Genomic DNA, 72,089 nt, shown 5'->3' on the forward strand with positions numbered 1-72,089 from the left:
TTAAGAAATAAAACATTACAGATATAGTTGAAGCCTCCTGCATAAGTACACATTAGAGTTCTCCTCTTTTACTAACACTCCCCTGCTTTTGACTAGTGGCTTTCAAAGGTGACCCTCAATGAACCCTATCTTCTGGTATTCATGCCCTCCCCTTTAGTGTGAGTGGGACTTAGTGACTTGATTCTAATGAACAGAATATGACAAAATTGATGGGATGTCACTTCTGTGATTAGGTCCCAAAAGATTGTGACTTCTATCCCACTGGCACTTTCTCTTGCTCCCTTACTTGCTTTGATGAAGCCTACTGCCATGTTGTGAGGTGCTGTATGGGGAGAGACCTACATGGCAAAGACTCAACAGAGGCCTCCAGCCAAAACACTGAATCCTGCCAACAACCATGGAATTGAACTTGGAAGGCCACCTTTCCCAGTAGAGCCTTCAGATGGGTCTGCATTCCTATCCTACACCTTGATTGCAGCCTTGAGAGAGATCCTGAAGCAGAGGATCCAGATAAGCCATGTCTAGCTTCTTGAAAATGTATGTTTTAAGCAGTTATTTTTGTGATAATTTGTTATACTACATGATAACTAATATGCCTTCCAAGAGGTAATCACTATCCTAAATGTGCTATCATTCTCTTATGTGTCTTTGTATGCATCATTCCCATGCATGCCTATACACACACACACACGCACACACACAATCATATATACTATATATACATTATATATAAATATATATGATATATACACATATAGTAATTTTATTACATGTTCTTAAAATCTATATAACTGATATTATATGGACTATATTTGTATTCTTCTGTGATTAGGTTTTCCCTTTATTTTTTCACTGCCACCACTCAATCTTTGCTTCTCTAGGAGGTCTTTCTCTATGTATCAGCCCCTGTGAGTTTTAATCTCTCCCCAGCCCGACCCTTTCTGTACTGTTCAGGTTACCTGCAATAGTCTCATACCAGTACATTAAGCCTGGTCCTACATTCAGTGAAGCTTAGCTTCTTCCCATATTGCTCTCTAAACTAAAATCTAGGACTAAGTTCTTTAACATTACGTGGGTCTCTAGGTAAACCTGTCTCATCACTTGGGTTTCCTTTGATAATGGTACTTTCTAGAGCAGTATGCATTTAAAAGTTTAATGTGCATATTTGGGAATCTTGTTAAAATGTGACTTTGGATGTCTAGGGAGTGTCTGAGATCCTGCATGTCTACAAAGCTTTCAAGTGTTGCTGATGCTGTTGATACATGGACCACATATTTAGTTGCAAGGTTCCAGAGGCTAGATGTCCATCTCTCTCTGTAGAAAAATTGTTTTCACTTGACATTTATATTGGATACCAGTAAAGGAACTCATAGGCTTACCCAATGATGGAAAGTAATAGCTTTCAAAGAAGGTAATGTGAACCAAAGCAAAAACAAGTAATATAAAGAGAGCTTTCACTCCGTGTTATTTACCTAAGAAGAAATCTGTCCCTCCTCGAGCTTATTCATTTAAAACAAACTTTTATTTTTTTAACTTAAATGAATGCTGGCAAGTATATATGCAGATGGTAGGAGAAAAGTCAGATGTCAATGGATGTCTTCAGGTGATTAATTTTGGAGTGATATCAGTTTTGATAAAATTCCTCTGGGCTTCTAAAAAAACACACACAAAAAACCCCCCAAAAAACAGTGAAGAGCAGGTTCTTTCCCTCATCCTTTTCTTTCTATCCCTCCTAACTACAGGATGATATAAGAGAAAATGAACCACATTAACCTGCACCAGTGACTTTCAAAATGTAAGAAAATAGTTTTATGTATGTGTATACTATATTTCAATAAGGAGAGAAGAACAATACATTTTCTTCTTGTAACTTTGGACCTTGTGCATCTGATGGCTTCAACCACCTGATCACACCAGTATTGTTTCTCTTGCCCAACATCAAAGTGCTTGCCTCTCTCTCCCTCCTTCTTTCCCTCTCTCTTTCTTTTTGGAAAGGCCAGTCTGGAATTTAAATAAAGCTTTCTACTTTATAAGACTGCAATTTCCACTTCTGACAAGTAACAGGGACTGGATTTATCCTCTCACCTGAGACAAACAGGACAAAATATATAAACTCTAGCTGTCTTGGTTCCCTGAACTCTCAGATCGGTGTTCATCAACTCAGGGAGTCTGCCAGGCTCTGCCCGAGCTACTCTTCCCCATGACCTATACTGAAAACTTTGTGATTGGGTCCCAAAAGAAGGCAAAAATCTGTGCCAAATCTTCAACATTAAGACCCTAGAAAAAAGAGGGGGAGAAGAGGGCTCTAATACAAGGTGACAGATTTGGCTTTGGATGGTTGGCACACAGAGCAATATACAAATCTTGTATATAAAGAAATTCTATGAGTAATTATATGCCAATAAATTAGATGAAACTGACAAATTTCTAGAATACATAATCTTCTGAAACTGAAGAAGAAAACAATATGGCCTGGCCGGTGTTGCTCAATGGTTAAGCATTGACCTGTAAACCAGGAGGTCATGGTTTGATTCCAGGTCAGGGTACATGCCTGGGTTACAGGCTCAATCCCCAGTGTGGGGTGTTCAGGAGGCAGTTGATCAATGATTCTCTCTCATCATTGATGTTTCTATCTCTCTCTCCTTTCCTCTCTGAAATCAATAAAAATATACTTTATTTAAACAATAAAGAATTTAAATTAATATATATTTTTAAAAAAGAAGAAAAATGTGAATAGACCTGTAACAAGTGAAGAGATTGAATAATAATTTTTAAAAACCTGCCCACTAAGAAAATATCAGGCCCAGATGGTTCACCACTGAATTCTAATAAACATTTAAAGAACTAATACTACTAACTTCTCACAAATTATTCTAAAAATATAAGAGGATGGAACACTTCCCAATTTATTCTATGAGGTCAATGTTACCCAGATACAAAAACCAAAGACATCACAAGGAAACTACAGACCATTATCTCTTATAAATATGAATGCAAAAATCCTCAAACAAAATACTAGCAAACTTAATCCAACAACATATAAAAAGAATTATGCACTATGGAAAGTGGAATTTATCTTAGAAATATAAGGTTGGTTTAACATCTAAAAATCAACTAGTGTAATACATCATAGCAGTTGAATAAAAAATTAAACAACATGATCACTCCAATAGATGCAAAAAAGCATTTGACAAAATCTAACACCCTTTCATGATAAAAAACACTTGGCAACCTAGAAATAGAAGGGAACTTCCTCAATTTGACAAAGAACATCTACAAATAACCCATGGCTAACATCATACTTAATTGTGAAAGAATATATGCTTTACTCCTAAGATTAGAAGCAAAACAAGAATGTGTGCATCTCAACATTATACTGGAGTTCTTTCCAGGGCAATTAGTCAAGAAAAAAAGGTACCAGGTTGGAAAGAAAAATTAAAAGTATTCCTATTTGCAGATAGCATGATCTTGTATGTAGAAAATCTTAAAGAAAATGCACGCATACATGCACACACAGAGAGAGAACCAAAAAAAACTATTATAGCTAAAAAAAAAAAGTTCAGTAAGGTTGCAGGATACAAGATCAATGTGCAATAATCAATTGTAAAGCTATACCCTTACAATGAACAATACAAAATGAGGTTAAGAAAATAATTCTATTTATGGTAGCATCAAAAATAATACTTAGGGATAAAATTCAGAAAAGGAGTGCAAAACTTATACTCTGAAAACTATTGTTGAAAGAAAATTGTGATCTAAATAAATGGGAACACATCCCATGCTCATGGATTGGAAGACATAATATTGTTAACATGGTAATGCTTCCCAAATTGATTTAACACAATACCTATAAAAATTTCAACTTGTTTCTCTTTAGAAATTCGCAAACTGATTCTAAAATTTATGGAATTACAAGTAACCCATAATAGCTAAAACAATCTTTAAAAAAGAACGAGGTAGGAGGATTTATACTTTTCAATTTCAAAATTTACTACAAAGCAATGATAATCAAGACAATATAGTATTGGCATAAGGATAGACATGTAAGTTGGTGGTATGAAATTGAGAGTCCAGTAATAAAACCATTGTTTTTGGTCAAATGATTTTGACAAGATTGCCAAGGCACTCAATGGTGAAAAAATAGTATTTTCAAAATAGTGCTGAGACAACTGGATAGCCACATGTAGAAGAATGAAATTGGACCATGTACCACACTATGTAAAAAATGTAACTCAAAATGGACCAAAACCCTAAAAAGTTAAAACTATAAAAAACACATAAGAAATCATGGGGAAAATCTCCATGACCTCAGAGATGGCAAAGGATTCTCATTTATTACATCAAAAGGATGAGTAATGAAAGAAAAATATATATAAATTGGACCTTATGAAACTTTTGTGCTTTAAAGGACACTCATGAAAGTGCAAAGACAACGCACAGAATGGGAGAAAATATTTATAAATCATTAATCTGATAAGGCAGTTGTATCTAGACTATATAAAGAATTGTTACAACTTGATAATAAAAACATAAATAACCCAATTAAAAAATGGGCGAAGGATATGAAAAGATATTTTCCCAGGGAAGAGATAGAAAAGGCCAATAAGCACATAAAAAGTTGCTCAACATCATCAGGGAAATGCAAATCAAAACAACAATGAACTTCATATCCCTTCATACTCACTAGGATGACTATAATAAAAAAAGTCAGATAACAAGAATTGGTGAGGATGTGGAGAAATCAGAATCTTTGTACATTGCTAGTAGGTATGTAAAATGATGCAGCTACTTTGGAAAGCAATCAGATAGTTCCTAAAAAGTTTAAACATAGAGTTAACAACTGACCCAGCAATTCTCTCCCGAGAGAAAGGAAAATATATATCCACAAAAAACTTGTACATAGAATCATTATTCATAATAATCAAAAGGTGAAAACAACCCAAATGTTCATCAATTGATGAATATATAAACAAAATGTGCTATATTCATACAATTGATATTATTTGACCATAAAAATGAATGAAGACCTTACTGATACATGCTACAACATGGATGAACCTTGAAAATATTATACTGAGTGAAAGAAACCAGTTACGCCCTAACCGGTTTGGCTCAGTGGATAGAGCATCGGCCTGCGGGCTGAAGGGTCCCAGGTTCCATTCAGGCCAAGGGAGTGCACCTTGGTTGCGAGCACATCCCCAGTAGGGGGTGTGCAGGAGGCAGCTGATCAATGTTTCGCTCTCATTGATGTTCCTAACTCTCTATCCCTCTCCCTTCCTCTCTGTAAAAAATCAGTAAAATATATTTAAAAAATATATATTTTACTTTACGTTAAAAAAAGAAAGAAGCCAGTTACAAAAGATCACATGTAATATGATTTCAATTATTTGAAATGTCCAAAATAGGGACATCTATAGACAGAAGGTAGATTAGTAGCTAATTAGGGCTGGAGGGAATAGGGAATAGGTAGCTAAAGGGTATGGGGTATTAAAAAATGTACTAAAATTGGTGATGGTAGAACATCCCTGTGAATATACTAAAAGTCATTGAATTGCATTCTTTAAATGGGTGAATTGTTTGGTAGGTGAATTATATCTCAGTAAAACTGTTAAAATAAGCTAGGGCATTCACGGGGCTCATCTTGTTTTCCATCTTTCTGGGATCACTATCTTTGTTACCTAGTATCTAGTATTTTGAAAACTGGTGCTTCAGATTATGTCTTTCTGTTGTTGTTTCATACAGGAGGGTAAATACAAATGCTATTACTATCCCATCTTAGCCAGAAGTAGCAATCTCTCTATTTTTTCAAATGGGGAAATTGAGGCCAAAGCAACTAACTGGTTTAGTGGCAGAGTCATTTCTAATCTGAAGTTGAGACAGGATTTCTTCTTGTCTGTCCAGCTTCTGAGGCAGCTTGATGGCAGAAGGTTAATTAACCAGGCACAGCCAAAGTAAATGTCTGTTACTTGAGGATCCCAGAAAGGTCCAGATCTGTTTTCCAGCTTCCCCTCATTCAGTATGTATTTACTGCATACCTATGTGCAATGCCTTTTGGGAGACATCCCTGGCGATAGGGAAGCAGATGTTACCATCTTTGGGAACAAGGGGCTCTCCATTTATTTGTGAGAAAAGGCTGTGCATGAAACATCTCTATGACTAAAGCATGTTTACCTGTAATATAATGAATGACTTACACAACTGTGCAGCCCAGAGAGTCAGCAGGGATCATGGTGTGTGGGCTTTTCTCAGAAAAGGCTTCTGAGGAGGGAGAACTGGGGCTTCAAAAGATGGCAGCATTCCCTGACTGGGTGAGGCAGCAAAGGCAGGACATTGTGTCCACAGGGCATGTGTTAAAATGCACATAAGGGCTCAGAGGGTCATTGGCTATAAAAAAAAGTCTGAGTCTTGAGGTGGGGGATGTTGTTCTAGCCAGAGGGATGATCTAGGGCATTTCACGAAAGTCCTGTGGTTAGGGGATAACTATTAAGGAAGCTTCTTTCACTCAGCAAACTAAAATGCTCCAAGGCAGACATTTTTTTTTATAGGAAAACAAATATCTTCCCAGTTTATGAAAAGCTGGGTTGTCATTTGGAAGTTACGGGATAAGTATTTCAGACCCTTGCATGCAATCATTCACTAAGCATGTATTGAACTGCTACTATATACCCATGAATACCCAGCTCCTTAGGGATTCACAGGTGCCTAAGACTCATGACTTGTTTTGGTTCTTGAGAGAAAGACACTTGGGCAATGATGACAGATTTCCTTAGGTAAAGGTACTCTTCTTTACCGCTGTCAGTCAACAAAAGTGGTCAAGCCCTTTCCCTTTGTAGACCTGTCATCAGTGTCAGGGTGGGACAGGGGAAAGGATGCAAGGCTACAACAACTTGAAAGTTTTCATTTAATGTCAGCATGGCATGGGGCACTCCCTGAAGACTAATCCAGAATTTTCCTTTACAGCCTGACTCCCAACTCAACATCTCTGGGGAGCCTTCTTTTCTGTATCTGCTCACCTGACCCCCACCAATCATCCCGAATTATAGGAATATCTGTGAACATAGTTTAGCTTCCCTACGAAAGCATAGGCCTTTGAGGTGCAACATCCAGACTTGGGTTTCTCTTCTGCCTGCCTAGGACAGACTTTCTACAAAGGGCCTTCACATCCCCTCTTCCTTTCTCTCTTTGGATCCTCTGCATGGTCTCCCATGAGATTTCTGCTCTTGTGGATGGTTGTGATGCTGGTTGTAATGCTTGTGGTGCTGGGATGCTCGGGATGATGAAAGATTGTACCTCCCTGCTCCCCAGTGAGACCCTCCTTACCTTGCCCCCCGCCCCCGGGAGTGACTAGGCTTATTGCTGGCTAGGCTGTGGGTGGTCCCTGAAAAGAAGCATTTCCCTACAGGAGCCCAAAACCCTAGGGACAAGAGCACAAGGTCCTCAAGCTGAGCGCCTCCTGCCATTTGTAGAAGCTATGGGAGCGGTACGGGGGGTCATTTGTCAGGACTTGACCTTGTCTCTCACGTCTCAAGGGGTCAACTGTGCAGGTCCTGTGACCTGAAGCCCAGCCTCTGGGAGTGGGGTACAATGTCAGGACTCCATCCTTCCTCTTCACCAGGAACTGCAGCCCTGCAAGGCCTGGTCCTGGATGAGTTGACACCAACAAAGGCCCCTTTGCACTCACAGGCTCGCCTCACTAGCTTATGGAGTTTCAAGCAAGAAAAATATTGCTGTATCACCCTCTGCTTGTGCAAGACCTTGGCATTCACAGAGACACTTTTTCATCATCTCATTGATGCCTGAGAATAGCCATATTAGGGTATGTTTTTCTCAAACTGTAAATTCACCTTCTCTCCCTGCATTATTCCTTCCCTGCTGGTTTTATAACTCAGTGAATTACAATCCCCCCACAAGTCTTAACAGTACAAATATCTAAGGAAAAAAGCTAAACATACCCATGCATCTTGGTTGACAGTTTAAGTCTGATAACATCATACTCAGCAATTATAGAGCAGGAACATACTCCCTAGTGAGTCAACAATAGAGTTCCAGGGAAAATTCCTAACATCTATGAATGTATTATGGAGTCAGAAACCCAATTTACCAAACAGATCATGAAGGTATATTTATTTTAAAAGACATTCCTAAAGTTACTGAATTTGAGTGAATATGCATTTGTTATATTTGTCTGGGTTTTCAGATAGTTTATAGAAAGAGATTCATTCTATCCCACTGATAACTAGTGGCCAAACCTAGGACTTGGGGCGACTCTTTCTGAACCTGAACTCATCATTTGAGTCTCCCTGAGATGGAAGGGCTTGCATCCAGGCTACTCATCAAACACCAAGAAGAACGGAAGAGAAAGAATGTCTTGAAGATCAAGGGTGCGAAGCCACAGTATATTAACAACCAACTAAAAACTCAGATAAAGTACCTTTGAAATGATTATATGCTGCAAGGCAGTAGTTGGAATAGGACTTCAGTTCCTTGGTATTTACACATAAAGATCTAGAAATTCATCTAACAGCACATTCTGGAGGAATGTACAGAAGATGTCAGGGTGGAAAGCCTGACTCCCATTGGATTGCTTCTGGATCTCACAAATCATTTGACTTTCTTCAGCCTCCATTGCTCATCTCAAATGATAGAATGATGCCAATACCTGAGTTATTCCCAGAGAGTCAACTGAGATCATCCAATCAGTCCCCAGATCTGCTCTGTTTATCCTAAATGTCTTTTGAACCCTCCACTTCTCTCTGTCTCCACTGTTTTTAGTTCATCTTTCCTCCTTCTTTCCCCCAGGCTGCATTCTTTTCATTCCACTCTTTACATTGCAGCTAAAGAGATCTTTTTAAAAGATAAACCAGGTCACATCACAAATCTGCTTAAAACCCTTCAGTAGCTTCTTAATACTCTCAGGATAAAATCTAAACTCCTTACCTTGCTTTACAAAACCCTTCATGGTCGGGCACCTGTCTTCCTCTCTAGGCTCATCTCACACTACTCCAGCCATAATAAACTAGTAGCCATTTCCAAGTGAGCCAACCTCTCTTACCGCCAGCTTTTGCAGTAGCTTATTCCTCTACCTAGAACCCTCAGTCCCTTCCAGCACTCCCTCTCCTCCCCCTAACCCTGTAATCCTGCAGAATTCTGAGTTTATATTACCCACCTGGGAAACTCTCCTGCAGTTCGAACTGCCCTCCTCTGTGCCCACCCAACTCCAGCACCCTATGCTTCTGTCCTTTTAGCTCTCATCACCCTGCTTGAAATTGTCTTCTCCCTTGTTGGTTTCTCCCACTCAGTTTTTCAGGACTGTGTCTTACTCATGTTGAATGAATGATGAATGCTTAAATGCTTTGTAAACTGCAACTTGCTACACAAGTGTTAAGTATTATGTAATATTACTGTGTTCCAGTTGGTAAAAAATTATTGTTGGTCTACTTGTTAGGGGCTAGCTATGGTTGTGGGAAATATTAATCATGCTCTGTTAACCATGATTGCCTTGTGTTGATTAAAGAAAGGACATTCTGGCCTGGCTGGGAGTTGTACACCCCCAGGACCTGGGAGTCAACCTTAGAACCATTCAAGAACTGTCTTTCATGGAAAGATTAACAATCTTGTTGCCCAAACAATGAAGTCCCACCCCAGCCTCCTACTTTCCCATATAGGGTAATCTTTGTCTACTTACCCTATATAAGCAGCTGGAGCTGCAGAGCAGTTTTGTGTGTTTTTTTTTTGTGGATGACCTGCTGCTCTCCCATACTGCCAGTAGTATTAGAATAAACACTCATATATGATTCAACCCTGTCTCTGATTAATTGGCTCAAGTAGTGACAGGCAGCATGGACCCATTGATTGTCCAGTTACATACTCTCTCATTTGAAAAGTAGCATCACCTTTCAATTACATCATTCTGGTTCCCTCTTAAGCCCAATACTAATAAAGACTGCCACTTACTTAGCATTTGAACTGGGCTAGGTTCTGTGATAAGATTTCATGGGTATGATCTCATTTACTCATCATCATGGCAATCTTATGAGCTAGTCCTATTATAAGTATCATCCCCATTTTTCAGATGAAAAAACTAAGGCAGGATCAAAGAGATTAAGTAGTTTGTCCAACATTAAATAGCCAGATGTTGAATCCAGATACTTTGAATTTCAAGATCCAAACCTTGATCCTAATCATCTCCCAGTTCTTCCAAAGTCTTCAGATAAGGACACTATTAACAGAGTGAACTGTAACTTCACATAATGGGAGAAAATATTTGCAAATCACATATATAATAAGAGATTAATATCCAGCATATATAGAGAACTCTTAAAACTCAACAATAAAAACCTAAACAATCCGATTTTTAAAATGAGCAGAGGACTTGAAAAACATTTCTCCAAAAGAAGATATACAAATAGCCAATATGCACATGAAAAGATGCTCAACATCACTAATCATTAGGGATATGCAAATCAGAACCACCTCATACCAATTAGAATGACAATTATAAAAAGAAAATAACAGAAAATAAGTGTTGGCAATGATATGGAGAAAATGGAACCCTTATGCATTGCTGGTAAGAAGGCAAAATGGTGTAGCCACTGGGGAAAACAGTACGGCAGTTCCTCAAAAAAAAAAAAAAAAAAAAAAAAAAGAAGTACAATATACTCTAGCAATTCCACTCTGGCTGTATACCTCAAAGAAGTGAAAACAGGGACTGGAAGATTTATTTGTAATCATGTTTATAGCAGTATTATTTACAATAGCCAAAATGTGGAAGCAACCCAAGTGTTCATTAATAGGTAGTGTATAATATATATATAGTGATGGAATATTATTCAGCCTTTTAAAGGGAGGAAATTCTAACATATGCTACAACCTGAATGAACATTGAGGACATTATACTAAGTGAAATAAGTCAGTCGCAAAAAGACAAATACTTATTTGAGGTACCTAGAGTTGTCAAATTCATAGAGATTTCATAGAGATGGAAAAGTAGAATGGTGGTTGCTGGCTGCTGGAGGGAGGGGAGAATGGGGAGTTGTGTTGATTGGGTACAGAGTTTCAGTTTTGCAAGATGATAAAAAGTTCTGGAGATGAATGGTGGTAGTGGTTGCATACCTGAATGCACTTAATGCCACTAAACTGTACACCTAAAAATGGTTAAAGTGGTAAATTTTAAGTTTTGTATATTTTATCACAATTTATTAAAGATCTAAGATTTTAACTATTTCCCAGTCCTGCCAAAGTCTTCATATAATTTCCTCTGATGAAAATGTGCAGCCTTACATTGAAAAAAGAGATAGAGGAAGATATAAACAAATGGAAGAACATACCATGTTGATGGATTGGTAGAATCAACATCATTAAAATGTCCATTCTACCTAAAGCAACCTACAAATTCAATGTACTCTCCATTAAAATACCAACGACATATTTCAAAGACCTAGAACAAGTTCTCCAAAAATCCATCTGGAATTTAAAAAGACCCTGAATAGCCACAGAAATCCTGAGAAAGAAGAACAAAGTTGGAGGGATCACAATACCAGATATCAAGCTATATTACCAAGCCACAGTTCTGAAAACTGCCTGGTTCTAGCACAAAAACAGACATATAGACCAATGGAACAGGACAGAGAACCCAGAAATCGACCCAAGCCATTATGCTCAGTTAATATTTGACAAAGGAGGCAAGATCATACAATGGAGTCAAGACAGTCTCTTCAATAAATGGTGTTAGGAAATTTGGTCAGATACATGCAAAAAAAATGACAGTAGATCACCAAATTTTACCATGCACAAAAACAAACTCAAAATGGCTAAAGGACTTAAACGTACAACAGGAAACCATAAAAATCTTACAAGACTCCATAGGCAACAAAATATCAGACATTTGTCTTAGCAATATCTTTACAGACACAGCTCCTAGGGCAATGGAAACTAAGAAAAAATGAACAAATGGGACTACAGCAAAATAAAAAGCTTCTGCACAGCAAAAGAAACTATCAACAAAACAACAAGAAAACCCACTGCATGGGAGAACGTATATTCCAATGCTATTTCAGATAAGGGTTTAATCTCCAAAATTTACAGAGAACTCATACAACTTCCTTAAAAGGAAGATAAACAATCCAATCAAAAAATTGGGCAAAGGACCTAAATAGACACTTTTTGAAAGAGGACATACAGAAGGCCGAGAGACATAAGAAAACATGCTCAAAGTCATTAATCATCCAAGAGATGCAAATCAAAACAACAATGAGGTACCATCTCACACCTGTCAGAATGGCTATCATCAACAAATCAACGAACGACAAATGCTGGAGAGGATGTGGAAAAAAAGAAACCCTTTTGCACTATTGGTGGGGATGCGGACTGGTGCAGCCACTGTGGAAGACAGTATGGAGTTTCATAAAAAAGTTAAAAATGGAACTTCCATTTGACCCAGTGATTTCACTTCTAGGAATATATCCCAAGAAACCAGAAACACCCATCAGAAAGGATATATGCACCCCTATGTTGATAGCAGCACAATTTACAATACCTAAGATTTGGAAACAGCCTAAGTGCCCATCAGCAGGTGAGTGGATTAAAAACCATGGCACATCTACACAATGGAATACTATGCTGCTGTAAAAAGAAAAGAACTTTTACCATTTGCAACAGCATGGATGGAACTGGAGAGCATTATGCTAAGCGAAATAAGCCAGTTGGAGAAAGATAAATATCACATGATCTCATTCATATGTGGGATATAATGATCAACATAAACTGATGAACAAAAATAGATCCAGAGACAAATGGCAGGGGAGGGAGGTATTAGAGATCAACCAAATGACTTGTATGCATGCATATTAGCATAACCACTGGACACAGACACTGGGGCGGTAAGGGCTTGTCCTTGGGGGTGTGAGTGTGGGGGTGGGGGAATCAATGTGGGGGGAAGGAGACATATATAAAACTTAAGGCAATAAAAAAAAGAAAGAAAAAGAAAGAAAATGTTCTGCCTTCTCTTCAAGTAAAGTGTCTTTTATTTCTTTTTCCTCCTAAGACCGGACTGCTCTCTGCCACAATCCCTAGAGCCTCCACATTGGTCAGTGCCCCTGACAGGGCAGGACACAGCCTCAGGCTCTAGTTCACTCTCCTCCTGGGAAGAAAATGCCTCTACTCCGAAGGCAGCCAGCACATATTTCACTCAAAACAGTTGTCAGATGGCTGTGGATCCCTTCTGTTCCCAGGAATTACACTGGGACTAATTGCACTGTGCATATTCCATCACTGGTAGCTAATCCCAACAGTGATGTTGGGCATCGTTATTAATAGGCTTAGGACAAACAAAAACGAGAGAGGAAGTGGCTTGGGCTGAGACACACAGCAGTTAGAACTCAGAGCTCCCAGCTAATAACCTCACCCTCGGCTCTGTTTCACACACCTGGCAGCTCCAGAGACTTGCTGCTTTTTTGTACTCTGGGCAACAAATTCTCTGGCTAATCAAGTGGGTCTGACTTGTCTTGCAGAGAAATAAGCAAAAATCTTCCTTGGGATGCTATCTTCTGATCTTTCTGTTTCCATTGGTTGACAGGAAACCAGAGTCCCCATGACCTTGAACACATCATTGAAAGTCTCTGGATCAGTTTTCCCTTCAGTAAAATGTGGGCAAGAGTTATTGATACCCACCCCAAGAGAATCTGTGGATGAGCTAGAGAGAGGATTGGGGTATGTTTATCCAATCCAATCTGCATAATCCTTTACACGAGTGAACCCCAAACTTGGCAGAACATCATTATCACATGGATACCTTTAAAAATACAAATTCCTGGGCCTTGACCAGCCCAGCTTACTAGGACTCCTCCATTCTCCCAGGCACATGGTCACCAATGTGAAGAGAATCCCTGTGAGTTGACAAGCGGGGTAGTCTTTAATTTTCCTATTTAAATTTTTTCCAACCTAGGTTAAAGGCACCTTCTCTACGAGATGGGAAGCATTTCAATCTCTCCTTTCAGCTCTCCTGTGGACTCACTGTTCCCCAATTTTGGCATTTCTCACATGCTGCCTGTTATTTTTAATTAATGCCTTCGAATCTTTGCCTCTTGTGTCCCCAGTTAGCTACTGGAGAATAAGAACTGTAAGAAATAAGGTGATTTACCATCGCACCAAAAAAATTAAGATACCTAGAATAAACTTAACTAAAGAGGTAAAAGACCTGTACTTGGAAAACTACAGGACACTGAAAAAAGAGATAGAGCAAGACATAAACAGATGGAAGAACATACTGTGTTCATGGGTTGGTAGAATCAACATCATTAAAATGTCCATACTACCCAAAGCAATCTATAGCTTCAACGCAATCCCCATTAAAATACCAATGGCATATTTCACAGACCTAGAACGAACTCTTCAAAAATTCATCTGGAATAAAAAAAGACCCCGAATATCTGCAGTAATCCTGAGAAAGCAGAACAAAGTAGGTGGGATCTCAATACCAGATATCAAGCTGTATTACAAAGCCACTGTTCTCAAAACAGCCTGGTACTGGCACAAGAACAGACATATAGATCAATGGAATAGAATAGAGAACCCAGAAGTAGACCCAAACCACAATGCTCAATTAATATTTGACAAAGGAAGCAAGATCATACAATGGAGTCAAGACAGTCTCTTCAATAAACGGTGTTAGGAAAATTGGTCAGATACATGCAAAAAATTAAACTAGACCACCAACTTACACCATACACAAAAATAAACTCAAAATGGATAAAGGACTTAAACATAAGATGGGAAACCATAAGAATATTCGAGGAATCCACAGGCCACAAAATCTCAGACATATCCTGAAGCAATATCTTCACCAATACAGCTCCTAGGGCAATGAAAACTAAAGAGAAAATAAACAGATGGTACTACATCAAAATAAAAAGCTTCTGTACAGCAAAAGAAACCATCAATAAAACAAGAAAGCCCACTGCACAGGAGAACATATTAGCCAATGTTATCACCAATAAGGGTTTAATCTCCAACATTTACAGAGAACTCATAAAACTTAACAAAAGGAGGATAAACAACCCAATAAAAAATATGGGCAACAGACCTAAATAGATACTTTCGAAAGAAGACATAAGGAAGGCCAAGAGACATATGAAAACATGCTCAAAGTCACCAATCATCTGAGAGATGCAAATCAAAACGACAATGCAGTACCATCTCACACCTGTCAGAATGGCTATCATCAACAAATCAACAAACGACAAGTGCTGTTGAGGATGAGGAGAAAAAGGAACCTTGGTGCACTGCTGGTGGGAATGCAGACTGGTGCAGCCACTGTGGAGAATAGTATGGAGTTTCCTCAATAAACTAAAAATGGAACTCCCATTTGACCTAGTGATCCCATTTCTAGGAATATATCCCAAGAAACTAGAAACACCAATCAGAAAGGGTATATGCACCCATATGTTCATAGCAGCACAATTCACCATAGCTAAGATTTGGAAACAGCTTAAGTGCCCATCAGCAGATGAGTGGATTAAAAAATGGTGGTACATCTACACAATAGAATACTATGCTGTGGTAAAAAAGAAGGAATTTTTACCATTTGCAACAGCATGGATGGAACTGGAGAGCATTATGCTAAGTGAAATAAGCCAGTCGGAGAAAGATAAATATCACGTGATTTCACTCATATGTGGAAGATAATGAACAACATAAACTGATGAACAAAAACAGACCCAGAGACAGAGAAGCATCAATCAGACCGTCAAACCTCAGAGGGAAGGTAGGGGAGGGTGGGGGTAAGGGGGAGAGATTAACCAAAGGACTTGTAGGCATGCATATCATAACTCATGGACACAGACACCAGGGGGGTGAGGGCAAGAGTGTGGGGGGTAGGGGGGTAATGGGGGGATAAGGACACATATGTAATACCTTAATCAATAGAGAAAAAAATCCCCCTAAAAAAGAAGAAAAAAAGAGAAATTAGGCGAGCCCCCAAATTCAGGGGTCCTAGTAGAACATAAAACATACTCAGGAGCCAGGCAGCAAGGCAAATATCTTTAATCTTGCAGAAAGGTGCTCAGCATGTGGTCTGCATTGAGCAGGCAGTCCACTAGGCTTTTTAATCCTGATGCATGTGACCTGTCCCTTACTCTTTTAATATATATATATATATATATATATATATATATATATATATATATATTTTTTTTTTTAATTATATTTTTATTGATTTCAGAGAGGAAGGGAGAGAGAGAGAGAGAAACATCAATGATGAGAGAGAATCATGGATTGGCTGCCTCCTGCACACCCCCCACTGGTGGGGATCCAGTGTACAACGTGGGCATGTGCCCTAACTGGGAATCAGACCAGGACGCTTCAGTCCCCAGGCCGAGGCTGTAGCCACTGAGCCAAACTGGCCAGGGCTGTCCCTTACTCTTGATTGGAGCTCAGGCTCATAGTCTTTTGTGATTGGCTAATTCAAAGGAAGGGGTTGACCTTTGCCATTTCAAGCTGGTGGCCCCCAGGGCAGCTGCAAGTCACAGGGGCCAAAATGGTGGCTGCCAATTTATGCAGTCCAAAATGGCGGCTGCCTAAACTGTTCTTTGACAGAAAAGATTACTTGTTTATTCTTACAGAACTTGACATACCCTTCTCTTATTAGCTCCACAAATGCCAGCTTCATTATCCCATAATATATGTTTAATTAATATTTGTTGACTTGCAAATATTGTATTAGGAAATCTGGACTAATTTCTTACTCATTAGGGGAGGTGTTCTGTGTCCTTTGGAAGCTTTCTGATCACATGGAAAGCACTTTAAAGAAAGAGACAGGAGCCTTAGCTTTCACTTCTGGCTGTGTCATAAACTCCCCTTGTGACCTGCAGCAAATCACTTGCCTTCTCTCTCTCTCTCTTTTTTAACATTTAATCACCTTTACTTATTTATTTATTTTTTGTTTGTTTCTTTTTGTTAATCCTCACCCAAGGATATTTTTCCATTTTTTAGAGAGAGTGGAAGAGAGAGGGAAAGACAGAGAGAAACATCGATGTGAGAGAAACACATTGATTGGTTGCCTCCTGCACGTACCCTGACCAGGGCCCGGGCCAGGGAGGAGCCTGCAACCTAGGTACATGCCCTTGACTGGAATCGAACCTGGGACCCTTTGGTCTGCAGGCCAACGCTCTATCCAGTGAGCCACACCAGCTAGGGCCACTTGCCTTCTCTTGCTGTCAGTTCCCTCATTTGTGAAACCAGGGTTGATCTGTAAAGTTTCTTTTAGCTCTGGGTTTGGGCTTCTCTAGATAGGCAGCCTTTTTCATGTCATTGCTTTTAATGTCCACAGTGAATTATTTTCCCCCTGTAAGGACTGCCTAATTGATGGCTCACCCCCAGTATATAAAGTGAGAAACACAAGAGAAAATAAAATGCTTTGGCCAAGCTTCCATACCTAGCATGTGTACATGTGTAGGGGTGGGGGGTGTTACTCACTCCTCATCCCAGGCCCCTGGCTTTGACTAGATTTTTCCATCCCAGAGCTGTTTAGCAGCTCTTCCCAAGCATAGGACTGTCAACCCTTAATTATATGCATGCCCACTCTCTCCTCTGTGAATGACACAGGGCAAAGGTATGACATTCCACCTGGGATTCCTCTTGTCCCTCTGAACACTCCCATTCACTGCCATATTCAGTACAGTCTGTTCAAGTATTGTCTCCTGAGAAGGAGATGAAAGACACAAGACACTAGTCCTTGCCCTCATGGAACTTCTAGTCTACCTGAAGTAGGGACGTAAATGTGTGGGGGAAAATGTGCTACCATATGTAAGGGAGAACTTGGGAGTCAAGTGCTGCTTTGATACATCTCCAATACCTAGAACAGTACCTGACACATAGAAGATGCTCTACAAATACATAAAAATAGGTGCTAATTGCCATGGTTTTCAAACATTTTAGTTTAATGAAGGGAAAGCCTTTCTTCAGTGAAACAGGTGGATATAAGGTTGCCCTGGTAAGAGGAGCTAGGGTCAAACCCTGCTTGCTCAGGTCTCCTCTGGGCACCAGAGATGATCCTCAGCCCAGTCACTTACTGCAGTCAACTAGAAAGGAGTTGAAGATCAACTTGCTGTTTTTCCTGGTTAACCTTAGGAAAATAAATGGAGGTTTGAAGAACCAGGCCCTCCAAAAGGAATATTTGCCACCTGACAAGGCGTCATCAATCTCTCCTTTCCCCTCCTTCTAGGGCAGCAGTTCTCAACTTGTGGGTCGCAACCCCTTTGGGGGTTGAACGACCCTTTCACAGGGGTCGCCTAAGACCATCAGAAAACACATATATAATTACATATTGTTTTTGTGATTAATCACTATGCTTTAATTATGTTCAATTTGTAACAATGAAAATACATCCTGCATATCAGATATTTACATTACGATTCATAGCAGAAGCAACATTACAGTTATGAAGTAGCAACAAAAATAATTTTATGGTTGGGGGTCACCACAACATGAGGAACTTTATTAAAGGGTCGCTGCATTAGGAAGGTTGAGAACCACTGTTCTAGGGTGTTCCAATTAGTAAGGGCAGAGGGGAGAAAGTTTTTACTGGGAGACTTGTTAGTCTACAAATGTATATCAATGTAATGTTTGTTTATTTTAAATAAAGAAGGAAAGAAAACCACAGTGGTAATGTTTTCCAGTATTCAATAGAAAGTCATTCCATGTTGTCTTCCAAGCAGTCCTGATTTGAAAATACAATGTAAAACTCCCATGAAATCTGTTTAGTTAGTAGATGGTGCTTCCTTTTGCACAGCTCACCCTACATCACACTGGTATCTACTAACACTCCTGACCAAATTCATGGTCAGCCTTAGGCACATGCAGCTGCTGGAGGGGCTACCTGATGAGAGAATCTCTACACATGTTTGCAGGACTGAGACCCACTTCCCAACTTGGCCTTCTCCTTGCCTTTCCACCCCTCATCAGCAAGGGAGGGAAAACATACTTGTTTTCCAAGGGTGCATACTTGTCAAGATGATCCAGGGAGGAAGGTACATCCCAGATATGCATCTGGAAGACAATTTTGGGTAACCAACATCTCTTTTTAAAAATCTGTTAAATGGATAAAGTTCTTGAATTAAGAGATTTTCATTATTATCCATCTCATGGCCCCTTCATAAAAACCTCTTTACCTGTACCACAGACTGTGCCTCCATGCAGATGCCAGAAGAGGAACACATTAGACCAGCCGTGGGCAAACTACGGCCCGCGGGCCGGATCCGGCCCTTTTGAAATGAATAAAACTAAAAAAAAAAAAAAAAAAAAAGACCGTACCCTTTTATGTAATGATGTTTACTTTGAATTTATATTAGTTCACACACACACTCCATCCATGCTTTTGTTCCGGCCCTCCGGTCCAGTTTAAGAACCCATTGTGGCCCTCGAGTCAAAAAGTTTGCCCACCCCTGCATTAGACCGAATGTGTCCCTCCCAAATTCATACGTTTAAAGCTAACCCCTAGTGTGATAATATTTGGAGATGGGACTTTTGGGAAGTGATTAGGTTATGAGGGCTCCCTCACAAATGACATCTGTGTCCTTATAAAAGAGACCTCAAAGAGATCACTTGCCCCTTTCTGCCATGTGAGGTTATATAAAAAAAGAGCTGCTTATGAACCAGGAAACAGGGTGAGACCAGACACTGAATCTTCAAGAGCCATGATCTTGGACTCCCCAGCCTCTAGAAATAAATTTCTGTTTTTCACAATCCATCCAGTCTATGGTATTTTGTTACAGCAGCCTGAATGGACTAAGACACCTCACTCAACAGCAGGGGAAACTGAAGGGTAAAGGGAGCTCACTTTAGACAGCAAGCCACCAGGAGCCCCAGCTTCTCCCCTACTGCTTGACATAGCCATCTCTTCCACTTCTTGGCAAATCCTAAGACTTCCTTACCTTCAAAATCTATCTCAGGCCTGACAGCCATCTATCCAACACTACTGCAGACTTCACCCCCTGTCCAAGCCCTGACCACAACATGTAGCCTAAGCTTTTGCACTTAAGTAGCTGAGCTTGAATCATTAAATCTGGTCTTAAGATAGAAGCCACTCAAGGTTAGGGCTGGAGGGAACCTTGGAAATTAGGAGAAACGGAGGCTTTCCTAGGGTTCCAAGGTTATGAAAAAAAATATGGCTGCAACCCAAGTTTTCCTATGTGTGCCTATGCCTTCCTGGCTACATCCTGAGTTCCTCTATTTATTTTCTTGGTCTCTTTCCCCTTGGCTGCACAGGACCTGCTCTCTGTGACCATGGTGTTGACTCAAGGAGGGATTAACGACCCAAACAACAAAGAGCCCAGATAGAGGCTGTGGTCCCCAGCTCTGAAACATGACTTGATCCCAACTAAGACCTTCGCTGGTGTTGGTTCGGAAGCCCAAATCATGGCTCCCAGAAATTAGGTCACTTGCTCAAGGCTACTTGGCTAAGAAGTGACCGCAGCAGGAGCCAAGTGTAGGTCCTCAGGCCCCAGGGGCAGCGCTATGCCCTGGGCACTGCTTCAGGCACTGTCTAGAGCCCTCAGATCTGGAGGCCCAGGGAACCAGGGGTAAGCCCAGATCCCGCCCCCCTCCTCTGCTCAGCGTGATGTTGGTGGAAGTGTATTATTCCTTTAGGTCTCTAAGCATTGCCCACATATTTGTGCCTGTGGCTCCCGTCTTAAGTGTGGGGGTTGGAAGGAGTCAGTGTGGGCGGTTTACACTGACCTCCTGTACGTAATCCTAATCCGGGCACCGTTGAGGGTCCCTAGCCACCATAAGCCAACCCTACCGTCTCACGTACAAGCCCCCACTGTGACGCGAGGATGTCTGAACTCAGGGTTCTGGAGTGGTGAAACCCGAGGCAGCTTGGCCGGCCTCTGAAGTACGTCAGAATTAGAAGACTTTCTCTGGAGTAGTGCTCTCGGGTCCTTCTCCGCCCGCCGTGCTCCCTTGCCCCCCAGAGTGCCCACTGACCCCCGCAGGTGGAGTCCTCGTGGCGGCGCCCATCCGGCGGGTGGCCCCCCGGCCGTCCAAGTACTTCTCCAGATTCCGGGGGAGGAAGAGATGAAGAGCCTGCGCACGCGAGGCGCCAATCCCCCGCCCCCCCCCCCCCTGGCTCGACCTGGTGAGCACATCTTGACGCTTCCCCCACAGCTCAGCTAGAGCCACAGAACTTTTACACCACCCGCGTTCCCTGACGCTTCTAGAACTGGATACCAAACACCCTCAGATACCTGTATTCACTACTTTTGTAGGACTTTCCGGAAAACGCGGGCAGGGGGCCGGAACCGGGGTGAGGGTCTTCCCCGAGACCCCCTCTAACCCGTTTCTCTTTGCAGACAGCAGTGGTCAACCCTAGAAGGACGAGACTGGGCGTCCCAAAAGACCTAGCGGACTGTGCTCCTCGAGGTACCGGCCTTCCCTGGGGGTTAGGGAGTGTGAGGAGAGGGCCGCGGGGGGTTGAGGAGGGTGGGGAGAGGACCGCTAGCGAACGGATATGTTTGCTGACAGGTTTGAGGGTGGGATAGCGTAGTTTGAAGAGCCCGAGAGCAAACACTGTTTCTTTTTCCTCTCCCCCTAGTCCGAAAAGGAACCACATTGCCAGGGGGAAATAAGACAGTGTAAACACAAACAACCTCAAAAAGAAGCCAAGAAAAACTAAGCCAAAAAACCCAAGCGCAACACTGTTACAAAACTGTCTGGTTTTGTAACAATTTCCCTGCCGCCGGCCAATGAGCAGCGTGGCGGCGCGTCACGTGGTGACGTTTTATATAACGCTTTGCTGAGACAAGACAGTTATTAGGCGGCGCGAGGCGGCCGGCATGGAGCTCTCTGAGGAGCGGCAGGGACCGGTGTGCCGCCTCGCGACCGCAGTGGCAGCCCCAATTACCTCAAGCCGCTGCTCCCTGCTCTGGGTCCCCGGCCCCTAGACGCCTCTTCCTGAGTTTGTCCTTCCTTTAATGGATTCATTTCAGGCTGAACAGATGCCGAGCTTGCCCGCTGAGCTCGCGAGCAACAACTTAGAGCTGGCGGAGCCGGCGGCATCAGTGACCCGTGTAGATTCGGGCCACCCGGAGGCGGCTACAGAAGGTCTCGCACCTCTACCGACGCGGGAGCCGGAGCAGCCTCCTCCGGCCTCGACGACGGAGTCTAAAGTCCTGCTCACACAGGCAGACGCCCTGGCGTCCGGGGGGCGCCTCCGGGAAGCCCTCGAGGTATACCGACAGCTGTCGGAGCGGCAGCAGCTGGTGGCAGAGCAACTGCAGCAGCTGGTGCGCTGCCTGGCTGAGAACATCCCGCCAGGAGAGGCGCTGGCGCCAGTGCCCATGGTCGGGGGCAGCGCAGCGAGCTGTGTGGTGGGGGCGGAAGAGGCAGGGGTGGCCACCGCCGCTGAGGCCACCGAGTTATGGGATGGCTTCAAGTGCCGGAAGTGTCATGGGTTTCTGTGGGACCCCGTGTCCTTGTCGTGCGGCCACACCTTTTGTAAAGTGTGCCTGGAACGAGGGCGGGCAGCCGACAGGCGCTGTGCATTGTGCGGGGTCAAGCTCTCCACGTTGATGGTGGCCACCGGGCGGGCGCGCGGAGCCCGGCGGGCTGGGCAGCAGGCGCCGCCGCCGCTGCGGGTCAATGTGGTGCTCAGCGGTCTCCTCAGCAAGTTGTTCCCTGCTCGAGCTCGGGCGTCGCAACTCCGGCACGAGGGCAACCGGCTGTACCGCGAGCGCCAGGTGGAGGCGGCACTACTCAAGTACAACGAAGCGGTTAAACTAGGTGAGCCCACCGGGATCTCCTGACGGGGAGCCCGCCGGGAGGTGGGGGATTGACCGGGACCGGAGTGGGGGAGGGGTTTCCGGAGTTCACTCTTGGACTTTTCCTCTGCCCCTGCCAATTTCTCTTTCTTTCTCTGTGTCTCTGCCTCTCTGTGTTGCTCTTTGTCTTTTTCTGTGTCTCCTGTTAGCGTGTGTCTCTGGCATCTCCGTTTCTGTTTGTGGCACACTCTCTGTCTCTCCTTTTGTCTGACTTTCGCACCTTTGTCACTCGGTTTGTTGCTCAGTGTCATCGACTCAGTTTCTCTTTCTCTCCGTCTCCCTCTGTCTCCGCACGCCTGGGCTCCCGCTTACACCTGCCTGCACCTTCCCCGCCGGGAGGGGAACTTCGCACCCTTCCCACCCTCACACAGGCTCTGCTGGGTCTCCGCCAGCCCCAGGTGCTCTCTAGGCACCTGTGTCTGCTGTCCCGCCAGCCCGGGCTGCCCTTGAGGCCGGGAGGTGTCCCTTCCGGGGCCGCGGCTCCGGGTGGGCTGGGTCCGGCGTGGAATTAGGTCAGGAGAGCACTGGTTGCATAAGGGCCGCGAGCAGCCCGGGCCGGGCGGCCCCTCCTTCGCGCGGGCGGGCGGGATTGTGTAACGGCTGAGGTAACCAAAGTGGGCCACGCTCGCCTCGGAAACCGTCCCGCGAGCATGGGGGGGTTGGGGGGGGGGAGAAGAGCGCTCGTGCCCCGCTGCCCTGTGACTCATTGTCACCGCTTCCTATCACAGGATCCGCGTCTGAAATAGATGCCCCCCCCCCCCCCCTTTCCAGCCTGCCGCCTGCGTCCTGGCCTGGAAACTGCTCAGGGATTCCGGGGGCTGTGGGCTAGCTGAGAAGGGGACATGCCTCTGTCCCGCTCTCTCGTGCTGCCTGGAGACAGATGGGTGGGCTTTGTGGGTTCAAGGACAAGGTGGGCAGCCCCATGCCCGTGGCCCTACTAGGGCTCCGGAGATCTCGCAGGGAGAGGCTTCCCCAACCCTCTTCTCCCCGCACCTGAACCCAGGAACTGGCCTCTGAGCCACTGGCTGCTGTTGCCCAGTTGGGGCACGCTGCCAGGAGCTCTGCTGGTGGGTCACGGTGTCTGGCGAAGCGTGAGGGGAGGAAAGAGGCAGCAGGGCTGGGCAGACCGGACTCTGGGACTCGATGGGTGGAGGAGGGGCTGGGCTGGAGTCTCCCTGTGTGGAGCCTAAACCAGAACTGGCAACAGGTATTGGGAATAGGGGAGGAACTAGGGTGGATTGGGAAAGACTGGCACCTGAGGGAGATGGGGACTCCCTCCACACACACACCCTGTGCTCACACAAACACCGAGCTGCCACTGGGCTGGCATGTGCTGCAGAAAAGAAGGGACAGAGAAGACTTCTTTAAACTGTTTGCTAATGTCTTAAGAGCAAGTAATGGGCACCCACACAAACCCTTAGCACATCCCTGAGGGAAAAACCAACAAAGCCTGTTCCCTGGGGAAGAGCAGGGCAATATGAAGGCAACAGGTGCAGGCCACTTTAGCCCAGATCTCCAAGGAAGGTTCCATTCCTTCCGTGCATCCCAGGAGGGCCAGTTTCTCGCGAAGTTTTTCCTTGCACGGTCAGAGCGGTCAGAGCAGTCAGGGTGAAAATGTCAAGACCACTTCACCCTTCTAGGAGGAAAGGGGCCTCTCCAATAAAGAATATCTTTGTACCAAAAGATGGCCACTATCTCTTCCTCATTGTTCTAAATACTGTACCGCCCTTCAGAAAAACAGAAACCTGCCCCTCACTCCAGATGCAAGGTTTGGACAGTTAACAAGCCTGACTAGCTAGCTGTGTGACTTTCAGAAGATCCATTCACCTCTCTGGGCTTGATTTTCCTCATCTGAAGAATGGGTTGGTTGAACCAGATGATTTCTAAAGGCCTGCCCAGCCCTGACATCTAGTGATTCAGAGTGTTGGTGACAACCAATCTCAATTTATTCTCAGAAGCCTTGTCCAGGTTCATTCACATTTGGCCATCTATAATGTGAGGAAGGAGCCTTGCAAATACATTTCCATTTTCTTAGAGAAACTTCATATGTGCTGAGTTTCTAGACAGATGTTGCTGTTGCTGTTGCTACCAGAAGACTAACTTGAGCTTGTCTTCCTGGTGGCTGCGATGGGGGTCACATATGGCCAGCTCCCACTCCCCACTTCCTGGCCTCTTTCCTTGTGGGTGATACCTCAGTCAGAAGCTAGGCTGTCAGTTGCTAGCCCCATATAGCTACAAAGCAGGGTGCCAGAGTTTTCTCCATGTCAAAGTCACTGAAACACCCCTGACACCACAGGTCCTCTAAGGATCTGCTTAAGAGAGTGGCAAAAATCCCTTCTTTACAGCTGGGCCATCTCAGACCCACAGTGGCTGCAGGGGAGTGTCGTTGACAGGACAACATTATGGCTAGAAATTGAGCATGACCCTTTCGGTCCCCAGGGGAAAAGTCTTAGAAAACTTTCCATCTGCTCAAGATCCATCCTCATACAGGATTTACTTGTTTCTGCTGGGGGCCATTAATGAGGGTTTGCTTTTTTTCTCATTTTGGCAGCACCAAATGACCATTTGCTTTATAGCAACCGGTCACAAATTTATTTCACCTTGGAGTCTCATGAGGATGCACTGCATGATGCAGAAATAGCATGTAAGCTCCGCCCAATGGGCTTTAAGGTGAGTGTCGGATGGGAAGCATGGGAAGGGGGTATGCTATAGAAGGAATTGGCTAGAAGGGCTGCCGCCCTTGGGGGTATGGGGCACTAGAGCTCAAGCAGACCTGGGAGAAGGCTTTGCAAAGGAGCGGGTCCTTTGACAAAGGGTTACTTAGGGGTCTTTAAGGGACTGGATTCTTCCCCAATTTGATCCTCCATTGATGACCTGCATAGCAGCCTGGGCTCTGTGACTCCAGAACATAGACTTGAGAGCCTGATTACCTGAGCTTATGTCCCAGCTCTTCTACTTTTATCATCTGTGTGACTTTGGACAAATTTACTTAGCCTCCCTGTGCTTTATATTCTTATCTATAAAATGGGGATATTCAAAGTTCCTACTTAACAGGGTTTGTCGTAGGAATTACATAAGGTAAAACATGTAAGATGCTTAGAACAATGCCTGGCACATAGCATAAGTGTTTGCTATCATTATCACCATTATTTTTCAGGCACAACAGAAAGAGGAGGGTAAGACAAGCATTGCTGGCTGGTTGTGCCATTCCGAGTCTTTAATATAGTCAGTCAGCCTGCCAGTATCCACAAACATCTAGGTCACATGGAGGGGTGGGGAGAAAGACAGGCTAGGCATCTCAGGATGCCAGGATGCAAAGTGTCACTTTTTTGCATCTCTGGCCTCAGGACTGGCCCTTAGCCACATGTCAATATATTTGATTTAGAAGATTAGATTTGAGCCTGGGCTTCACTACTTGCCAGCACAGTGACCATGGAGAAATTGCTTCACTCTCTGGACCCCAAGTGTCCTTGTTTGCAAAGTGAAACTATTGCTATCTGTCCTGATCACCTCACAGGGATGCAGTGAGGGTCACAGGTGATCATGGCCTAAGGGCCATTCCGTGAACTATAATACTTGCTAGGTCTTTATGTAGTACTCGCTCTACACAACCCCAGGATGCCTTCCTTAGACACCCAACTTACCCAAGTCCAGGTCCATGATCCCTTTATGAATTTCATGGGGTGAGATGTGTTCAGAATCCAGAAGGTTTCCAATTCCAGAAAGACCTTATATGAAGTAATACCCTTACTGAGTTTTGGACAGTGCCCCATAATAAGACATTAATATTTCTGCAGTGCTTTACATGAAAATTCACACTAAGTGGGATAAAGAATATAATACACTTTATATCATTTTAGGTCAGGTTGTGCCACCTCATGACCTCTGATGTCAGGCTTATGAAAATATCGGACTATCAGAATTTTTTTTTTTTAAATCTGGGACTTCAGATAAAGCATTGTGGACCTGCACACTGGGCCATTGATGTCAAAGTGAATCTCATGTGTTCTTTCATGAGAAGGTGTTCATGGGTGATGATGGATTAGTTTGTTCGCTTTCCTAAGGAACACATTTACAGTTTACTAAAGGTCACCAGTGTCTTAACCCAAAGGAGCTCCAATGAGAGCATTTCAGTCCTTGTAGCAGTGCAGGGAAGGGAGCTGCCTGAGGGTAGGAGGACTTCTCTTGCAACTTTTTCTGCTCCCATCCTTAACCTAAGGCCTAAGAGTGGGGCCTTGATAGTGCAATGGGAAACGGGGCTGAGTAAGCAGTATACCCTTTTGGATGAAATGGGAAACGTGACTTCCCCAATAAAGGAAGAGTTGATGGGAGTATTAAACAGGAATTTCAGTTCCCCACAGGTAAGTGGAGAGGCTTACCTCTCTGTCCCCTGGTTAGCTCTCTGAAGGGCAGTCTGCCTTGTGGGGAAGAACGTTCTGGGGATCCTAGACCACAGTTGTAGTTCCAGCTTTGCCATCGAGGTCTTAGAGAGGTCACAACCCTTCCCTTGGGTCTCTCTTGAAGAATGATCAGTAAGTGTAGGTGGTCACTCAAGCCAGTAATGTGGACTAGGCCTCTGCTCGACTGACTAGTTAGTAGGAAGGCATATCTGGATGGGTCCTGGTTAGTATGTGTTCAAATGGGCATTCTTGCTAGTTGGTGATTCCTCTAATACAATGGTGGGGCAGCAGGAGGTAGTACTGCCCAGTGGTTAAGAATTTGGACTTTGGTATCAGTCAGTCCCAGGCTGAAACCCTGACTGCAAAATTTATCAGCTGTGTTACTTTGGGCAAGTCACTTTTCTGGGTCTTAACTTTTGTTTTCTTTAACATGGGCTTCAGAACAGTTGCCTGCATGATAGGGCTGTGAATAAGATAATCCTTAGAAATGCTTCAGGCAGTAGTGGATACCCATGAAGTTAGGGAGTATTAAGAATAGTGTCAGGAGGGTGAATAAGAGTGGGATTGAATGCTAATGTTTTCTTCCAGGCACACTTCAGAAAGGCGCAAGCCTTGGCCACCCTAGGCAAGGTGGAGGAAGCACTAAGAGAGTTTCTATACTGCGTTTCACTGGATGGGAAGAGTAGGAGAGCAAGATCTGAAGCCCAAAGGGTGAGTTGAGATGACATCAGGTTCAGCTGCCCAATGGGCTCCCACCTCACTGTCTTCTCCAGGGAGGCGAGTGAGGGAACTGTCTTCCAGGGCATTTGGGGTCTTGAGTGGGTGGCTCCCTGGGTTAAGGGGACAAGAGGGAGACACAGGTTCTAATTGATTGCCCCCAAATCACCGTCCTCTTGGTGTGTACAATCAGATTGTGCAGTTGCTACATTTCTGTAGGAGCCTATGAAGAATGTTCTTGCTTTTTTCACTCAGGGTCTGGGTTGTCAATGGGGAAAAAACCAAAAGACAAAAATAAATACAAACAAGTTAACATGGGGATGGAGGCTCACTGAGGAGATTCTGGCTGTTGACAAGAGGTCAGGGGTGTGGGGCTGCCTGCAGCTGTAGAACTTTACTTTGACCGAGTCACAGCTTCACCAGCCACACCGGGAAGCCAGCTCCTCATAAAGGATGCTGGCCCCCGTCTCATTTGCCATATGTACAACTCCAACCTTCAACTCCTTTGCTAGAAATAAAACACATATACTGTCTCACAAGTGTAAGTCAGAGACCATTACAATATAATCCAAACAAGCATTCTGACTCTTGAGTCCCAGGAGAATGTGGTTATTTTTAAAAACTGCATGAAGTACTGAGAGTATTAGCGAAGGCTTAAGCATCCTCATTCCCCGGACTTTGTTGCTTACTCTTCTGCAATGTGCTCTCAGAGTGTCTGGCTAATGGGCCTGAAGTTGGATACTGACATTCAGTGATGGTCTCTGCTCTTGCCTTGTGCCCAGCCCCCAATTCACCACCGCAATCCAAGTACTTCTGTTCCATTGTGGTTTGGCAGAGCAGTGACGAAGAAAGGGAGCAAGAGACAGGACTGGTTGCTGAAGGCTCCAGAAATGAATGGTTAGAAAAATCAATGAACTAGGGGAGGCGGAGCTCTGGAGGTTCTGCCTCTGACAGATTTCCTTTCCGGGGAGTTGCTTTGCTGTGGTTTGGGAAGTGGACAAAGTGTTCTTGAGAGAAGTACTGGTGGATCCTCCAAATCTTAAGTGTAGTCCATGGTGTGGATAATAATAATAACAACAAAAACAATAATAGCAGCTAACATTTATTGAGCACTTGCTATGCACACCAGACACTGCACTAGGGCTCTCTGTGGAAGATATAATTTAATCTCCACAACATGCTGAGGCTTGGTGACTTTCGTGAGGTCGCACAGTTAGTGATTTGTGGAAGAACATTCGAAGCCAACTCTACCTGTTTCCAGAGTCTGCCTTCTAGCCACTTCACCATCCTGCTGTCCTGAAGGGACATGCTAGGAGTCTCAGCACTCATTGCTGGGGCTGGGTGGAGAGTAGCAATGGGACCAACCAGTTCTGCAATGGATGAACAAAGGTGGTTAGAAGAACCTTGACTTTGGGGACAGATTGTGTGAAGGCCAACAGAGGCAAGTGTCAGGTCTAAGGATGAGTGGTTTCTTAAAGAGGTTTTTTTAAAGTATTGATTAATTATATATATATATGTGTGTGTGTGTGTGTGCGTATATACACACGTTTGTTTTTCTACTTCTTTATGAATTTGTTGGTTAATCTTGTATGTGCCCTGACCTGCAACTTTGGCATGAAACCTGCAACTTTGGCATATTGGGACGATGCTCTAACCAACTGATCTACCAGTCCAGGGCCATGAGTGATTTCTTTACTCCCACTTACCCATTTCACAGGTGTCCTGAAAGGGTCTGGTATCATCAGTTATGTTGACATCTCTTTCCAGCTGCTTTTAGAGGGGCTGCCTAACTTAATAGGGTAAGACATTGTGTTAAGATCTGGAGACTCAAAGAGGCATAAGACACAGTGTCAGTCCTCAATGCCCTTACAACCCTGCATGTGTTACCCAGCGCAATATAAATGCCAGACAATAGGAGCCTATGTCTGTAATGAGTGTTCTGGAGTTCTGAAGCTGGGGCAAGAATGTAGGGGCAAATTTCCAATGAATGTGACAAGGGCATGGCAGCCATTTAAGAACACTGAGGGCCCTCAGGAGTGCTTATTTACCAGATTGTTCCATTTCCAGATGTGACAAAGATGGTCCAGGTTCACTTGGCATTTCTTACCTTATACACTCACAAACCTCAGATTCTTCTCCCCATCCTTCTTGACCCATTTAAGCCTTTTGAAGGCTGATACTGAAGTGGGTTTGTCTTTCATTTATGTGGAATGATTATTCCCACTGAAAGTTGGCCCCACCGTTTGTTTTCTAAAGCCATTGGGAATGCCTAGAATGAGATCTTAGGTGGTAAAGGGGAAGATATGAAGAGCTGCTGCTGTTTCTGCCTTGTTTCCTTCCATTTCTCCTTTCTGCCTCCGCTCCCTCACACCACACTCTTCCCTTTTACCCTCACATCTTAGGATGCTGTGTGGTGGCCACTGAAGAACATCATGCTGTTTTGGGGAGAATGTGAGGGAGATTGCTTCAGAAATGGGTTGGTCCTGCTGGGTCACTCAGGAGAGCTTCTGAGACCCAGCTTTGGCTTCTGTGGAGGAGAGGGCTCTGAAAAATGGCATTTATGACCCTGGTCACTGTGCCTTTCCACCTCATTCTTTTCCCAGCTTAGATCTGGGAAGTGGGTTCCCCAGAAATAGAAGGAAAACAGGGATGTCTGAGGACATTGGGCCTGAACCCAAGGCCTCTCCCTGGGCCCTGGGATGGATAAGTGTGCTAATTCAATTCCATCTAGTGTGACAAGTATCTGTTGGGCATTTGTTCTGTGCTCTCCAGAAGCTGGTTGTCTGGTTAGAGAGAAAGACTTATGTCTACGGTATGATTTGAGGCTAACACAAGACTGTGTCATGTAAGGTGCTCTATTATGGTGCAGTGAAGAACATGAAAGTATAGGTGACATCAGGGAGGCTGGAGTAGTAGGGGAACGCAGCCCTGGAGCTGAGCCTTGAAGGCCAAGAAGAGTTGGTTATCTGAAGAAACATCATGAAGGAACTGAGGGGGTGGGAGAGGGACAGAAAGGGAGCAAATCAAGCTGGAGAGTTTGGTCAGAGTTCCTGTTAGGCTCTCTTGATTAATTAATACCCTGACTGTGTACCCTGACTGAGCAAGCAGGTGGAGCATCCAGTGGGTTTCCAAACATTGTAGGGGGATTTGGGTGGAAACACTTGAATGTGTTTTAGAAGCCAGGTGACCTGTCCCGTGTTACATGTTACATACAATATACACACGTGTATTCACAATCCCTGCTGGCACATTGAGGCAAGAATGTGGGCAGCCAATTATGCAGCCTGCACTAGAACACCCATTGTTGACTCCAGTCCCTTCTGGATCTTCTCACACAATGGGCTTATGCAGTCGCAAAGGAACTAGCCATACACTGAAACCAGTCTGCCGCATTACTAGTACTTGCAATTCCTTGACTTCCTCGGGAAAGTAAAGGTCAGAATGGGGGAGAAGAGGCTGGGAAAAGAGGGAGGAAGGTTGGCTTCTGCTTTTTCTAACACTTCAGTGCAGAAGGGATAAAGGCCCAGGGATGATGGCTGGGGAAAGAGGGAGCAAAATGGGCAGGCAGAGGAAAGAAATATCAGAACCTAGAAGACAATTGTAGACTTCAACCCACTGGGGTGTTATGGACCTGGCTCCAGGTCCCTCAGCTGATGTTTTGTCCCCTGCCTTCACCTCTTTGGCTCTTTCCTCCTACCTAGGTTTTTTAACCCTACTGCAGATATTTCTATGGAAAGATAGCACTGCAGTGATATCTCTTTAAGTTTGACTAGGGTGACAGAGGCATCTGGGATGCCTTTTCAAAATGCGAATTCCTGGACCACACTTCAGATCTGGGGAACCAGGCATGAGAACTTGGAACCTAGACTTTTAATAAGCTCCTGGGTGATTTGTTGAAGTGAGGCCCCCTGCCTTGGTCTGCCCTGGTCTGTCTGGTCCAAGGCTTCTTCCCTAGAGTTTTGCCCTACAACCTTTTCCTTCTACCCTTTTCTTCCCCTCTCCCTTCACCTGAGTACCTGTAGAAACTTAAGTAGTGAAGTCTTCTGTTTTATGTCACAGCTTCTCCTTAGTTTCTTTTCACCATCAGTCCCGGGGCAGTCTCAGGAACATTCTCCCGATATCCTGAAGCTGTTGGCACCTCAGCTTAGATTAAAGGAACAAGTAGAGTCATTGGCTACTGAAGGCGACAGCCATAATCTACCGAAGTTGTCACAGGTAAAACTCAACTCACCCAGCTCGTTTGTGATGCTTCGTTTGGCTGTTTTGTGGGCAAACCTGGGGAGTGAGCCCTACCTCTCTTACTTTAGTTCCTGAGAAATAAGAAATGGACTGGTTATGTTCTTTGCTGGAAGGTTATTTCTTCTTTTTTTAAAAAAAAAATATTTTATTGATTTCAGAGAGGAAGGGAGGGAGAGAGAATTATTTATCGGCTGCCTCCTGCATGCCCTACACTGGGGATTGAGCCTGAAACCCGGGCATGTGCCCTGATCGGGAATCAAACTGTGACCTTCTGGCTCACAGGTTGATGCTCAACTACTGAGCCACGCCGGTTGGGCAGAAGGTTATTTCTTAATGATAAAAACTGGATTTCAGACATGATCCCAGGGTTTATGATTTGTTACATTCATTTTTCAGTTCTTGGTCAAATCCAGATGAGAGAGATTTGACAGAACTAGAAAGAAATTGGTCAACTTCCACTGGAGTCATTCACTGAGGTGGCTTTATCAGCCTAGGGGTGGAGCCTGGGCTGATAAAGATCCTCCTTTCCTGCCCTGGCCGGTTTGGCTCAGTGGATGGAGCGTCGGCCTGCGGACTGAAGGGTCCTAGGTTTGATTCCAGTCGGGGGCATATGCCTGGGTTGTGGGCACATCCCTAGCAGGGAGTGTGCAGGAGGCAGCTGATCGATGTTTCTCTCTCATTGATGTTTCTGACTCTCTATCCCTCTCCCTCTCTGTAAAAAATCAATAAAATATATATATTTTAAAAAATCCTCCTTTCCTGCTTTTTGTTTGTTCAAGCTGCTGGGCTTTGAGCACCAGCTGAGTTCCTTGTGTAAAGACAACTCCATTTGATCCCCAAGTGAAGGTAATTTTCTGCACCATGTCTTACACATAAGTAGATTTCCGGTACTTATTGGAGGCTGGAAGAGGGAAGTGATTTGGGAAGGGTTAAGGTCCTTGGAGGAAGGTATATGTGCCTTTCTTTGAAAACAAGGGAACAGAACCACGGAGAGATGGGTTCCAGACCCTGGCTTTCCCATTCGCGGGCAAGTGGGCAGCAGCTGGGGTTCAGAAGTCCAGTTCTGAAGGCAGAGTTTAGTGCTGACTGCCTCGGCCCTGTGGGGCCGCAGTCCCCACTGCATTTGTGCCCTGTGTTCTTCCCTGTATGTAAGCCCTGGGATTTCTGTGTCTTAGAGATTCTCTGGCAGGTGGAAATCTTACATTTCCCTACTTCTCTCCCTGCTCAGGAAAAGGAATAAAATTCGGGTGTGTCCAAGTAAAAAAAGGGGGGAGGTGGAGGAAGAACTGAAAGAGCATCTCTTGAAATCAGAGAACCCCTAGTACATTTCAATAATTGTTTGAGGTCATGATTACATGATTGAGAACACTAACACTGAACTTAAGTGCCTGGAGTGGCTTCTAATTGCTCCTCATTCCAAAATGAAGAAAAAAGGGCACCCCTGGTTTCCAGTGAGAGCTGACTGTGGAACAAGGGTGGGGTTTCCACCCAGACTTTGCTTTGCAAATCAGTGTACTCCTGTGTAGCCAAAGCCTGGGGCTCATGGAAAGTTGAGGACACAGAATTAAATAACCCTGAACTCCCCAGGTTGGATACTGAGAAAACCCACATCCTTTTTCTCTTCACCTCATTGTTTTCTCCTAGCTGTATGGCTCTCATTTTTTATCTATCTACCAATGTTTTTGGTAGGGGTTGGAGGGGAAACAAGAACATGGGCGTTTTGACCTGTAGACTGTGGGTTTACAATAGAGAGGGATTCTCCAGGTATTTTTGGACTTATTTCTAGGTCCATTTTTGAGTATTCCTCTCCTGGACAAACATTTTCTTTCTTCCTTCCTTCCTTTCTTTCTTTCTTTCTTTCTTTCTTTCTTTCTTTCTTTCTTTCTCTCTCTCTTTCTTTCTCTCTTTCTTTCTCTCTTTCTTTCCCTCCTCCCTCCCTCCCTCCCTCCCTCCCTCCCTCCCTCCCTCCCTCTCTCTCTCTCTCTTTCTTTTTTCTTTCTTTCTTTCTTTCTTTCAAAGACTAGAGACATTAGTGATCATTTTGCCAAATGATTTTGCCTCTTTTTCAACATTCCCCGCAAAGTCTAGTGAAGGAAATAGTTGGACCCTAGTTCATTTGAGCAGCATAACCTACAGCTGGACCATGAGGTAACTGCAGGTCTGTGACACACCTGTGCCAGAGCCTTCCCAAAAGTCCTTCTGGAGCTGGGCTGTAGGGTGAGAGGAAGCACTGAGTGATAGGATCTACCCTCTCTGCATGCCTTGATTTCCCTAATGTAGTAACTGGGGAATGGTCTGGATAGGAGAGGGGACTGGTGCTACATCTTACATTTCTCCCCTTCACCACTGTCTAAGGAATCTCTCCCCTACATGCCTTTCTGTCTTTGCTTAGGGAAGTCCCCCAACTCTGCCCAAGCTGGGCATGCCTTTGTCACTGATGCTGTGTGGACAGAAGTGACTACCCCTCCTCCATGAAGCCATGTGTCCACTCAGGACTGTGCAGTTCTTTCTCTGTCTCCTGTGGTGGGAATATCAGAGGACAGTATTGATCCCTAGTAGATTCTGACTTTTGGCTCTTTATTCCACCAGGAAAATGAGGAACTCCCCCATTGTTCTAGACAGGAGGAAGGAGCAGCCAGTGGGGACTGCAACATCCAGATGAATCCTGCGGAAGTAAAGGGGCATGGGCAGCAAGGCACCATGAAAGACCAGGAAGAAGAGGAGGAGAAGGATTATCCTGCCTCTCCAGAAGCTGCCTCCAGCCAGACTGGCAAAAGCCAGGAAAAGAAAAGGAAACATTTTCAAGTTGAATCCAAAGATTCAGACGTTCCTACTAAAGTCTGTAAGCCAGGTACTGACTCTACCCAGGGCTAAAGGGGCTTGGAGGAGATGATGGGCTCCCCAATATAAGCAGGTTACTTGCTGTCCATGTGAGGGTTCTTTAGGCTCCAGGTGTATGACCCAGCTCTGGAACTTGGCTGTGGCACCTCAGAATTGCTGTGAAGTTTCTGTGAGAGCATGCATAGTTCCCAGCGTACTGCCAGTGCTCAAGAATAATTGTAATGGAAAGCCAAGGCATAAGGTCAAGCACAGTCTCAAGTAATGATATCCAATGCCCTTGATGGTGTCACTTCCTGCCAGGCCAACCTCTCCCTACCCCCATCCCTATTCCAGGAACAGAGGACCAGAGCTGTGCAATCAGGCCACACTCTGCTCATTCTCAGTTGTGTTTCTGTAGTCAGGCGTCTGGGAAGCAGCAGCTGCAGCTCAATAGCTTTCCAAGAGAGGTGGGCAATGCCAAGAGTCACTATCAGCTTTGAAGGCCTGGCTCAGTCCATGGAGTTGCCGCTGCTGCTCCTGCTGCATGAGGTGCCTGTTGCATTTGAATGAAGTCCACTGGGCTTCTGGATATTCCCTGACTTGTGCTTCTCTTTCTGTGGGACCCCTGGACATCTCAAGAGTCTACTTCAGGTATCCCATTCTCAGTGGGTCAGGTGACTAATAAATCAACCCTTCCGGAAGGGGTGAGAATGGCAGGCTGAAAAAGTAATTGGGTTTTTTGCCTCACAAGTTCTGTCTGTGAAACCAAGGTTGGTCCAACTCTGACTTATGTTTTCTAAATCACAGAATCTCCTCCTGATTTGGGGGATTTGCCTGCTGTCAGTATTCCACTCCCATCTTTTGACGCAACCGACCTTGAATGTGCCCTATGTATGAGGTATGTGATGTGTGTTGTCACTTACTGCCTGAAGGGTCTTCCTCTCTGGTGTGTGAATCTTTCTGCTAGTGACCTACTGCTTCATTGGTCAGCACATACAAACATGATTCTAGCGAAATGAAAATTACCTTGACACAGCCTGTCACACGGGCTAGCTTGTGTCTCCTGTTACAGATTGCATTCCTTATATTCCTGACTTGGAAATACTTACACAGTGGGAAGGAAACGATCTACTCAGAGGTCACAAACTGGTGTCCCACAGGCTGAATGTCTTATGTTTGGTCCTCATGGGATTTTTGTTGTTAAATTTGAATGTCTTGAGACAGGACACACACTTTCCAGTTTGTCATGATCCCTCCCCTACTCACTGTCTTCTGTCTTACATTAGCCTGCATCTCACATTTGCATCACTTCCCTGGCCTTTGTAGGTATCTAGGTTTGCGACCCTAGGACTAATGTCAACTACTGGATCAAGATCTCAAAACTCAAGGGCCAATGTCAGTGCCGTAGGTCTAGTCTATGGAAGCAAAGTAGAGGACCTGCCTAGTGTTTGTTTTGTGCCATGAAGAGGATTAGTAGTGGATCTGTACTACTTAGCCAAGCATTTTTCCTTTACCCAGTGCCTTATTACCCCTACTTTCGCAGATCTCTGGAGAGGCAAATCATCCACATGCTTCCTCCCAAACCCCACACAAAAAGGGAACTTGCTACAATCATAGTCGGTGTGGGAAAAAAGTACTTTATTTTATTTATTTATTTATAAATCCTCACCCCAGGATATTTTTCCATTGATTTTTAGAGAGAGCGGAAGAGAGAGGGAAACTCAGAGAGAAATGTCATTGTGAGAGAGACACAGTGATTGATTGCCTCCTACATGAGCCCTGACCAGGGCCTGGGCTGGGGAGGAGCCTGCAACTGAGGTATGTGTCCTTGACTAGAATTGAACCTGGGACCCTTCAGTCCGCAGGCCAATGGTTTAGCCACTGAGCAAAACCAGCCAGGAGAAAAAATTGCTTTCATTTGTTTCATTTCACAGCTGTGACTTTGTAGCTTGGAGAAACTCCAAAGCCAGATGGTCTGGATTTGAACCCTGACTCTGCCACTTGCTGGCTGTTTGACCTGGAGCAAGTGACTTTCTTTGACACTGTTTTCTCATCAGTAAAATGGAGAACAGTAGTCTTTACCCTATGGGGGGGGGTATAATTAATTGAGAAAATCTACTTAAAACACTTAGAATAGTGCCTGATATATAAGTACCTAATAAATGTTAATTATTTTTTCTCCTAGACCAGTGATGGCGAACCTTTTGAGCTCGGCGTGTCAGCATTTTGAAAAACCCTAACTTAACTCTGGTGCTGTGTCACATATAGAAATTTTTTGATATTTGCAACCATAGTATAAAAAAGATTTATATTTTTGATATTTATTTTATATATTTAAATGCCATTTAACAAAGAAAAATCAACCAAAAAAATGAGTTCACGTGTCACCTCTGACACACGTGTCATAGGTTCGCCATCACTGTCCTAGACCATGAGGAGGTTCTTTTTAAAAAAAAAAAAAAAAAAAGTCCTACCAGTTTAATTACAATAAAAACCCAAAAAATGGAAAACAAGGGGTAGGGAAGAGGACCCTAAGTGAGGGGCACAGGGAACCCTGCTCATGGCAGCAGGCCTGGCTGCTGGGCCCGTTGGTATTGCTGTTGCTACAAGGGAGGTCAGGGGGCAGCGATTGTCCTGTGGGAGCCACCATTCACCTGGGTTGAGGACCCTTACTTCTTCTGGTATGTGCTCAGCTTTTGCATGCCTCCAGTCTTGTCCAGCAGGCCTCAGAGATGAAGGCCTCAGTGGGTTTGTAACAGTCAAAGAGCAGCTCCTTGACCCTGGAAGCCTGGGTGTCATCACTCTCCATGTCCAGGAGTTCATCCACATCAATCTCCATCCCCAGGATATCTTCCTGGCAGTCCTAGAGGCGAGTGAGATGTTCCAGGATCCAGTCCTCCAGGTTGAGGCGCTTCCATAACTCCTTGCAGTTGTACTTGATTGTGACCTTCCCTTGGCGCTTCACTGGGCCATCATCCTTTAGCTGCCAGGGTCCCTCACCTACAGTACCAGGGGCACCCTGAAAGTAGATGCGAGGACCCTGGGCCACCACCTCCCAGACCAGGAGCTGGGGCATCAATGCTGCACCCTCCTTGGGGCCACTGTTTGCCCTGATGGCTGCCTCGGCCACTGTGCATGTCAGGCTTCCCCCCTGCCCCCCCCCGCCCCCCCCACCTCCTCTGGGTTGCCTGATGGGTGGCTGAGGGCTCTTGGCTTGGGTCAGCTCGGGGAGGGAAGTTGTGTCCAGAGTCAGCTGCAGCATGTGGAGCCCCAGGGCCTGGCTTGTCCATGTATACATTGTATGTAGAATGTGTGTGTGTGTGTGTGTGTGTGTGTGTGTATGTGTGTTTCCAGGACAAGGTCCACAGCTTTCAGTAGATTCTCAAATGTGTCTTTCTTCCAAAAGATCATTAAAAGGAGGCTAAGATATTTGCACAAAAGTTGTTTAGATGGCTGAGCCAAGAGAAGATATGTTAAGAAAAATATTTTGGTCCATCACACAGTGGGATCCAGCCAGCAGAGTATTCTCAAAGGTTGTTTTGTCCTTTACAAGCACATACACCTTCCATGTCAATCCCATGCATTTGTATTCAGAATGACTTTTCTTGTCACCTGAATAAAAATGACTAAGGCAGCCATTACCTTTCTTTCTCTTAAAAAAAAATAGAGTTGGCAGATTTGCTCATAAGCTCAGGCAGACCTGATAATGAACAGTTCAATAGATGGAACATGAAACACCCGAGGAAAGCCTTCCATACAGTCAGGAGTTTGTTTGCTTTTACCATCTCCATCTCCTCAACAAGGTGGCAGGCGGGCCATGCCAGAGCCAAAGGGATAGAGAAACTCTGCTTTCCTGCAGAGAAATGGGCCTCCACAGGTAATACCACGGCGGCTGTAAACCTGTGATGTGAGTTTTGGACTTTCACATGTCTAACTTTGAGATATTTGATTCAGTTTGCTCAGAAAGCCCCGCTCCTTCGTGTACTTATCACTTCTCCTGACATCCAGGGGATGCAAAATGAAACACACAGACTCATCCTGTTTGTGTTTTCCCTGAGGTTGAAGTTCTTTTGTTCCCTTTCCTCTGCTTTCTCCCTTTCATCTTGTTTGTCCCTGATCTCGACAGGGGGCTTCAGAGAAGGGTTAGAAATCTGGTCCAAGAAATAAACACCAAGAGGATAAGACCCCTTTTAGTTTGCTTGCTCCAACTTTAAAAGCCATTATTTCCCTTATCCTGCCACTCTGTTCTAAGTAAGACTTTAAAACAAAAAGCCATCTTTGCCTGGAGTAGCTATTGTATAGGCTGGGAAGTTATAGGGAGCCTCTCACTGCTTTATGGCAAAAGGAAAGCTGCCAAGTCCAGAGAGCACTTCTGATCTCAAGGCTCATAAAACGGTAGCCCTTGGTCAGAAGCATGTAGTTCCTCTTCCAACAGGGTTTGTCTCAAAGTTAGAAATCAGATGTTGATAAGGGCTATTTCATATACAAGCTTTAGCTTGAGTTATTGTAGGCTTTTTAAATATATGTATTTTTATTGATTTCAGGGAGGAAGGGAGAGAGAGAGAGATAGAAACATCAATAATGAGAGAGAATCATGGATAGGATGCCTCCTGCACTGGGAAATCCCACTGGGGATTTAGCGCACAACCCAGGAATATGCCATGACTGGGAATCAAACCATGACCTCCTTCCTGGTTCATAGGTCATCGCTCAATCACTGAGCCACACCGGCCGGGTAAGTTATTGTAGTCTTGAGAAAGTTCCTGTTTTCACTTCCCTTTGGTGTATTTATTCTTTTTATTGTTAGGATTATTATTAGATTCTATTATGACCCTCATGTGCCTTTGAGTGAGAGGGTCTAAGGGTACAGTTATTTTTAAACGATCTGACAGGTCATAAACTAGACATTTGTATCTCCTATATGAGTTTCTAGAATGAACTCCAATCTTGTGGTGCTACATTGGCAGAAAACAAATTTGAGTGCAGATTTATCTATTCTGATTCTAGGGAGAAAATGAAGAGCAACTTGTAAATTCCATCCATGGGAAAGGGTGGAAAGAGTAAACGGAACAATAATTGGCAGCTGCATTCATGAGGAGCTTTCCAGGCTCCCAGTCTCCCTTGCTGGATTGGGGGAACTCTGCTGATGGAGGATTCTTCCTAATTCCAACATCTCAGAACTCTGCCCCTCAATTTATAGTGACTGAAAATCCTTCCTTGAGATTTGCCTGATACGGATATTCTAGCCTTTGGGGCCGCCACTGGGGCTGCTGTGCAGAAGCACCTTTGGGGTGACAAGATATTTTGAGATGTGGAGCAAGAATGTTTGATGTTTGAACCAGTTATCTAATGGCCTAGTGACCTCTTTATCAATTGAAACATAAAGCTTTATATTTAACCTAGATTTAACTACTCAACTACCTGGGTGTTAGGGAGCCAGTTTATTCTATTCTATTCTATTCTATTCTATTCTATTCTATTCTATTCTATTCTATTCTATTCTATTATTTTTCTCTCCCTTTCTCTATCTCGCCCCTCCTTCTCAGGTCCCTCTTTGCTCTCAATTTGATAGCAAAAGAACACAATACAAGGATGTAACTGGTTGGAAAAGATAGCTATTTTCAGATAAGCCAAACATTTTATCCAGGCTGAAATCTAACTGAAAACATTTATTATTACTATTGCTTAATCCCTCATGTGACAATGTAAAATGCTTTCTTGTGAAAAAATCTGGCCCTACTCTGATTTATAAACGTCTCCCTGAAGTGTTTTCTGAAATCATTATCAAAAGTGGTAAATAGCCCTGGCCGGTGTGGCTCAGATAATTGGCTCATCATCTCGTACACCGAAAGGTCTCGGGTTAGATTCCTGGTCAGGGCACATACGCAGATTGCAGGTTCAATCCCCGGTCCAGGTTTGTTTAGGAGGCAACTGATCTATGTTTCACTCTCACACCAATGCTTCTCTCTCTCTCTCTCTCTCTCTCTCTCTCTCTCTCTCTCTCTCCCTCCCTCCCTCCCTCCCTCCCTCCCTCCCTCCCTCCCCCCCTTCTCTCTCTCTAAAATCAATAAGAGCATGTCCTGGGGTGAGGATTTTTTTTTTTAAGTGGTAAATAAAAGGGAAAGGAATTCAAGTATATCTCTATACCTAGCTCTATCTACCTAGCTAGTATCTACAGTTCTCTTATTTCTCTTTCTCTCTCCCCACCCCTCCCATGAGGGGAGAGGAGAGGAAGGGAGACAGAGAGGGAGAGAGAAGTTGTGTGTGTGTGTGTGTGTGTGTGTGTGTGTGAATGTGTGCTTCTATAAGTACACGGGTGATTTCTGTTCTAGGAATAGAGGTACACACAGTCGTGGCCATGTCATATAGGGGAAAAGGAACACAGGCTTGGAAATCAGATGTGACTTTACATCCAAGCTCCAGCTAGCTGTTTGACCATAGATAAGTTGTTTAACCTGTCTGGTTCTTAATTTCTTCAGTAGTAAAATGAAGCTAATCATATTTACAACCTATTAATATAAAAAATTAATTTATGTGGAAAATAGTATTACACACACTAGAATAGCAAGAGAAATATTCCATCTGTTCCTAATCACGTTACTCAGTTAATTTTTGTAGTAGGGTCACCCTGAATATTGAATTGAATTGAGTTTTGAAAGGTGATATATTCTAATCATTTGAACCTTGAATTATTTCAAATCAATAATTATGCACCATCTGTGGCAGCATTTTTGTTTGTGGCCACTCAGATTAGAAGTGTTTTAATCATAGCTCTTACAAAGAGTTGCTGTATTCTTTTGTGTCTGTTTTACTCATCTGCTTATTAGATATCAGTATTAATTGCAATTATTTTTTTAAATATATTTTTATTGTTGATAGTATTACAGGTATCTCCCATTACCCCCCTTATTGCAATTAATTGACCAGCTATATCATTGTTATTTTATGTGGATTACATTGTTAAATGAACTAAAGGCCCACTTTTGAAATTATCTGTAAAAATAGTTCTGCAGATGCAGATTCATCCATCATCTTCATCATTAGCGTTATTGAATAATGTACAAAAAACATAAGACTCACATTTCTGAGGAAATGAGACATTCTGGTTTAGCTGTTCTAGTAGTTAGAATTCAGCATAAATGTATTCTCTTAATAAAATATTGTAAAGATGATACTCATGCAACCCCTCTCAGTTCAGGAAATAAAACATTGTCAGAACCCCAGATGCCACTTCCAAATCACAGCTCCCTCCTCCTGAAACCACTATCTTAACTTTTATCTCTTCTTTTAAAGAAGAAAATAGTTTTACCATGACGTATGGATCTCTAAACAGTGTGATTTAGTTTTGCCTATTTTTCAAAAAAACCTTTATATAAATGGAATTATTCAAAACGTATTCTTTTGTTCTGGCTTCTTTACCTCAGTATTAAGAGTTATCCGCCCTGACTGGTTTGGCTCAGTGGATAGAGCGTCAGCCTGCGGACTCAAGGGTCCCAGGTTCGATTCTGGTCAAGGGCATGTGCCTTGGTTGTGGGCACGTCCCCAGTGGGGAGTGTGCGGGAGGCGGCTGATCGATGTTTCTCTCTCATCGGTGTTTCTAGCTCTCTATCCCTCTCTCTTCCTCTCTGTAAAAAATCAATAAAATATATATTTTTTAAAAAAAGAATTATCCATGTTACTGCAGGTAGGTAGAACTTGTTCATTTTCATTGGTGTACATATAGTATCCTATTGTATGAATCTCTCACAATTTCTTTTTTTTAAAAAAAATATTTTATTGATTTTTACAGAGAGGAAGGGAGAGGGATAGAGAGTCAGAAACATCGATGAGAGAGAAACATTGATCAGATGCCTCCTGCACACCCCCCACTGGGGATGCACCCGCAACCAATGTACATGCCCTTGACCAGAATCAAACCTAGGAGCCTTCAGTCCGCAGGCCGACGCTCTAACCACTGACCCAAACCGGTTAGGGCTCACAATTTCTTTAAAATTTTTTTAAAGGAATAAAAAGAAAAGAAAAAAAATCCCTAGCCAGTTTGGGTCAGTGGAAAGAGTGTTGGCCTGCAGACTGAAGGGTCCTGGGTTTGATTCTGGTCAAGGGCACATACCTCAGTTGCGGGCTCCACCCCGGCCTGAGCCCTGTTTGGGGCATGTGCAGGAGGCAACCAATCGATGTGTTTCTTTCACATTGATGTTTCTGTCTTTCCTTCTCTCTTTCACTTGCTCTAAAAGTCAATGGGAAAGTATCCTCAGGTGAGTATTTTTTAAAAAATCAAATCTCTGCCCCTCCCCTTGACCTGCTGAATGATAAACTTTATCCTGTGAGGCTTCAGCATGTCTATATTTTTAAAGCTCCACAGGTGACATTGACAATTAGGTCTTGAGACTAATACAGAAGATTCAATTCTGCAGAGATTAGCAGGAATGTGTAATACAGTGATTCTCAACCCTAGTTGCACATTAAAACCAACTGAGGAACTTTAAAAAGCCCTGATGCCTGGCCCTTACCCTGAACCAACTGATTTGAATCTCTGAAGGTGTGGTGCCAGGCATCTGTAGTTTTTTAAAGTCCCCCAGGTAATGGGCTGTGTGGGGAGGAGGAGGAGGGAGAGTTTAGAAAGGGGCACGAGGAGATGTTTGGGGGTGATAGGTATATTCACAATTTGATTGTGGAAATGATATCATAGGCATGTATAGATGTTACAACTTATCAGACTGTATACTTCAAGTGTGTGCAATTTATTGCATGTCAGTTATACCTCAATAAAGCTGTTTAAAGAAAAAGCTCCCCAGGCGATTCTCACACACAGCAACAGTTGAGAATCACTGTTCCAATAGAAAGAGCACACGACTGGAAGTGGAAGTTGGAGAGCCTTTCATCTGCCAACAGTTAGCTCTGTACACATGGATAAATGACTGAATCCCTCTTAGATCTCAGTTTCATTCTGGTTTGTGGGTTTAATTTTTTTCCTCACGTACTTTAAAAATAGTGGTTATACCATATTGAAACCCAGGGTTAGAGATTTTGTTCATTAGAAAGATGTGTCATTATTAAATGTACAATGAAATGTCACTTGAGCACTTCTGCATAATTTTTAGAAAAGAAGATACTATATAGATAAAATTTGCCTTAACTTTATTTTTTCTTTACATAGGGTTTAACTTTTTAGCGCGTTTGATCTTTTTAGCGCTGAGTTCGCTTATGCTAGTGCTAGATTTTTTAAATTGCAGTAATTGGTATCTAACTTAAGAGAAACATGTTCTGTTCTACTTGAATCATCAGTAATTGTTTTAGGGTTGGTAGGTTGTTGATACTATTTTCTGGCCAGGTAGCTGATGCACTTCCCAGCACGGCCACACGAGGGGGCTGTGCAGCTGGCCACCTCTTCCTCTCTACTGACATACTTGTAAGGTCAAAATAGTCTGGTCAGGATCTTTCTGTTCCTTTTGTCCTCTTGGTGAGTGAGAGCCCCACTTCTGAACCATCATTTTCAGCTACCCCAACCCAGTGGTTTTGCTGCAAGTGAGCCTTTCTTTAAGCAAAGTAAATCCATGAATCTCTCAATGTACAAAATAGCTTTTAAAAAGACCACCAGCCCTGGCCGGTGGACTTAGTAGGTTGAGTGTCATCCCATGTACCCAGAGGTCACCGGGTTTGATTTGGGTCAGGGCACATGCCCAGGTTTCGGGCTTGATTGACCCCCAGTAAGGGGCATGCAGAAGGCGACTGATTGGTGGTTCTCCATCATCAATGTTTCCCTCTCCCTCTCCCTTCTTTCTAAAATCAATAAAAACATATTTAAAATTTCCTTTTAAAAAGGACCCCCCAGATTGCTTTGAAAATATCCAACTCCCGCAAAACAATTAAAATAGGACTTAATTGAAGTGTATGTGCATGCATATGTATATATGTACATATATTGTACATATGTATCTATCAGTAAGCACATCTATATATATATAAAAAGAGCTAGGGGCTGTCACATCCAAAACAACTGAATGGACAACTGAACAGGCTGAGTGGGGCAACAAGGCCAGCAGGGGGGTTAGTGAGGGACAACGAAATGACTGAGCAGCAGGTTGTGTGGGGCAACCAAGCCGGCAGGGGGGGCAGTTGGGGGCGACCAGGCTGGCAAGGGGGCAGTTAGGGGCAATCGGGTAGGCAGGCAGAGGCAGTTAGGGGTGATCAGGCTGGCAGGGGGGCCAGTTAGGGGCAATCAGGCAGTCAGGCAGGTGAGCAGTTAGGAGCCAGCGGTGCTAGATTGTGAGAAGGATGTCCGACTGCCAGTTTAGGCCTAATTCCTAAACAGGCAGTCGGATATCCCCAACGGGCAGTCAGACATCCCCTGAGGGGTCCCAGATTGGAGAGGGTACAGGCTGGGCTGAGGGAACCCTCCCCCCTCCCCACTGCATAAATTTTGTTCTTTGGGCCTCTAGTTAACAATAATACTCTATCACCCCTAGGAAAATGATTCATCCATATAAAAAGGCGGTTATCTGTTTGTTACAGGTGCAATTTCAAGATTCTTCAGGGAATAGGCATTGCTTAGGTAAAAAATAGAATCAAGATTAGCAAAGAACCCGAGTCATTTTTCCATTGTAATGTGATATAAAGTACTTAAATGGATAAACGTATGAATGTGTGTTTATCTGTGTATGTGTGTTTACATACACTCAGATGAATAGGTTGGCTAAATGTTTTAGAATAGAATCTATGCAGACACTCTGGGTATTTATCTCTGGACACTGAAAAAAGTATGGATGCCCCACAAGAGATTGGCTAGAACTAATGTTACAAAATGATCTAACTATGTCCTAAACTTTAGTAAATGCATCATTTTACAATTCAGCTCAGAAATAAAAAGCAAATGCCTTTTTGAAGTTCAAAAACAGCATGGATTAAAAAACCAACAACACACCTCACCCCAACATACAGAATTTTCCAAATAATACTATAAAAGCTTACATTCAGTATCCCTGTCTTTTATTTTTGGTCTTATTGCAGTTTTCTTCCATTTTGATTCCTAAATTTCAGATTATTCTATGAGCCAGTCACAACACCGTGTGGACACACATTTTGTTTGAAATGTCTTGAGAGATGCCTAGACCACAATGCGAAATGTCCACTGTGCAAAGATGGTCTTTCACAGGTAAAACATTATTTCTTTTTGGTCGGATTGGCTTATTTGGAATTGAGTACTTAAGAGAGTGTGTTATTGGATCCCTTAGACCATCTACCTCTTTCTCCTGTTTTATAGCTACTCCTCCCCTCTCAACTGTTTCCTTCAGAAAAATGAGGCAACATCTAGCTTTTTATGAACTGTTGGTAATGAAATAAGTTTGTGTTGGAAACAAAAGTATTAAATTGATGATAAACATGGATCCTTGTTCTAATCCTATCATGGCACCCAATTCACTGTAATGTTGTGTGACTCTTATGTCCTCTCTGGGCTTGGACTTAGACGAGCTCTGATGTCCCTTTATTGTCAACATTTATACTGTGTGTGTGTTTTTAAAATTCTTTATTGTTGAAAGTTTTACATATGTCTCCTTTTTCCCCCATTGACCTCTCCCCACCTACTCTTGTCCCTCATATACTGTGATTTGAAGAGATCACTCCTAAGGCTGCAGAAACCTCACAGACCTTCAATATGGTCCTTGTTCCACCCCTCAGAAGCTACTCTATTTATTAGCAGATCCTTGGCTACTTGAAAAGCTCTGAAGCTTCTAGGTCCTCTAAAATGAATCACACAAATTGTCACCTTGGTTTTTCAAGTCGGCCTGATGGGATTTTCTTTAGCACAAGAACACCCAGGAGTCCATCTTGTTTTCCCTCCCCCAGGGACTTGTATGCCATATTTTACAATCAGCATTAATATTGTTTGACCCCTGTCATCCCTGAGGAGAGAGGGGGGACACAAGACTATCTCTAGGTGAATGTAGGTCCAGAGAAGTCACATGTTGAGCTTCCCCAACACCCCAACTTTTAAATGAAGGGAATAGAGTGAAATAATCACACAGGAAAACCCTGAGGGCGTGATTGGATTGGGGGAAGGGTCAGCATCATCCTTGCCTAGGTAAAGGGGTGGGATTTGCTGGCCTGATTATAGGTGAGAAGCCCATGGTCCTTATACTTAAATAATATGTTTGTGTTACGGTAACACCGCAACACTCAGATAAACAGACAAAAGAAAAGTCTACCATTGTGCTCTTCACCTGGAGAAAACCATTGTTAATGGTTTAGTATGTCCCTATCCTGGGTTTTTGTTTGAGCATCAGCAGTCACCTCCTTTGTTTGGCTACCTCCTGAGTCATTGCTTTTCCCCAAGACCAGGACTGGGCAAATCAGGTGGTTCTCCTGCAGTCACACAGTGGCAGTGGCTGATGAGGCATCATGGAGGCAGATGCTGTGGAGTCCCAGACTTAGGGGCTAGAAGATATTATCATCTATCACTTTGTTTTTACACAGGGTCACACTTACACCATTCCCAGAGAGGAGAGATAACTATCTTATTCCAATCATACTCAGTGCAGAATAGACAAACATAGCCCATACTGGGAAAGGAGAAATTGTCCTAAGGTAGCAATTTTATACTCAGGAACTCCCACTGCTGGGCATGTGTGGGTAGCTTCCACAGTGAGAAATTCTGGGCAGATGCTTTATTGTCAGGTCCACATAGTTTAATGCCCTCTACTTACAGATGCCTGGATTTGCATGTGATAGGGGTGTTTGGGAGGAGAGTAATAGTGACAATTGAGCCCGAGTTCAGTTCTGAAATCATGTTTTATAACATAACTTCAGTGATAAATAGATGGTATATTTTTTTTAAAAATCACCAGTATTTAGTTCTGAGGTTTTTTTTTTAAGATAGAGAACAAAAAAATACTTAGGCTTGAAATATCCAGAAGCCAAGCATTGGGATGGGGTGGGGGTGGGGCAGGGCAGGAAAGGATCAGTGATTAAAAATTACTCTTTAGTTCCCTGAACCTTTTGACCATAGACATTCAGCATGTCCCAGATGGAGACATGTGGGTTTGTAAACACAATAATCAGAAAAGGGAAAGGGAAGGATTTCTCCCCTCTTTTGACAAGAACATGATCTTGATATCAGTGTTTTGAGAAAGCAGTGAGATTTTTAAAACATAAATGCAGGCCTTTTCCCCTTGTTAGAATATTTTTCCTAATTATAATAATAATCAATTTCACTAAATTTATTGGGGTGACACTGGTAAATAAAATTATATAGTTTTCAGGTGTACAATTCTATAATATATCATCTATATATTATATTGTGGGTTCACCACCCAAAGTCAAGTCTCCTTCCATCACCATTTATTCCCCCTTTAATCTCTTCTATTTCCCCCACCCCTGCTTCCCCTCTGGTAATCACCATACTGTTGACTTTTCTAACATCCAGAGAATACATACATTATGATAGTACCAGCTGCTAATGTGTGGGCCTAAATTACTCCAATATGTGGGTCATTTGACTATTCTACTGATTGCATAAGAAGTGCTTTGTGTTTTTCTGATGACTGTATAATATCTAATTGCCTCCTTCCTCATATAGTGCTTGGCATCAAGAAAGTACAGCAAAAATGTCATAATGGAAGAGCTAATAGCCAAATTCCTTCCAGAAGAACTCAGTGAACGAAAGAGGCTTTATGAAGAGGAAATGGAAGAACTTTCTAAGTACGTATATGCATGTTTCTATTTTCAGTCTTACTCATACCAACTCATAGAGCTGAGTGCACACTTCATCCTTAACTCCTCATTCAGTGATATCATGTCAGTAGCTTGAAGTTGGCCATGGTGAGAGTATTTGCACCATGGAAATTAGCAAATGCTATAAACCAGGGATTTCCCCACCCCTAGAAAGTCAGTTGTTCAACATTCACCAGTACACTGGTGAAGAAGCATAAGCCAAATCACTGCCAGGTGAGATCTTGGCACTAGTAACTGGTGTCACTGGCAGAAGTAAGTTGGAGTAGCTTAAGTGTCCAGAAGACTGTTTTCAAATACATAAGGAGGTTCTATGAGGTTAAGAACTTTGGTGTCAGCCGGACCTGGGCTTATGATCCAGTTTTGCTACAGAGTAAATGTACTTCATGACTCTAGGAAAGTCACTTCACCTCTCTGGGCCTTAGTTTCCTCATCTGTAGTTTGGGGATGATAGTAGTTCTTACCTCATGGACTTATAATGAAGATCAAATGAACTAGTGGCTAGTAAGTACTTAATTAATGGTAATAGTAAGAGTGCTATGTCCTCTGCCATGTACAGGTGTTGAGAGGTGAAAGGTAGGGATGGGGATGCAAATAGGGCTCCAGGTTCTCTGCCTGGCTAGAAGAACAGCTCACTTAGTGGGCAAAGCAGGAGGCAATCACTAATTTTTTGCCTCTCATATTGCTGCCCTCCCGTCTTGACCCCAGTGGAATCCTAACAGCATTCTGGGGGTGAGGTTCCCGGTGGCAAACACTGTTCTGGATTTATGCTTGCCCTGTAGAGAACCATTTCTAAACTGCCACCAGCTTGTCTGAATGTCCCTCTCACTTTGAACAACATGTTTTCCTGGTAAGCTAGAAATAAAATCTTTTTTTTCCTCATTGACTTATATTACATCTACTCAGGGCATCTTTATCTTTATTTCTGATTCTTAAGTTTGTCTTGAATCTCTCTGAGCCCTCCTCTCAAATATTATTTAATGTCTTATTAACAAAAACTGGAATATACTATAGAGAAATATACTAAATTTCTGTTTAAAGGCATCCTATATTTAATTCTTTTGAGATTTGGGCAAATGGTCTTATATCTATTGATAGGTTCAGCTATTCCTATATTGGATTGACTAGACAAATAAGAGAACAGGGTCTAGGAGGAGCCAGCCCAGTTGGTGGTACCCCCTCAGGCTCTGTGTCTGAACCTTCGTGGCACTTGTTAAGGGCAAACTCCTGGGTCCTGATTCCATAGCTGGTGTACCAGAGTCTCTGGGGGCTTTGCAGACTGCTAGTCTGGATATAAAGGCCCTCAGTTATCCTGCTGCACAGGTGTATTTGAGCATCACTAGGCTAAATTACTCCCACCTCCCCATTGCTCCCTCCTCCTCCCACCTGGCCCTCCCATGCAGACTTCTAGGGGCTTTGCAAATTTTAGGTGCTCATGGTGACTCTGTAGAGAATGTCCCATCATTGCTCTGGAGATCTGGGTCCACTTATACCACCAGTACCCTTTCCCATACTGCCAGCAAGACACCTGGAGAGATTGTTGAGTGGACAGCATGAAAGAAGAAAAAATATGAAGTATAACTGTCACCTACCATGTTAATGTGCTAGATAGAGAACTTTAGCCAAATTAGGTTGTGTAGAATATCCATTTTTACCTCAGCCCTTAGGCAAGCCCCATCTTGGGACTCAGTCCACAGCATCAGTTGCATTTCAATATTTTTTATCAGCCATCAAAACTTGATGTTTCTTCCCAACTAGCATGGCTCAGTGGTTGAGCACTGACCTATGAACCAGGAGGTCACAGTTCAATTCCCAGTCAGGGCACATGTCTGGGTTGTGAGCTCAATCCCCAGTGGGGGTTGTGTAAGAGGCAGCTGATCATTGGTTCTTTCTCATCATTGATGTTTCTATCTTTCTCTCCCTCTCTGAAATCAATAAAAATATATATTTTAAAAGAACAACAACAAACACTTGAGGTTTCCTTGCCTTCCTGTGGAGGAACCACGTGGTGACATGTGACCAGCCTTTCTGTGTTGTGCTCCATTGCATTGAGAATCATGTCATTTACTCTTCCTTACAGCTTAAATAAGAATGTGCCTATTTTCGTGTGTACTATGGCCTATCCCACCGTTCCTTGTCCCCTACATATATTTGAGCCTTGCTACCGTCTGATGATTCGTAGATGCATTGAGACAGGCACAAGACAGTTCGGCATGTGCCTTGGAGATCCTGTCAAGGGGTAAGTGAGGAGCTATGTGAGTCAAGGAAGGTGGGTGGAGAAAGCTTTTGGTTTTCCTTCGGGCTTTCCCAGGAGGTTGGGAGGTACAGCTCAGGAGACTTAGCCAGGTCATGACCATAGGCATTTGTAAGGATCAGAGTCCCTCTAGCCCTTAGTTTAGTATGTGAGAGGCTGCCTATTTAAAGGAACCTCAGGATAACTCTTTTGTTAAGTGGGTGGCATATACTATAAAACTTTTTTTGAGGGTGGGCTCTGGAGTCAAAGTGCCTGAGTTCATATTTTGGCTTCAGCCTTGGAACAAGTTTGGCTTTGGACAAGTTACTTAACCTTTTGTGTGACTCAAGTTTCCTTATCTGTAAAATGGGTACAATAAGAATGCCTACATCATTGGGTTTGTTAGAATGATTTGTGAGTTAATAATGCACACAAAGCACTGAGCATAGTATCATAGCACATAGAATGTACTCAATAAATACCAGCAGTTGTATTAGTACCTTAAGGTTGTTGTTTTTTTCACACAGGCACTGCCTGTTGTATAGCTGTGGCTGTAGATCCTGGGACAGGTGAATAGGCAGAAGTCCCTTGAGGCACAGCATGGTGTAGAAATGGCTTGGTGAGGCCAGGGAAACAACTCATGAAGATTTCAGTTTCTTGACTTTATTTCCAATAAACAGGTTTGCAGAATATGGCTGCATTCTAGAGATCAGAAATGTTCAGTTCTTTGCCGATGGCCGCTCAGTGATTGACAGCGTAGGCAAGAGGCGCTTCAGGGTCCTTCGTCAGGGCCAGCGGGATGGCTACAACACAGCCGATATTGAATACATTGAAGACCAAAAGGTAAGGGTGGCTAGTGCCAAGAATCCCAAAGCCAGGTTATTCCTGTGGCTTGGCAGATGGAGATGGTTTCAAAAAGATCCCTTAGCATCTTTGGGGGCCTTGGGATTTGACATCAAATTGGTGCAGCAAAATTGAATGCTGCCACATTGTCATTGGGTTGTAGAGTGGCAGTGAGAGCACTCCTTGTCCTGGCTATCCCTGCTTAGTTGCTTAATTATATTTGTGGATAAGAAATGCCAAGCCAGACCAAACATTGGACCCATTCCACTAAGAGTTAGGTCTCTGTCAGGGATATCAAAGGATAGATCTGGAGCAGGGTCTACACATGTGTATTGCTTTATCAATTTATTTATATTTTAAAATGTTTTATTTTGAGATAATTAGAGATTCACACATGCATTTGTATTTCTAAATGGGCAACCTGGCTAAGAGCTCTTCCCAATAATACGTCATTTGCTAAGGCAGCAAGATGACATGTCTAGTTAATCCTTTGTTTTCTGGACTAATGGGCAGAAGAGGAGATAATAAACCTGTGTTTATTTATTATTTATACTTACAGTCACTATGTAGGACACTTAATAAGTATTTGATCAGTAAAAAAAAATATATTCAACTTGGATGATAAAGTTATAAAGTGAGATACAGGCACATTCATGTCTCTCTTCCCAGTAAGCAATGAGAAAGCAGATGTAAAAAATGAAAAGGAGAAAAACATAAGCCAGCATAACCTAGTTTAAGATCACGCCTCCACTCAGGCCAGTTTGCATTTCTGGTTTTCTATATGTGTTGCTGTTTCAGCCAGTTTACCCAGCCAAATATTTATCCTTCCTCCACCCTCAGCAGTATTTACACACAGTCCATCATCTGGCTGAGGAGCCTTTCACATACTACAGAAGAGAAAGCCAGGTGGGTGAGCCTTCCCGTAGGGGGACAGGATGGATGCTCAAAGAGAGTCAGGTACCAATAGTGGCTCTAGGAGTGATGGAGAAGGTACAGAATGTTTCACTTCCACTTTGATACTTTCAGGTTCTAGGAGAGGATTGTGCTGAACTCATGGGATTACATAACTGTGTCTATGAACAAGCATCATCATGGTTTCATTCGCTCAAAAATTCTCTTAGGAATCGGATAATCAATCACTTTGGTCCAATGCCAGACAAAGATGCGGATCCTCAGGTATATAAATTGTCTTTTTGTAATTGGTTGCCCCCAGCAGATGAGAGAGCCTGGGGTTTGTGATTAGATGGATGTGTGGTTATCTAGCAAATCAAATACAGGGAACAAGATGGATCTAATGTGGTATTGTGTGTCTGGGCATTAGGCATCAGGGGTAAGACCAAAAGGAACCCAGGTCAGAATTCCAGGAACTAAAGTATAGCAGTAAGAACGTGGATCCAAGACAGGTTTTGACAGATAAGTCAGGTGAGAGATGGGAACACAGACACAATCAGCAGGAGAACCTCGAGTGGGAGTCCAGATTCACACCATGGTAATGTGTTCAGGTGACAAGATTCACATAAAGGCCAGGCTTAAGAGAAGGGTGTCCTGGAAGCTGAGACCAAAGGCTGCCACTTCCAGGGAGCTTCATAACTGTCTTAACCGCCCCCCCCCCCACACACACACACACATTGTTTCAGGAGCTAGGAAATAGGGCCAGCTACCTTAACAGATTCCAACTACAAGTCCACAGAAACTTTTCACTCCTGGGTCTCTCCATGCCTAGTCCTGTGGATCTAGACCCTTGTCATTGTCCTCATCAGGGGCGAGCAGAAACCAGAAAATGGACATTGGCTGAGTTATACTAGAAAGCAGTTCATTGGGTTCTACTGAGTCAGTCTATTTCCTAGGAGAACAGGTCCCTCTGAGAGATCAAGCTGCAAATGAGAAATTCTCCAGCAAAGTGGAGATGGTTAAGTTTCATCAAGCTTTGCTTGCCTGGTATAAATCAGAGGACACCCTCTTTCTAGGACAAGACTGGAGCTATCCTAGCCAAATATTTCCCCACAATCACCTTTCCCACATTCTGAACTGGTTCTCCTATATTATCACCTCCTCCAGAACTTTCTGAATTCTTCGCTTACACACATTCCTGACTCTTTCACAATAATAAAATAGAATATGTCTATTCTGACGTCCCTGCCAAAAGACTAGTCCTGCTTACCTCTCTGTGTGAGCTTGGCTAAGTCCCTTTCCCTTTCTCCACTTTTCTCCCATCTTTGAACTGAGGCTATAGATGAAGAGATCTCTAAATTCTCTTCTTTCTCTTGCATTCTGAGGCTTTAAAAAACCAGCCGGTTCCTACTGGGCTGAAATGGCTTGCTCTCTCCAGACCACAAAGGTGGCTCCCTTTCCCCATGTAAAAGCATCATGAATGTTGAAGGGAGAAAGGCCAATTAGTGCTTCCCAATAACCCAGCTCCTGGCTCTGGGCCACTGTAACTCAGGACTATAGCAGAGCTCTGAGCAAGCTCATGATACAGCATAATGTCTCCCTTCACCTTCTGGAAAGCATTCTCCCCGGGTCAGGCAGAAGATAGCGATCAGCAATGATAACAGCATCTTCTACCAGAAAAAAACAGATGCTACAGAGTGATTCATAAGGACTCAGTAACAGAAAGCTAAAATTTGGAGTTTCATTTCCTTTTTTATTAGGACTGTTATCATGTTGCTTTGGCAGCAGCAGCACTAGCAAACAAACAAACAAAAAGCCAAAATTGCATTCAGTTTGATCCAGTAAGTGCTGCAGCTCCAGTGGTCCCAGTAATAAAAATGCTCTAAGCTTCGGGAGGAGGCTTCTTAGAAACAGCCACAGATAATAACATCAGCTTAAATATCTTTGTTAATTATCCTGGGGGAAAAAGTTCAGAATATGTCCCTCTAATATTCAACACTGATAATAGGAGGGAGAGTATATTACAGACTGCAGTGAGGGACAAAAATGAATCCAAATGGAGACACAGAGAAGCCAAGAGGGCAGTGAGGGTTGGGGCATAATTAAGTGAACCAATTTGGAGGCAGATAATCCCACATGTAGGTAATTTGAACAGAATGTGGTTCATTACAGTCCTAAAACCAGCCTTCAGAAAATTGGGGGCAGAAAGCTCATTTCGGACTTAGTAGAATATAAGTCACCAATGTCTAAAATGCATGCCTGGGCAGCTGCTGACAAACAGAATTTTGGTGAAGGGCTTGTGTGGGATGGGGGAGGTCTTTAGTGAAAGGAAACCTGGGCACAGGATACATTTCTTATGGGAATGTGTTTTCTTTCTTTTATTTTTATTATTATTTGTATTATCTTTGTTGTTGAAAGTATTACAGATGTCCCTTTTTTGGAATTTTTGCAAAGTGGAATTATTGGACTTTGGGGCTGTGCATCATAGGCTTGGTTTCAGGAGAGAAGCTAACTGTAATTGTGGCCCCATATAGTGACATAGCATATGTGGACTATAGTGCCTTCACACAGAAGCAGGAAAATGAAGGGAGTTAGGAGACATGCAAAGCCTAAGGGGTCATGGAAATTGAAGACCCACAAGCTGCATGCATCAGTCTGAAGGATCTTAAATAGAATCTTAGAAGTGGAAGAGACTGAGTAGTGGAGATTCCAGCTTGTAAAATCACATTGGCTAGGAAGTATAGTGAATCTGTTAGGATACTGATTTGCTTCCTTTAACCAACTACCAAAAATAACTAGCTTAAACAAGATAGCAGGCATATATGTCCCGGAGGCCTAGGGCAGCTCTGTTCTATGAGATCATTCCATCCTCACAAGTTCCATCCTCATAAAGCTCTACCATCCTTTGTTGCCCTCATCCTCCTGATCACCATGTCCTTCTAGCTAGGGGAAATGGAGAGAAGAGGAAGGTGGAGGGCATGTGCCCCCTTCCTAGGGCATGACCCAAAAGTCACACATATCACTTCCCTTTATATCTAATTTGCCAGAACTTTGTCTGATGGCCTCACCTAGCTGCAAGGGAGGCTGAAAAATGTCTTTTTCTGGGTGGCTATGTACCCAGCTAAGATAAGGGGAAATACACTTAGTGGCCAGATTGTTATGACCACCTGACATTTGTAGGCAAATTAGCTATAATTTCATGCTGAAGTTGCTAGAGGGCCAGGCCATTATAAACGTCTGAATAGCACAACATACCTAAGTATTGCTGCTGTCAAGTTCATCCTATCATGTTGATGGTGTATCTCAATGGAGATGGCTTCTTCCAACAAGACAATGCACCATGCCACAGTGCTCATATTGTGCAGGAGTGGTTTCAAGAACATGAGGGAGACATTACCTTGCTTAGGTGGCCCCCACAATCACCATATCTCAATCCAATTGAGCATTTGTGGGACAAAGTTAAAAGAGCCATCAGGAAACTGGTTCCACAACCATCAAATGTCACAGAACTGGACAGTGCTATTCACCAGGCATGGTGTCAGATTCCTTGCATCACCTATCAACATCTGGTGGAGTCAATACCAAGAAGAATCGCTGCAGTATTGAAGGCAAAAGGTGCCCCAACAAAGTATTGATGAGGTGGTCATAATAATCTGTCCGGTCATAATAATCTGGCCACTCAGTGTAGATACAGGGGCAATTATCAGTCTCTGCTACACACAGAAGCAGTTTCACCTGGGATATTTACCTTGCTACTTTGCAAACCTGTACATTGATGTCAATTCCACAGGAATAAGATGATCTCATTTTGTTTCTCTGTTGCAGATTAACCCAAATGGTCCAGCCTGGTGCTGGTGGATATTAGCAGTTCTGCCGCTGGAAACCCGTGCTCAGCTTCCGTTCCTAGCAATGAGGTCCTTGAAGGATAGACTGAATGGTATTCGGCGCATCCTCGCCTTTATAGCACGAAACCAAAACTAGTGAGAGTGAATTGATGAAAAGGAAATTTCACCCTCTCTACTGCCTAGGGGAGTCATCTTGTAAATATATCAAACTGCAATAACATCTTAACTGAAGGAAGTATCAAATAGAGGCATTACCTTGCTGTTGATTATAGAGAGAAATTCAGTTGAAAGACCAAAGAATGTGACCTGTTAGAAACTTTCTGTGTTGAGATACTTCTTGACATGCTGCACAACTATACCCACAGCAGAGGTGTTCGAGCCCAGAAAAAAATTGCTTTTGACATAAAATTTTCTGAAAGTTCAAAGTGGTTTTGCTTTAATTCTCTTTCTTTCATCAGTGAATGACTGTGTGATTGAAATGTGAAGCAAAGATAGTAATACTCTTGCTGCATTATTTCACTGACTTGAGGTCTTATTCCAAATAGTTCAGGTTTTATAAAGCATTGTATAAAATAATATTTATACTCCTTTCTGTTTTAATAATTTATTTTTTGCACTACTGTATCCTTTTTTCTACATGTATGTTTGTAACTATTTAAGTGTGCATTACTGAATTCACTTGCTTTATTTATTGATGTAGTTATCCATGTAACTAGAAGGAAGTAACAATACTAGAAATGTGCCATTTTTGCTTTAACCATTTTTACTAGGTTTGATTCCAGTTCTTGAACTATTTTTGTATCTCTCTAATTGGATGCTTAAAGGAACAATATAAAATACTTAAGGGATTTGCCATAGATTGTAGAATAAGCCAGGATAAAGTAAAACCATCCATTTTCTATGTGTTACACAGAGCAAGGCTTAAGGAATTATTTTTCTAGAATGAAGCAATGAATCAGAAGAGTGTCCTTTATTGCAGGCTATTATAGGCATTTATCTGAGCAATCTAATTCTGTGTTTCTTATCTCTCCCCAGTTCAGTTAGGAATGGGCTTTTTAGGAAAGATAATATTTAACTCTTCTGAGGGAATGGTTTTCAGTTAGGAATGTCACAGTGAGGCCCAACTAGCCTCCATACCCTGCCTCTTTTCAGGGTTCTGAGGGTCACAGCCTGGGCAGCATGTGTGGAAATACTTGATGAAGGACTGTCCATTATGAAAAGTTCAAAGAAGCTGGTAGAAAAGGTAAAATGCTTAAAAAACAACCCAAACTAACATTTTGGTTTTTAAATCTTTTTAAAGGAACCAAAAAGTTAATTCATGATTTTATCTAGCAATTGCCTTTCCTCCTAGTTGCATTGGGCCAAAGATTTCAATATGGGGAAGAATGGTGGGTAAGGAGATAAGAGTGAGCCCTGGTTTAGCTTGCTTTAGAGTTAGTGTGGTTCCTTTAGTGCCAGGCCAACCTGAAAAATGGCGTATGTATGGGAGTGTTATAATGACAAGAGTGAAAAGATTAGGGCAGGGAAGAAGTGAATCATGCCATTTGTGCATTTAAGAAAATGACCATCCCCCTCCGCACCGTGATTCAGAACTGTAGCAGTGCGTTGTTTATTTGAAGCCTGTCCACTCTTTTAAGGTGAGAGGTTAATGCCTCAAGTAATCCCTCTGACTTCTTGCATCATCACCTGTGGCCAGAAACAGAAAAGGCAGAATGAGATAATCTGCACTTTCTTAATGGATGCTATGTTGTCAGAGCATCATGTTACCAGGTTTGATGTTTGGAGCCAGACTGGGCTGATGAAGAATGGAAGGCAGGCATGGTTACTGCCCAAGCAAAAGCTACCAGACTCCAGGAGCATTATATTACAGACTACGCCTCCAACTTGGTACACACCATGTGGTTATAACACAGTCCTAGTATAACAGTTTCCTATTATCTAGTGTAAATGTAACACCCCCCCCCCAAAAAAAAAGGGTCATAAGCATCACTACTTGCTAGATGTGTTACTTTTGTGATTTCACTTTTCTTCCTGAGCCCCTGTTTCCTCATCTGGCAAATAGTAATGATAAATACCACATATAAGGTTGTTATGAACATCAAATGAGGTAATATATGTAAACCAATTAGCAGGATGCCTAGCATATAGGAGACACTCAACAAATAATAGATATGATTAGATTACTCATTGTTACGGAATTTCATCAGGGCCCCATATTTGCAGAAAATGCTACCTTTACACACAATACCCATCTCTAGCCCCTTTAAACTCAGTTGCACCACTGAGTATTGGACCATAATCTGATGCTTTACAGATAGTTCTTTTTGGAGTCAAGTCTGTTTTGGAAAGTGAGAAGACTAGGAAACAAATAAGGCTCAGGGATAAAGGAGAATTCTGAGTCGGCACATTTTTTTTATTTCAATGGAGCTAAAAGGTAGTATTGTTTGGAGGTCTAAAATTTCTAATTAAATGGAAGCCTTAAGTTTTAGCTCCATTAGAATAACCAACTCATCACTCCTTGCTCTCCAAAATGTATTTAAAATCTTGGCCATGCCAGGGTGAGTGAATTTTACAATCTATGACCTTTGTGCTTAGTTCATGGTATTTCTTTTTTAAAAAATATATTTTATTGATTTTTCACAGAGAGGAAGGGAGAGGGATAGAGAGCCAGAAACATCGATGATAGAGAAACATTGATCAGCTGCCTCTTGCACACCTCCCACTGGGGATGTGCCCGCAACCAAGGTACATGCCCTTGACCAGAATTGAACCTGGACCTTTCAGTCCGGAGACTGACGCTCTATCCACTGAGCCAAACCAGCCAGGGCTCATGGTATTTCTTTATGCTGCCCCAACAAAAATGTATTGCGAACCCACTATGTACCAGGAACTGAGCCAGGTGGTTTCACATACATGAGCCTGTTAAGTCATTTTGTTTCTCACATCCACCCTGTGAGATCACATCGTCTCCAGACTGGATGAGAAAGCTGAGGCTCAGCAATGTTAAATACATTGCCTAAGTAACATAGTCATCCAGTAAATAGCCAAGCTTGTTATTGAACCCATTACTTTGCAGATTTTTAACATTTTAAATAGTTTGTGTTATACGTAATTTTATTTAATAGACATGACAATCAACTCAAAAGCACCCCAGAAACTCTCAGTGAGAAGTTGCAGGTTAAGTAAAATTAAATTACCCAACATATCTCTACTTAATCTAGGTAGAAAGGGAAGTTTGAATTGTTAAAATAAAATTCCACACCATAGAATGCTTCATGTTGAGTGAGTATGTAACTCCAGCAAATGTAGATCTTGGCAAGGAAAAATTTTACTTTGCTCTCAGTAGCTTAGATACACATTTGGGTGGTTTTACAGCAAGCTTTTCTTTTAGTGGTGGGAGGCAGGATGCAAGGCTCAGCCTTGGCTTTCTTTGGGAGGTACTTGAATGGGGTAATTAGTTAGACGTGACCATTTTCACCTCTTATGCATTGATTTTGCAGCAAAGCTTAGGAATGAAGATTATACAGAGACATAAAGCTAAGTTTAGCCAGGAGGACAAGACTTCTCCTTGGTAGACAGTGCCATTTATTTGGTTAGGTTTTCCTGTCTATCGGACCCAATCTTTTTCTAGTAGATTGGTGTGTGTGTGTGTGTGTGTGTGTGTGTGTGTGTGTGTGTGTGTGTACACTAGGTACCAGGCAGACATGCCTTTCTGCTTTGTACTATATTACTGCTGCTAGCTAACAAACAGCAAAATGTAGAAAATGGAATCCGATAAAGTTAATTTTTGGTAGACAACTCAGAAAAAAAAAAGAGTGATTACCCCTGACTTAGGGGGGCAGGGAACTGAGTATTTCAACAATTTGCCTTTCCTGAAGTCTGACTGCTTGTAGATCTGTGGGGCTAGTCAAGTCACTGCACATGTGGCACTTCCAGCTCTGCCTGTGGAGCTTGCCTGGGCTCAGATAAACCCCTGTGACTGGCTATTGGAGCAATGGAGCTCCCGAGGCTGGCTCACAGCACCCAGAGGTCTCTGAACTGTCAACAGGTTGCACACTGTTGATGGGCTGGAATCCACTGGGAACTGTGATTCCCTAGGCCGACTCTATTTCCAAGATGGAGTTCTTTTCAGGGACTTATTCCTTGAGTTCTCAACATGCTGACTTTGCATCCATTCTCGTTTACCAAGGCAGAATCATAGCAGAGGTATGGATCATCTAAACATGCAAATGGAAAGCAGCTGAAATAATGGACAAGGACAGATTTTTCAGCCCGTTCTCCAGCTTGTGGATTTTTCCCCCTGAATTAAAAAAATACATATAATAGTAATGGTTAGAATATTCAATTTTTTTTTACAGGCAGAATTTTTTTTGTTGAGGTTTTAATTCATGATCAAAGACAGATCTGAAAAGCAGCTGGCTGCCTGGGCTGCAATTTGTGGCCCTCCCTGAATGCAGAGAGGAAGAAGGAAAAAGAGCTGTGTAAAATGTATGTGTTCAATTCCTCCTAGAATGATAGCTCCTGCCATTCAACTATTTTATAATCTGGGTTTTGCACATCTAGAGGTGAAATGAAGACATTTTCACTAACAATTGGGTATTTGCAAATGCACTAAGTTTACCTTGAGTGAGAAGTGCCTGTAATATCTGTTCCTGGTGTCATTTTGAAGATTTGCTTCATGATTTTGTAGCCTTTTAAAAATTTGTCACAGCAAATGTGATAAACAAGTTTACAAAGCAACACTGTAGCTTATACATCATTTAAAAAGTTGTTTAACGGGCATCTATTGTCAATACAACAACAATAAACAAAAGGAGAGCAAATAGGTCAATGTGGCATCACAGGCTTATCTTAGATAAACTGGTTCCATCATTTTATGCAATTCTCAGTAATGCCAGGAGTAAAATATCAAGCAACCCATTGAAACATTGGCAAAAATGTCTGTTATTCCAGTTGTTTGTTGAGCAGCTATTTTACTCTCATACTGCAATGAAATGAAAGAGGAATTAAGATAATGCTTTTTTTCTGCCATATTGCTATTCAACTACCTCTTTATGCTTGATTTCTCTTTAGGATTTTCTTTCCTCCAAATCTGTGCAAAGAAAAGTTTCGGCTCATCTAAGTTGCAATAACAATGTAATATAGACAGTCTCTGTAAAAGCTGTTTATTCATTAAAAAATGTTTTCTATTGTCTCACTGTGTATCTAATCCAGCTCCACCTATATGTTAGGGCAAAAGAGGGGAAAGCCATTGAAACATCTATTTTGTTCATGTTCCTATTGGTGGTAATACTTTTGACCAGAAGATCTTTCAAGGAAATAGGCCTGCACTCAGATAGCAAGCTCTTTGTACAGTGAGGAAGGTGTGAGCTGATTAATGTGACATGTTCTGAAAACCTGGCTATAGAGTAATTGGTTTTAAGCATGTTTCAGAAAGGCTTGTTTTTTAAAAATTATGTTGAAGCATTTTGCCAATAATCTACCCACAGTTTATTGTAAATCCATTCATATATTGAGTTTGCTTAAAGCGCGGAGCACACTACCTACTCTGTTTTCTTTGGCATTATAAAAAATGTTCATGAAAGCGAATTACACATTTTTATTTCAGTTAAACTGTTTCTCAACAATAGGCTAAAGCTAAGGCCCAAAGTGTGAACCTTTTGACAGGAAAATTGGTAACTGACTGGGACAGTGAACAATATCGGCCAAACTGATTCTAGTGAGAGAGTTTAGCAACAACTCATCTTATTTCCAGGACCCATTTTATCCCATGCCGCTGACAACTTTTTTTTTTAAATATATTTTATTGATTTTTTACAGAGAGGAAGGGAGAGAGATAGTTAGAAACATCGATGAGAGAGAAACATCGATCAGCTGCCTCCTGCACATCTCCTACTGGGGATATGCCCGCAACCCAGGTACATGCCCTTGACCGGAATCGAACCTGGGACCTTTCAGTCCGCAGGCCGACGCTCTATCCGCTGAGCCAAACCGGCTTTGGCACCGCTGACAACTTTATACAGGTTGTTTTACCATCAAAGAAACAAATGACATGGGAGTGGGACAATTAAAAAAAATGAAATGATAGAAAGTTCCACTTGGGCTGCACCTTATTCTTTATAAAAGGATATTTTGGTAATTGAGAAAAATCCGAACTCCTCCCCTACTTGGTCCCAGAGGGAATGCTTGGCTCTGTTGGTTGTTGCCTTTCTGTGCCCAGTCTGCCACATTCCGGCTCTCAGGAGATAGTATGCACTCTGGTCAAAGGAGCAATCTTCCCTCCAAGGCAGTCCTTCTGCCCAGAATGCTGGCATAACTCTCTCTGGAGAACTGTGTTGGATCATCTAAAAAGAAGCCCTGGTTTACAGTTGTTCCCTAGGCCTTGAGCAAAGCCAACACTTTGTCTCCTTTCCTTTGGATCCACTCTGGCAGATTTCAGTTGTCTAGGGCCAAAGATGCCTCTCTGGAAGGAACCTTCCAGTCTGAAAATGAGATGGGAGCAAGAGAAGGGAAGGGAAAATGCCCTAGGCTCACAGACTTCCAGATACTTAAACTTTCCCTTCTGCTCTTACATTTGATTTCTTCACTCCCAAGAGTGGCTGAGGTGGGATGGGAAGGGGCTGGTGGCAATACTACTCAATATTTGCTTCTCCCTGGTCAAGGCAGAAAGTACAGGAGCACTGACTAGATCTCTAAACCCACTTCCCCATCACTTTCCAGTTTTCTGTTACTGGTTTTCCCATTTCAATCGATGCTTGTGCTGACTGGCCATCCATGTTTACTGTCCTCTTACACACATGGATTAGCAAATGTTGCATTACAAAGCCCTGAAAACCTCTTTCCTCCATTTACGAAAATGCTCCCTTCCAAACCTGCCTTCAGAATGCTGCCTATCTTCCAGTAAGTTGGTAGTAACAATTTTTGGATGCCACAAGTGCAACAAAATTAAGTCCTGAAATAACCCACTTACTCTAAATCCAGTTTTGCTATAAAAGTCTTGCTTCTCTTGGATTTTAGAGGCGCATTATGGGAATATTCAACACAGTCATGGGAATAGGGGAGATTGCTGCCCCTTTGGTCCATCAGGTAATATGGCTATTCCTAGCTTGCTACTACATTCTCAGGACCATGTGCTCCTCCTACAAGGCCAAATGAGCACTTTCATCAGAGAACCAGTAGTTAGGTTGGAGGGAGCATTATGTCTACAAATGAAGTTAAGCCTTTCCATTTTAGACAGTGTACAGAAATGAGTTCCAGTTGGAGGGAGGGAAGGAGGCAGAGAATGATTGTGGAAATGGATAATCATGATAATCAAAGTGGTACCCTTTTCACCTTCTGGGCAGAGCTTCATGCATCCTCTTCCCCTACTGATTGGGTTTGATCTTCCATGCCAATTGGGAATGTCACTTATGCTCACACCAAAACTGCAGTCATGTCTTCAGGAAATATGTCATGTTCTTACACTCTTAGGCAGCCAAAGGCCCAGCTAATGTTTGTTGAGTGTTCACTCTGTGCCAGGCTCTTTGCTATGAGTAGATCTCAATTCCCATGTTGTAGGTGAGTAAATTGCAGGGTGGTTGTGATTTGTATGAGCATATGGATTAAAACATAGGCAGTCTGATTGCAGAGACTGCACTCTTTCTTTTTTTTCCGTTTTATTGGATTTATTGGACCCTGGTTAACAAAATTATACAGGTTTCAGGTGCACAATTCCACAATACCTCTCTGTATATTGTGTTCACTGCTGCAAGTCATCACCATTTTTCCCCCCTATAACCTCCCCCATCTCTCCCACCTTCCCTCCTGCCCGCTTCACCTGGGGAGTCACCACACCGTTGTCCCTGTCCTTGAGTTTTTTTTCCTCTTTTTTCTCTTTTGCTCAATTCCTCCACTTCCCCACCCATCCCTCATCTCCACCCTGACAGCTGTCAGCTTGTTCTCTATGAGTCTGTTTCTATTTTGTTTGTTAGTTCATTTTGTTCATTAGATTACATATATAAGTGAAATCATATGGTACTTATCTTTCCCTGACTGGCTTATTTCTCTTGGCATAATGTTCTGTAGGTCCATCCATACTATCACAAAGGGTAAGATTTCCATATATATATATATATATATATATATATATATATATATATATATATTATTGATTAAGATATTACATATGTGTCCTTGCCCCACGTTACCCTCTACCCCCCCATGCCCTCACCGCCCCCCCCCCCGTTGTCCGTGTCTATTGGTTAGTCCTATATGCTTGCATGTAAGTCCTTTGGTTGATCTTTCCCCCTTACCCCCACCCTCCCCTACCTTCCCTCCAAGGCCCAACAGTCCAATCAATGCCTCTCCGTCTCTGGATCAGTCCTTGTTCATCAGTTTATGCTGTTCATTATATTCCACAAATGAGTGAGATCCTGTGGTATTTATCCACTCTCCAGTTCCATCCATGCTGTGGCAAATGGTAAGAGTTCCTTTTTCTTCTTCCTCTTCTTAAAGAATACCTTTCAGCATTTCATATAATGCTGGTTTGGTGGTGATGAACTCCTTTAGCTTTTTCTTATCCATGAAGCTCTTTATCTGACCTTCTATTCTGAATGATAGCTTTGCTGGATAAAGTAATCTTGGTTGCAGGTTCTTGCTATTCATCACTTTGAATATTTCTTTCCACTCTCTTCTGGCCTGCATGGTTTCTGTTGAGATATCGGCTGACAGTCGGATGGGTACTCCCTTGTAGGTAACTGACTGTCTTTCTCTTGCTGCTTTTAAGATTCTCTCTTTGTCCTTTGCTCTTGGCATTTTAATTATGATGTGTCTTGGTGTGGTCCTCTTTGGGTTCCTTTTGCTTGGGGTTCTCTGCGCTTCCTGGACTTGTAAGTCCATTTCTTTCACCAGGTAGGGGAAGTTTTCTGTCATTATTTCTTCAAATAGGTTTTCAATATCTTGCCCTCTCTCTTCTTCTGGTACCCCTATAATTCTGATGTTGGTACGCTTGAAGTTGTCCCAGAGGTTCCTTACACTATCTTCATATTTTTTGAATCTCTTTTCTTTTTCGGTTGGGTATTTTTTGTTTCTTTGTATTTCAAATCTTTGACTTGATTCTTGGGATCCTCTTGTCTGCTGTTGGATCTCTGTAAAATATTCTTTATTTCAGTCAGTGTATGCTTAATTTCTAGTTGGTCCTTTTTCATGTCCTCCAGGGTCTCACTATACTTATTGAGGGACTCACTAAATTTATCGGCGGTTTCCATAAAATTCTTGAAAAACCTTATAAACTTGGCCTTGAACTCTATCTCAAGTCGTTTGCTTTCCTCCGTTTCTGCCATTTGTGACCTGTTTCTTTGTCTCCGCATTTTGGCTGCTTCCCTGTGTTGATAGAGTGGCTTTGTGTGCTAGGTGTCCTGTAGGGCCCAGTGGCTCAGCCTCCCCAGTTACCTGAGGTAGCTATGCCTTGGTTGTTGTAGGATCACTGGGAGGAATTGACCTCCAGGCCAATTGGCAGTGAGAATCAGCTGTGTCTGCAGTGGGAGAACTGCTGTGCTGGAGACACCCTTCTGGGGCAAGACTTGCTTCAGTGGGGCTTTGGTGCTCACTGAGTCTGCCCCCTGAGTGTGTCCCTTATGGATCTGAGGAGTTGTAATCTGGATGGTCCCCCTCTGACCACTGGGTACAGTGGCTCTTGGACCTAAGGAGGTGCTAATTTAGCCTCTGCCTGAGGTTACACAGCAGGAGCTACGAAGAGAACTGCAGATTCCCCTTCCTTTTTTGGGGTTTGGAGGTGCCCTGATGAGGCTCAGCTGTGTAGCAATGCAAGCCACTGTGGGGCCTTGGGCCTTCTCTTGGAAGTTCTGGGTCTGTCTGACCTGGCTGCAGTTAGCTAATTTTCAGGTTGCAAAGGGCTGGGGCATTCATATGCAAAAGCCTCTGCCACAGCCTGGGTGGGGCGGGGTCTCAAGGAATCAAAGGGCGGAGCAAGCAGCTATGGCGGATCCTTAGCCCTGCCCTAAGGAGTCGTGCGTCTCAGTGTCCCGGTAATAGCTGCAAGCACCTCTGAGGGAAAGCCGCCCTCAAGCTCGCCCGCTGCCAGACAGTCCAGTTTCTCCCCGTATGAGTCCTGGGTCCCCAGAGACTTCCCGGAACCGGAGTTCAGAGCCATCGGGAGCTTGTGATTCCCTCCGGATTCAAAAAGACAGCTGCGTCCTCAGGTGCCCGCCCCTTTCCGCGCGCGCGAGCCCCCGTACCTCTGCACTTTACTTCCGCAGCTCCTCTGGCTCTCAGTGTGCTTTTCTTTCCTTGTAGTTGTATAATTTACACTCAGCCAGCCTTCCTGTAGTTCTGGATGATGTCCGTTTTGTGTTCCTAGAAGATTTTTCAATTGTTGTGGGAGGCAGCAATTTCTCGGTGTTTATCTATGCCTCCATCTTAGTTTCCTCCAAGATTTCCTTTTTTATGGCTGAGAAGTATTGCACTGTATAAATGTACCACAGCTTTATTATCCACTCATCTACTGATGGGCACTTGGGCAGCTTCCAAATCTTGGCTATTATAAACTAGAGGCCCGGTGCACAAAAATTTGTGCACTCAGGGGGAAAGGGGGGGTCCCTCAGCCCGGCCTGTGCCCTCTAGCAGTCTTGGACCCCTCGGGAGATAACGACCTGCTGGCTTAGGCCTGCTCCCGGGTGGCAGAGGGCAGGCCCAATCCCTAGGTGCAGCCCCTGGTCGGGATCAGAGCAGGGCCGATTGGGGGGTTGGGGTACCACCCCCTGTCACACTCAAGGCAGGGTCGATGGGGAGGTTGCGGCGCGACCCCCTGTCATGCACAGAGCAGGGCCAATCCGGAGGTTGGGGCACTGCCCCCTGTCACACACAGAGCAGGGCCCATCAGGGGTGTTGGGGCTCCATACCCTGTCATGCACAGAGCAGGGCCCATCAGGGGGTTGAGGAACTCCCCCCTGTCACTCACAGAGTAGGTCCAATAGGGGAGTTGGGGCACCGTCCCCGTCACACACAGAGCAGGGCGGATCAGTGGGTTGGGGTGCTGCCCTCTATCACCCACAGAGCAGGGCCAATCAGGGGATTGGGGCACCGCCACTGTCACACTCAGGGCAGGGCTGATGGGGAGGTTATGGCTCTACCCCATCACACACAGAGCACGGCCCGTAGGGGGGCGGGGGGGGGGGGTTGGGGCACCACCCTCTATCACCCACAGAGCAGGGCCGATCAGGGGGTTGGGGCACCGCCACTGTCACACTCAGGGCAGGGCTGATGGGGAGGTTATGGCTCTACCCCGTCACACACAGAGCAGGGCCCGGGGGGGGGGGGCGATGGGGTGCTGCACCCTGTCACACACAGAGTAGGGCCGATCAGGGTGTTTGGGCGCTGCCCCCTGTCATGCTGATTCCGGTGCCGGGAGTCCTCTCGGCTCCACTGATCCCGGTGCTGGGAGGCATATTACCCTTTTACTATATAGGGTAGAGGCCTGGTGCACGGGTGGGGGCCGGCTGGTTTGCCCTGAAGGGTGTCCTGAATCAGGGTGTGGTCCCCACTGGGGTGCATGGCCAGTCTGGGTGAGGGGCTGAGGGCTGTTTTCAGGCTGGCGGGTGACTGAACTCCCAAACGCTCCTTTTTTCCTTTTTTTTTTTTTTTTTTATTCTGGCCCAGCTTTAGCTTGAGGCTTGGCTCCAGCTCTTAGGCCGCAGCTCCTGAAAGTAGGTTTCTGGCCTTTGCATACAATGTTGCAAATCTGCTGGCTGAAGTCTGGCGGTATTTGTTACAATGTTTAAACTGCACGCTCAGAGGCCTGCAGCCGCAGGCGGGGAACCTTGGTTTCCTCCATCACTGAGGCAACCAAGCCTCATGTTAGTTTCAAGCTGCCTGGCTGCCGGCCGCCATCTTGGCTGGCAGTTAATTTGCATATCTCACTGATTAGCCAATGAAAAGGGTAGCGGTCGTACGCCAATTACCATGTTTCTCTTTTATTAGTGTAGATAACACTGCAATGAACATAGGGGTGCATATATTCTTTTTTAAATATATTTTTATTGATTTCAAACAGGAAGGGAGAGGGAGAGAAAGGTAGAAACATCAATGATGAGAGAGAATCATTGATTGGCTGCCTCCTACATGCACCCCCTACTGGGGATTGAGCCCATAACCCAGCATGTGCCCTTGATGGGAATCGAACCTGGGACCCTTCAGTCCATAGGCTGATGCTCTATCCACTGAGAAAAACCAGCTAAGACTGGTGCATATATTCTTTTGAATTAGTGTTTCGGGTTTCTTCAGATAAATTTCCAAAAGTGGAATCAACTGGGTCATAAGGCAGTCCCATTTTTAATTTTTGAAGATAACTCCATACTGTTTTTCACAGTGGCTGCACCAATATGCATTCCCACCAACAGTGCATGAGGGTTCCCTTTTCTCCACATCAACAACACTTGTTTGTTGATTTATTGATGATAGTCGTTCTGACAGGTATGAGGTAATATCTCATTATGGTTTTAATTTGCATTTCTCTGATGATTTGTGACATTGAGCATCTTTTCATATGTCTGTTGGCCATCTGAATGTCCTCTTTGGAAAAGTGTCTATTCAGGTCCTTTGCCATTTTTAATTCGATTTTTTATTTACCTGGTATTGAGTTTTATAAGTTCTTTATACACTTTTCTTATTAACTCCTTATCTAATGTATTCAGTGGTTTGTCTTTTCATTTTGTGGATGGTTTCCTTTGCTGTGCAAAACTTTTTAGTTTGATGTAGTCTTATTTGTTTATTTTTTCTTTTGCTTCCCTTGCTCAAGGAGATATATCAGAAATAATATTGCTGCAAGAAATATCCAAGATTTTACTGCCTATGTTTTATTTTCAGATTTTTGTGGTTTTAAGTCTAACATTTGTCTTTAATCCATTTTGAGTTTATTCTTGTGTAAGATGTAAGAAGGTGATCTAGTTTCATTTTTATACATATCTGTGCAATTGTCCCAACACCATTTATTGAACAGACTATCTACCCCCTTATATGTTTTTGCCTTCTTTGTCAAATATTCATTGACTATAAAGGCATGGATTTATTTCTGGCAAAGCTTACACTCTTAATGGCTGTTATGAGCTGCTCATCTTGCAGTGTCATAGACCCAGGAGAACAACTCAGCTCATGGATTTCCAGTGTGAAACTTCTAGTAACAATGACATCAACTGAGCAGCAAGAGCACGCCCATTTACTTAATGTAAACTCTGGGCTGGGCACTATGCTAAACATGATCTTATTTAGTCCTGAAGGAAGTGCTATTATTACCCAGCTTTTACAGAAGAGGATGCTGTGGCTCAGAAAAAAAAGCAAGGAAGACCATGCAGCTAGGAAACAGGGAGACTGGGCTTGGCACCCAGGCTGTCTGATCCCACAATTGTTATTCTTATTCTGCAAGTTAGACGGCCTCTCATGAAGCCAGCCATTCTCCCCACTTCTTGGACCTTGACTCCTGTATTCTAGCATACTCTTGTTCATTATAGTCCCCCAAGGTCTTACCCAGCTTTGGTCTTTGGAGCCTCCTCCATAAGGGCCTCTCTCTAATGACTACAAAGTACAAACCCCGTGATTGTCAACACAGCTTGCCCAGCTCACTCTTCCCCTGACCCACCTCTGTGGTTGCTTTGAACATTCTTGTGTCACTGAAAAAAAATGTGGAGTATAAATTTGAAGACTCAAAGGGTAAAATGTATGAGAACATTCCAATGCTGCAACCCTGTAGTTCTAGAGTTATACATCCCAGAGCTGGAAGAGGCCTTAAGAAACCAGCGAGCCCAAGTTCCTGCTTTTTGTTGGTAATGTTACCCCTTTTTCAGATAAGAGAACTGTAGTTGTACAACAGTGTCCCAGGTTATTCCATGAAGTAGTGACCAACATAGAGCTTAATATTTGATACACACTCCTTCTGATGGGGGTGTCTTAAAAATGAGGGTCTCATTGAAAAGAACAAATTTTAAAGCAGCAGCAGCAGCCTATTTGGAAAAGTCCCCTTGGGATTACTCTTTCTCTGACTTCCTCACCCCATCCCTTTTCTACTTAAATTGCTTCTATATTCAAGGAGGTTTTCTCACACAACCTGGGAGGAAATTCATCCCCTCCACAGAAGTTTGGGTTCAATGGATATGAGGTAGGCTGCTATAGCCTGGGCAAGAGGAGTCCTTAATAATCACACCTGCCAGCTCAGATGCCCCTCCACTCCTAATTGTTTAGGTGGTCATGGAAGGAGTTGAGATCTACATCCCAGCAAGGAAGAAAATTTGACTTGGGGATCCTGATCCAGTATAGACAGCCCTGCAATACGCAGTGCTTTCCATGACATTAACTCATTTATCTATCAAATATTACTCAGTAAAGTGTCGTGGTTGAGAACACAGACTCTAGAGTCAGACTATTTAGGTTAGAATCTTGCCCCCCACCACTTACTACCTCGGTGACCTTAAAGAAATTACTTTAGGGCTCTATGACTCAGTTTCCACAGGTGTAAAATGATGGTTATAAGAATATCTACCCTATAAGGTTGCTGCAAAGAGTATATGAGCTGAGGCTTATCAATAAGTACTAACTTCTTAACCATTAGTCACTTGTTAGATCTCAGGCTTCTTCTCATCATTTTAATTTGTCAGAATATGGCCCTCTCCAGCAGACCATCAAAACATATGCAGCCTTGCTTTTTAAAGGACAGATCATCAAAAAGCTTCCTATGTCCCCCACCCCAAATAAACATCTATTATCTTGTTTAGTAGGAAAACCAGAAGCAAGAGATTTGAGGTTTGGTTCATAGGTCCTACAATCCCATCAAGTATCTTGTCTCTTTCCATCTTTCCTGAATGTTTTTAAAGCCCCTTAATGAAACAACTTCACAAAGAAAAGGAGGCCATCAATCCAGTCTCTCCTGCTGAAGGCCAGATACCTGAAAGGAAGGGCTTTGTTGGCCACTAGCTCCCCATGGCTATAAATCCATAGATGAAGGAATTTTTTAAGTGGAAAGGGGCCCTAGCCTGTTTGGCTCAGTGGATAGAGTGTCATCCCGAAGGGTCCTGGGTTTGACTCTGGTCATGGGCATATACCTCAGATGCAGGCTTCTTCCCGGCCCAGGCTCTGGTCGAGGCATGTGTAGGAGGCAACCAATCAATGTCTTTCTCTCACATTGATATTCCTCTCTGTCTTTCCCTCTCTCTTCCACTCTCTCTAAAATCAATGGGAAAATATCCTCGGGTGAGGATTACCAAATAAAGTGGACAGGGGTTCTCCTTGGAACAGGTTGTAATCTGTTACTGGTTTCTTCATTAATTAATGAGCTGAATAAAATATTTGACACAATAAAGAAATAAATAAAGTAGAAAAAGGGTCTTCTAGTGCTTACTTCTACCTCAAAGTTCTGATGGAACGATGACCCCTATAGGAACTGCCATGAAAAAAGGGGCTCAGCTACAATGGTAATTCTTAGTCCAGGCCCTACAAGGGTATTAATACCTCCATTTACTTATTAATGGAACAAATATTTACAGCACACATGTATGCTAGTATTGGGCTACAGAGAGGAATA

At 43.4% G+C, this 72,089-nt stretch overlaps 1 protein-coding gene across 2 annotated transcripts; it reads left to right on the plus strand.

The window, feature by feature from the left end:
- Positions 1-21,965: 21,965 nt before the first annotated feature.
- On the plus strand, positions 21,966-56,952 carry LONRF3 (LON peptidase N-terminal domain and ring finger 3; the record flags this gene model as incomplete). Of its 2 annotated transcripts, XM_081115093.1 has the most annotated exons (12): positions 21,966-22,773; positions 25,363-25,481; positions 27,800-27,922; positions 31,988-32,143; positions 34,757-35,018; positions 35,795-35,885; positions 46,025-46,139; positions 48,561-48,682; positions 50,793-50,951; positions 51,626-51,788; positions 52,815-52,964; positions 56,505-56,952. In XM_081115093.1, the coding sequence occupies 12 exons, from the start codon at positions 21,966-21,968 to the stop codon at positions 56,658-56,660; spliced, it is 2,424 nt and encodes an 807-aa protein (XP_080971219.1). In that variant the 3' UTR covers positions 56,661-56,952. The 2 variants fall into 2 exon arrangements, with proteins under 2 accessions (XP_080971219.1, XP_080971218.1); XM_081115092.1 differs by lacking the exon at positions 31,988-32,143.
- Positions 56,953-72,089: the final 15,137 nt, after the last annotated feature.

The sequence above is a fragment of the Myotis nattereri genome (assembly GCF_964212035.1).
Source record: "Myotis nattereri genome assembly, chromosome: X".
Lineage (NCBI taxonomy): Eukaryota > Metazoa > Chordata > Mammalia > Chiroptera > Vespertilionidae > Myotis > Myotis nattereri.